This window comes from Manis pentadactyla, chromosome 5 (genome assembly GCF_030020395.1).
Source record: "Manis pentadactyla isolate mManPen7 chromosome 5, mManPen7.hap1, whole genome shotgun sequence".
Lineage (NCBI taxonomy): Eukaryota > Metazoa > Chordata > Mammalia > Pholidota > Manidae > Manis > Manis pentadactyla.
The window spans coordinates 147,085,242-147,151,434 of NC_080023.1; the positions used below are offsets into that span (position 1 = coordinate 147,085,242).

The following is a 66,193-nucleotide window of genomic DNA, read 5'->3' on the forward strand; positions in this document are numbered from 1 at the left end:
TGCAGACCTTGTCATGGGATCATGCCATGGCATTAGGCCCTACCTGTCAAAGAGGTAGGTGTGGAGAGTGACAGCAGGGCACATGTGAAAGGCAGGGACTCCAGGCAAGGCTACAGGGTCTCTGATCTTTCCCCCTGCAGTGTCCCCCAACTGGTGCCTTCAAGCAAACAGGGACCCCTTTCATGTATTTTCAAAGCTCAACCCAAGGTTCTGGGCCACCTTTAGGGCATTTTCCTGACCTCCCATAACATGCAGGCACCACTTTCAGCCTCAGAGTTCCCCAAACTGCCAACTTTTATGCCACACATCCTCACCCAGTCCTGTTCGTTGAGAACCAGCCCTGACCTTAAGCAGGTCTTCCCTCCTCCTCACCATTAAAATACAGTGGCCCAGGTGACAATGAGCTGCAAATTCTGTTCCAGTGAGGTGTCTGGGAGTGATAATGTCTTGATATGTTTCTCCTTCCACCCTTGCCTGGAAATACAAGACCTAAGCCAAGGAAATGCTGTGTTAATGGCAAGACTTCAAACATATGACAGGCCAATGTGAGAGATGTTTTGGGGTAAGGAAGCCCCTCTGGAGTCTTCAGTCACCAGGAGCAGGGCTCTAGAACTCAAAGAGCATAGGAAGTTCAGGTCCCTTTGGAACCTTCCACGAGCCCTCCAGACATGGCATAGACGCTCCCCCGGGACCCAGGCCCACTGGACTGTGGATGCTGAAGCACAGGGCTCTGCGACATGGAGAGGCACGACGGGTTCCGATGTCCCACATCTGTGCCAGCTGATCAACTCGTAATTAGTGTGAAAATTCCCTTTCTTCAGTTCTTCATGACTTTGTATTCAGATTAAAATCAAGTCAAGACCAGACGCAAAAACATCTCTTTATGATCCCAGGCAAGTCCCTCTAAGTGAAGAGCCAGAAAAAATTATCTCCATGTTCTGCTTGCAAGCCACGTGAATGTCTGGGTTCTGAAGGCTTCTTCCTTCAAGAAGAAAAAGGCACAGGTGAGCTAGACCTTAAATCATAAGCCATGACAGTGGGAGGACACCTGCAATCAGGCAATGAGACTCTCTGGTCTGGGTTGGGGTGGCCTACGTCACTGCCTTATCTAATACCAAGGCGGGGCACCTCCCTCAGCCCAGCACCTCCATCCTTCCTGACGGAGCCCCCTGAACATCACTGTCACCTGAGTGAGTCTCACTACCCTCTTCCCCTTCCTAATGCTAACACCCTCACTGATGACGTCCCTTATCTCCTTCATTCCACTTAACACTGAAGTCCAGCAAAATGTCACTTCTTCTGGGCAACTTTCCCACAGCTGGTTGTTCCCTCCTCAGTGTGCCCAAACGGCATGCTCCTATGGGTTTACACATGGGTCTGTCTCTCCCACCAGGCTGGGGGCTTCTCAAACCCTGCACTGACTTGTAGTTTGTCTCCCTAGCATCCAGCAAGTACCTAGAATATAGTAGGTTTTCAATAATCACTCACAGAATAAAAGATTGAGAAGACATTTTAACAACATGGAGCTTATCTCTGCTGCCAATTTCCACTTGTCCTGTCTACACATCTCTAAGTAGACCCATCCCTTCCTCCCTATGGCCCCCACTACTGTTGGTCCCCAGACAAACATCTGTGCTTATGTTGTCTTTTCTGTACCCCAACCCCCAGCAAGTAGCCAGGTCAAGGTATGGCCCTTCTGGGTTATTGGAGAAGAAAGGGCAGCTGTAGGAGGTATTAGAGAATAATAAACACCAACAGGGTTTAATAGCAGAATGAATATAGAAAATGGAGATGAGGGAGGAGTCAGGGGACTGAGAAGGCTGCTGACAGACAAGACAGTCAAAAGGAGACCTGAGGACAGGGTTGGGGAGGGGGGTTCAGCTGCGGACAAGGTGACTTTAGGAGGTCAGCAGTGTTCAGTGGGAGAGTTCCACAGCTCACTGAAAATACAAGATGTGAACATAAGAGAAGTGGTATGCCCAGAGCTGGGCATGTAGAATTTGGAGTCACCCACATTGAGATGAAAATTGAGGGCATATGCTATTATCCACTGAGAGCTCTAAGGACAAGAGAGTGGGCAAGAGGGCAACAGGCCCAAGGCTGGGCTTTGGAAGTACCATTGCTTACTGGGGTGGGGTGTGGGAAGACCCAGGAATAAGTCGACATGACAGTGCCATAGTAGAGCCTGCAGCAAAAGGAAAAATCAGTAGTATTGATGCTGTCTTTACTGTAAATGTTATATTTTATTCATCATGGATTTTTGTATTGATTTTCATTTTTTTAAAATATTCCATTAAAATGTTACTTATCTTGAGAATCAGGATAGAAGATAAGAATAGCAATGTCCTTCTCAAAAAAAGGAGACCTGAGGCAGCTGAGACCCATGGCCAGACCCCAAGCACTGAGTGCCCCCTGCCTAGGTTCAAGTCCTGACTCTGACACCTCTCAGGCACATGATCTCAAGCCAGTCGTTTCCCTTCCTCAGACTTGGTGCCCTCACCTGAAAAATAACACCTTCCTAGCAAATGTGTCACCATGCCTTCCCTATAAAACTGATTTCTAAAGGTGTATTCCCATCCACAAGGACTTGGGCTGCAGAAAGGAAAACAAATTGGCTGGACAAGAAAGAGACAGAGAGAGGCAGGAGTGATGAGTCCAGAAAGGGGAGGGAAGGTACGGCCCACATCTGACAGATGGACAGAGCCACAAAACAGGGACACTCGAGGCACAGTCCACATTTCATACATTGCATTACACTCCATCTGTTAATATCTGTGACTTCCTTCCATTTGTGGTGGGAATGGAGAATCAAAACCTTCACTCCCAGGAGGCAGGCAAGGCCCAGTGCTTAGAGCCGGCTGGAGTCTGGCCACTATCTGACCCAGCCCACTCTACCACCCTTGTCCCCCGGAAGCATCGCCACCGTCCCTTTGATCGGCACCCTCACAGTGATGATGTGCAGCTGCTCCAGCGTGGCTCTGTGGCTCCTGAGGGCTGGCGAGAAGCTGAGCGGGGGCTCTGCCATTATTTCCTTCCCAACCCTCCTTTTTCAGAAGTCTGTAACTCCCCAGCATGTTTTCCTCTGGTGGAAAATGTCCATGTTTGGTGTCTGCCCAAAGGAGAATCTCTATGGAAAGTTTGAGAAAGATTCTCTCTGGCTGGGAATGTGAAAAAAGCCTGTGCCTTTCCCATTTGAAAAAAAAGGAAAGAACATATTTGAGACGTAGTTATTTTTGTCTCAGATTCAGAAGGAGCTGACTTGGACAATGCTCACTTGGCCTGTGTTCCCATCGCTTTGTTGGTGAAGGCAGATGGAACGAGCCACACAGAGGTGACACTGATGCCAGTGCTCGTGTCTCTTCTCGAGGACCTTCTTTTTTACTCCTTTATTAGATATAGCCTACAAATAATTAAGTGCACAAATCTTTAGAATCTTATGTATACAGCCTGGTGAATTTTTACATAGGTATATAACCATGTAACTACCACCCAGATCAAGAAAGAAAACCTTTCCAGTACCCTAGAAGGCTCCCTCCTGCCTCTTTCCAGTCAGTACTCACCCCTCAAAGGTAACCTATTAGTTTCGCCTGTTCTTAAATTCCATATAAATGGAATCATACAATATGTAAGCTTGACACAATGTCTGTGAGATTCATTCAAATGGTTTTGAATTCATTGAATTCAAATTTAAATTCATTGCATATTTTATTTGTTTGCTAGGGCAGCCATTATAAAGTACTACAGACAGGATGGCTTAAACAACAGAAATGTATTTTCTTACATTTCTGGAAGCTGGAAGCCTGAGGTCAAGGTGTGAGCAGGGTTGGTTCCTTCTGAGGCGTCTCTCCTTGGTTTGTAATGACCATCTTCTCCCTGTGTCTACACCTGGTTTTCCCTCTGTGCGTGTCTGTGCCCTGATCTCTTCTTATAAGGGCACCATTTGCAGAGGGCCTGTCCTAATGACCTCATTTTAACATAATTGCCTCTTTAAAGACTCTATCTCCAAATACAGTCCCATGAAGTATTGGGGTTAGGACTTTAACTTATAAATTTTGGGAAGGGACACAATTCAGCCTCTAACATATATAATACTGGTTTGTTCTTTTTTTCTTCTTGTTGAATTGAATTTTTCTGTGTGATTCTACCACAGTTCATTCATTCTTTTATTGATAGACATGTGAATATTTCCAGTTTGGGACTATTACAACCATCGCAGCCTTCAATATCTCTAGAACATGTCTTTTCGTGAACATATGTGCTCATTTCTGGTACATATAGACCCAGGAGTTCAATTGCTGCATCATAAGGTCTGAGTATGTGTAGCTTCAGTAATACTGCCAGTTTTCCAGTATAGTAATTGCACGCTCCCATGAGCCACAGATAAGTGGTCTAGTTGCTCCACACCTTTGTCAACTCTAGTATTAACAGCCCCTTTTACTGCAGTCTCTCCAGATGGTTTCAGTGCAAGTTCATCTGCAAAATCTATGCTCCTGGGAACTGCAGAGGGCATTTGCCACATAAGTGCAGGGAGAACCCCAATTTCTTTTGTGCCAAGAGCTCTGGTCTTCTGCCTACACCCCTCTTGCTCAGGAAAAACCCTGTCTTGGGGTTTTTGGTGGGAAATCTCCCCAGTTGCTACTGGCATGGTCTGAGGAACTGGGGGGCCAGTAAGTAATGTGACTGAGGAAGGAGGAGGAGAGAAGGCAAAATCCTTCGTGCAGTTGAGAGTTGTTTCAGGCCACCTGAAGAACAAAGGCACCATCTATACCTGTCAGAGAGAGCTTAGCGGAGCCCCTGCAAGGTGGTCTGGTTCCTCGCTGACCGTTTGGCCAGCCTTTGGTGAGGAGGAAATCCTCAGAATCCCACACACCCAGGTCCCTCTAGTTGGCTGCTCAGACCAGATCCTTCAAAACAGAGTCCTCAGCCTGAAGGTCATGGATTCCTGATAGACCCTCCACTCCCCAGTTTCCTAGAATTGGCCTAGAAATTCCCACAGATCGTCATTCCCGGGGGTTACACCATTCTCTTTCCTGGTGTCGTCAAACCTCCATAGACTGTCTACACCTGAAGGGAAGAAGAAGATAACCATGACTTAGCCAGGTCCCCAAATGCAAGTTGGACTCCTCAGGACCAGCTGTGAAGGGGTTTGGAAAAACATAAAGCAAATCCTTTATCTTACTCCTTAGGCCAAAGTAAAATTCAGCTGAAGCAAAAACTGAAGTGTGAAAAAGAAACCATAAACATGTGAGGAGAAAAACAATTAGTAAATGTACTTATAATCCTGGAGTGTAAAATCCTTTCTAAGTAAGATAAAAACCCAGAAGCCATAAAGGAAAGGATTGATACATACAACAGCATAAAAAATCATTAGAAGGATGAAAAATACCATTAAGAAAGTCTAAAGGTAAACCACACTGGAGGTAAAATAATTGCAGCACATTTGCTAAAGGGCTAACATTCTGAAGTCACAAAAAGAAAAAAGGGGTGCAAATTCAAAAGGGCTTAACAGTCCCATAGGAAAAATGGAGGAAAGGGTAAAAACAGAAGGTTGCAAGGGAAGAAATACAGACGTCCAACATACATAAGAAAAATGTTCTCCTTTCACCACAAATAAAGTAAATGCAAGTTAAAACAATAAGATAACTTTGTAAAACTGATGGTACTGCCAGAAATACAAACCTTTCACAGGAGACATTTGATGAGAGTTTGGGGAAACTGGCATGCCTGTGCACTGTTAGGGGTGTGTAGGAATGGAGCCCTTCTGGAGGACCATTTGGCAACGTCACTACATTTTACAACTCATACAGCATTTAATCCAGCAATTCCACTACTAGCAATTTAACCTTCAGATATACTGATAAAAATGGTCAGTACTGATAAAAATGTGTTCAAGATATTCACTGCAGCTCTGCTCTGAAGAAGCAAAAAACTGGAAGCAATCTAAATTTCAACCAGTGAGGAATAAAGCGTAGTGTATCTATTGTAATGGAATACCTATGCTTGTACAAAGGCAACAATTAGGCAGACCTATGTGTAATGGTATAAGTAAATCTCCAAGATATATTAAATGAAGAATGCACTTCACTGAATATGAAGTGTACTTTTGTATAAATTTTTAAAAAACCTAAGTGTATAACAGGAATGTTTTTAGCTACAAATACTCAGAAGCCTGAGTAACAGTGGCTTAAACAATAAAGGCATTTAATTACCTCACATAGCAAGAAACTAGAAGGCTGGAAGTGCAGGGTTGGTAACAGTCAGAAAGGACCTATCTGTCTGTACCCCTATCTTCAAGCCATTTGCTCTCTTATTGTCACTTCCTTTTACAAGATGGCTCCCTGTGCTCTAGGCACCATATATACATTTATTTTTCCTTTTTGTGACATCTGACAATGTCCCTTCCACCCTTCTCTCCTCCTTGAAGCTTCTCCCTCCTTTTCTCTGACCCCAACCTCTCCTGGTTTTCTCCTCCTTCCCCAGTCCATGCTTCTCATTCTCTCCTATGGGATTTTCTTCTCCTATTACCCGTTAAGTGCCAATGTTTTTAAGCACATAAAACAATACTCAAACTCACTCACAATAAAAGGAATGCAAATTAAAACAATGAGAGATCACTTTTCACCCATCAGATTAACAAAACACAATGAGTTTGGCAACAGTCTGTGGACAATGATGTAGGGAAACAGGCACTCTTGTGCCCTGTAGAAGAATAGCTGGTAAAACCCCATTGGAGGGCAATTTGGAGCAATCAGATTTTTACACGCACAAGAGGATTCAATCCAGCAATTCCATTTATACAAATTTATACTAGAAATAAAATCTACCAGATATCTACCCAATGCCCATCCTCTTCTTCTTTACAATGGAAACTGATTTTGTTGGTAAAGCAATGAGACAAATTAAAAGATATTTCCCAACCTCCCTTGAGATAACTATGGTTGCTTGATACAGGTCTGGCCAATGAGATGTAAGAAAAAATATTTTGGAAAGATTCTATGAAATCCTCTTCAAAGGCTAATGGACACAGCTGAAGATGTACCTTTCTCCTCTTTCCCGTCATCCCTCCTGTCTTCTGCCTGGAATGTGGATGTGGTGGCTAGCTCTGGAGTAGCCATCTTGTAACCATAGAAAAAGGAGATGTTAGAGAGATATTATTGAGCCACTAAACCAAAGCCAGCATTTGCCTACTGCAGATTTCTCATGACATGAGAAAAAAAATAATAAAACTGTGTTGTTTAAATTCTCTGTTGTTTGCATTATCTCTTGCCTGCAGCCAAAATTAATACCTATATGATGTTTGTACATACAAGGATTTTTTTGCAGTATTGTTTATATAGCAAAAGCCTAGAAGCACACTGAATTCCCACATGTAAGGAACTATTTAATTAAATTATGAGATGTGCATGTAATGGCATATTATGCAGCTGTACAAAAGAATGAGGTAGATTTTTAGTAGCAATAAGGAATAATCACCAAGCTATTTAGTTAATTTTTAAAAGAAAGATGTAGAAAGGTAAACACAGTGTGCTAATATGCATATAAAATTGTCTCATAGGCTTAAAATATTTCCAGAATACATAAGAAACTGGTATGTCTTGGAAGAAAACATAGGCAAAAACCTCTTAGACATAAACATGAGTGACCTCTTCTTGAACATATCTCCCCGGGCAAGTAAAACAACAGCAAAAATGAGTAAGTGGGACTATATTAAGCTGAAAAGCTTCTGTACAGCAAAAGACACCATCAATAGAACAAGAAGGATCCCTACAGTATGGGAGAATATATTTGAAAATGACACATTTGAAAAGGGCAAATCCAATCATTTGCAGCAACATGGATGGAGCTGGAGGGTATTATGCTCAGTGAAACAAGCCAAGCGGAGAAAGAGAAATACCAAATGATTTCACTTATCTGTGGAATATAAGAACAAAGGAAAAACTGAAGGAACAAAACAGCAGCAGAATCACAGAACTCAAGAATGGACTAACAGGTACCAAAGGGAAAGGGACTGGGGAGGATGGGTGGGTAGGGAGGGATAAGAGGGGGAGAAGTAGGGGGGTATTAAGATTAACATGCATGGGGGGGTAGGAAAAAAGGGAGGGCTGTACAACACAGAGAAGGCAAGTAGTGATTCTATAACATTTTGCTATGCTGATGGACAGTGACTGTAAAGGGGTTTATAGGGGAGACCTGGTATAGGGGAGAGCCTAGTAAACATTATATTCGTCATGTAAGTGTAGATTAGTGATACCAAAAACAAAGCAAAAAAAAAAAAAAGGGCAGTTCCTGTGTGGTAACCTCCAACGAGTTCTACACAAGGGTATAAAGGGCATATAAAAGTGTAGGCAAAGGGTCTGTCTGTGTTTATACAGAGGATCAAAGCCTAATTGGGCTACCCCGAAAATGAACTAAGATACGATATGAAAAAGAACTTCCAACATCTGCACTCTCTGGAAGACTCATGCCAGAAGATGATCATCAAAAAACCCCAACAAAGATCCACGCACTGCTACAGCTGTAGATGCACTCATCCCACCAGTTCCTGGACTTGCCATGGGAATGAGGAAGGAGATATCTAAGCTGGCCTGTGCATACAGTAAAACAACAAATTTGACTGGATCTATACTGTTGGAACTCAACCAAGAATTTGGAGAAGTGCAAATTGTAGCGCTCCAAAGTCTTACAACTACAGACTATTTACTGTTAAAAGAACATATGGCATGTGAACAGTCCCCAGGAATGGGTTGTTTTAATTTGTCTGATTTCTCTCAGACTGTTCAAGTTCAGTTGGACAATATCCACCATATCATAGATAAGTTTTCACAAATGCCTAAGGTGCCTAACTGGTTTTCTTGGTTTCACTGGAGATGGCTGGTAATTACAGATATGCTTTGGTTATGTAACTATACTCCTATTATGTTAATGTGTGTGCACAATTTAATTAGTAGTTTAAAACCTATACATGCTGAAGTTACTCTACAAGAAGATATGTCAAAGAAATAATCAATCTTCCCATGTTTTCTTCCGCCTGCTACTTCTATAGCTTTTCTTCTTCCTTCCTAATTACAACCCTTAAATAGAATTCGTGCCTCATATCAAATTTACCGAGTATCATAATTCTTCCAAGTGGTAAAGATACCTCAAGATAAATGCTGGGCATAGAAGCCACAAGGCATAAATATGCAAAGAAGTAAAAAGCTAACCTTTTCAAACAATAAGGCTTCCCTCTCACTTACCAACTTCACATTTCCCTGTATGGCCCCGGAAGATGACTGGTTAGCCAGAGACGGGTAAGATTCCTCAAGGGAGGAACAACCTAAGACAGGCACAGTCACAGGGGGGCCATCAGGTGAGAAATTGGGGATCAACAGAGGCGAGGCTTAGAACCTCACCCCCCCTGTTCTGAGAGAAATCTTCTGCATCCGTGGATGTTTTATTGCCCTTGTCTAGCTTGGATTAACACATAGTCTACAGGCACACACCTGATCATCTACATTTGCTCTCTTACAACACTAAACTATGTTTTCTACCTTTATCTTGTATCTACCTACCACTTCAGCATTTTATTAAAAATAATAATAATAAAGAGAGAAATGTGGTATCCACATATAAATCAAGTATAAAAACCAAATGAGTATTCATATTTGAACTGACTGTTTATAGTTCATAATGCATGAGCAAAACCGAAAGTTTCTGTGATGACTGCCCTTGTACTGTTCACTATGTAACTTATTCATTATGTAAGAATTTGTTCTCCATGTAAGAACTTGTTTGTTATGCCTCAGAAGATTGGAGACTGACGAAAATTAGGCTTGGGGTGGATTAATGATTGTGCATTGAGCATTGACTCCCCTATACAGAATTTTATTGTCGTTAACAACCATTTGATCAATAAATATGAGAGATGCCCTCACAAAAATAAATAAATAAATAAATAAATAAAGGACAGACTTCCAATGGTAAAATAAATAAGTAACCGGGATGTAATGTATAGCATAAGGAATATAGTCAAGATAATGTAACAGCTTGGTAGGGTGATAGCCGGAACCTCGAATTATGTATATAAATGTTCTACCACTGTGTTGTACACTTGAAACTAATGTAATGTAATACTGTGCGTCAACTACCCTTCAATAAAAAATAATTATTTAAAAATAAATAAATAAATAAATAAATAAATAAATAAAAAAGAAACTGGTATGTCTCTGGGGATGGGACCTGGATTGCTAAGGATCAGAAGTGAGAGAGGGACTAACCATTCACCATATATCCCTTTGAACTATTTGAATGTTCACCATGTGTATATTTTATCTTCCCAAAGTTAATTAGAATTGTACAACTTTATCAGAGGAAAAGAGGTAAGAAAGTTAATGACTTCTCCTTAACCCATTCTTTTCCCCTTGAGCTTTTCACCTCATGACCCTGTCTGGTGGCCTCAACCGCCACATATGTGTTAATGGACCGAAACTTGAATATTCAGTCATGAGCCCCTTTATGAGTACCACTCTTCTCTATCTGACCACCCGTCCCCTGGGCACCCAAATTCAGTGTGTCCAATACTGCAATCCTGCTTCTCCACCTGTGTTCTCATAAAGGGCGATGAGCAGTCGGTGGCCCTGCCATCTGTGAAAGGAGCAATCCTCCAAGTCCTGCTTTCCACCCTCGGTCTCAGGAGACCCTTCCAAAAGCAAAGCCGGAGGCACAAATCCCCACTAGGGGCCCCCTCCCTGCCCCTCTGCGCATGCACCACTCTCATCGCTTCCAGATTCTGGTCCTCTCTCCTAAACTGGAAAGAGGGACCACCTCTATGCCTTCCTCTGCTGAGTTCCTCAACCTGTCATCAGGGTCTGAGAGCAGGGCTCACACATCAATTGCACAAGCCAGAAGATGTGGCCCTCTTCCCACCCTCCGTATCCAATCCCATCCCTTCCATTCAACTTGCCCACGAGGCCACCAAACCATTTGCTTTTCTCAACCTCTGAGGCCACTGTCCTAATCCAGGCCTTATCTCTTCTCCCCCAAATCATAGCCACAATCCTCAACAGTTCTCCCAAACCCAGCATGGCCCCTCTGACAGTGATATTAGAATAGAATATGTAAAATAGTGATCTTGTCAGTCACCCACCAAAGCACTAATAATAATAAATAAGTAAGTATTGTAAAGGCTCACTGATGTGTTCAGACCCCATTACAGCCCCTGGCCTCCCCAGTTCTCTCCTTCCTCACCCAGACCTCTCTGAGTACATTCCTGCCCCTCAGGCCTGACTGCTCAGCTGGGAACTGGACCCTACAGCCGCCAAGAGGCCAGAACTGACATGGTTTAGTGCCACTGCCACTTGCCTCTAAATCTGAACCGTGACCAGGAAGGGGGAGAAAACCACAGGAGAGAGAGATGAAAAACCATAGGAACAGGACGTCCTCTTCAGTTGCCTCTCCAATTCTGTCAGGGGCTTAGTCCAAAAGAGGCTTTAATTGGTCAAACTTTTCACTGAGAGAAAATGCCGTATATGAAATATGATTCACATTTGGCACAGCAGGGCCGGGGGAGAGGGACTTTGCCTTTGTCAGGCCCTTCAAAAGGAAATTGGGGTGGACCCAGAGCCCCATGATTCCCAGGGGGACCCGGACACATCCCCAGAGGTACCCTGGAGCCTGTGTCTTGTATCAGACTGCAGCGGCCAGTACTGCCTGTTCCCCCTTCCTGGCCTGGCACCCAGTCCTGACCTCACACTGGCCACCTGCACCCTGAGTGTGGGGCAGCAGGGAGGGCCTGCAGCCTAGGAGCACAGGGGCTATGAGCAGGGGAGGCCAGGAAGCAACTTCTACCCCCGAAGCAGAGGAAGCACCCAGAGGCCTGCACAGCCTGGAGCAGCAGCCTCTCTTCTGCCCACTCCTGCTCCCCTCTCCCAGCTCGCTGCACACTGACAGCATCCTCTTGGGTAGTCATGTGAAGCCCCTCCAAGATGGGAAGGGGGTTCCCTGTCTACCAGAGAACAAGAGTGACAGACGAGACATGTCAAAATGACAAAAACAAATAGTGAATTCAGCGCATGTCACAAACTTGGGACCCACTCCCTCTGGTAAATTCCAAGAGCTCCCAGATAAAACCACCTCACCCAAACCTGCCCCAACTGAGGCCTGGAGTTCCACCATTAGAGCTTCATTTCACTGACCTGAGATCTGGAAAACCTGGGAGAAGGGACATATCTGTTCCTTAGAAGGTTTTGGTAAGAAAAGTAGGGAGTGATCACGAGGACGTTGGAAATACTGTGTGTGGATGATGACAGGGATGGGGGAGGGGCAGAAGGAGGGTAAGAAGGTGGGTGGAGAACCGATAGAGGAAAGAAAGCTCCAAAGAAGCAAAAAGGAGATCCTGGGAGCCACAGCCCAGTTAACCCAGCTTCCAGGAGGTCACAGATGCCCAGGACCAAGGCGGACCAGAGCAGTCAAGAAAGCCTTCCTGGAGAAGGCAGGATTTGACCCCCAAGGGAAGCAAACATTTCAGGTTGACAGAAGCTCCAGTAAAAACAAATGCATTTCAGCTGAGAAGGGAGAGGCCAGGGAGGTAGTTCTCTGACAAGCCCTTACATCCATAAGCAGAGAGCCAGATCCCAGAAGGGGGCTGGGAGTGGGCAGGGAGCTCCCTGAGCTCCCCTGGGGACAAGGAGGAAGGAAATAATGGGTGAGGAGAAGGGAGAAGCCAGCAAGATAAGGCCAGAGCAAGGGAGCTGAGGGTCCAGGGGGAGCAGAAACATGCCCCGAGGCCAATGGAAGCTGTTAGAAATGTCCTCAAAGGGACCCTAAAGACCAAACATGCCCACCTTGCAGCTGGGCCTGGCACCAGCCCTGCAGGCTTGTTGACGTGCCCCTGTCTTCAGGTGCCCTGCAAGTCCTAGGACTAGCTCAGCCCCAGCAGGGTCTCAGTCTCAGGCTGACAACCAGTGCACCAGTGTCTGCTTTCCTCTTGGGACCCGGATTCCCTGAATCCTAACTGGCCCTACCCAAGCCAGTGACCTGAGAGCCTCTGCCCAAGCATCCTGCCATGGAGGCCGCCTGGACGGCTTCTCTCTCTCTGCCCCCCAACACAGAAAGAGCCCCAGACAAAGAGCCGAGGTCTGATTGGGGACCAGCTGGCACCCACCTCTGGAGTTCTATGTCTTCCATGAGGAAAATGGGAGCCGTTACACCAGCCCCACCTATATCATGAGGTGCTTTAGAATGGAACAAGGTAAAGGTTATAGGAACAAGGGGAAAGCTCTTTGGAAACTCAAATGTTGGGAAGGTTTATTATGACTATTATTCATGTCTGATTTTGCCGCCTCTGTGGAGCCCCAGTTCAAGTTTGTGCCTATGCGATGCCAAAACAACCAGTCAAATCCATCAAAAAGTCACTCAATTGAGTGGGAAAAAATGCAGGCGGCTCTGTTGCATGCTATCAAAAAATAAAGCCACCCGCATATTGCTGGTGTTTCTGAGAACGTGCAGCGGGTTGTTCTAGGCAGTGTTTTGGACTTCTTCTAGGACTTTCACCTCCTGTGAACCAAAAAATGACAATGGAAAAAATCAAGTCCCTCAATTGTTTCCCAGGAGTGAGTATGGCTTCAAGATGCCAGGCTTAGCGGAGGGAGGGAAACAGAAATTCTTGCAGGGGAGGATCTGGGTTACTCTTGACTCCCTCACAGCAGGTAGGCCAGGGGGTTGTCTTCTGTTCATAAGGTTACTTTCATCTGAGAAGCAACTTTGGAAGATCCCCACTTAGGTTAGGGAGAAAGAAGGAGATACCTGGATGGTCAGTCAAACCAGCAAAGGCAGAGGGAGCCCTGGCTCTGACCCACAGGGCTGGCACCCAGGAGAAGGGGACCAGGGGTGAGAGGGGTTGACGTCTGGGGGAAGAGGAGATTCTGAGATAAGATGTTTTCAAAACATAAATGTCCCAAGAGGGTTGCTTCAGCGTGTCAAGTAATTCAGGCCAGTTAGCTCTACTCCGTGTGAGCAGTTCCACTTAGCATTTTGCTGGGGAAAAGATAGAATCTAATAGCTAAGAAGAGGCTGGGCTATCATCCATGAGTTTTAGTTGTGCAGGCCTCCCCAGCACACCGTTCTCATCAGCAGGTATCTGCCTCTAAAAGGAAGTTTCTGGATGGAAATGAGAACATAAATGAGTAAAAACCAAGCAGCATCCTGCATTTAATTCTATCAGTTAATGAGCCCTTCCAGAACATGCATGAACCCCCAGTCCCCTGCTAGAGGCTGGTGGGGTGGAAGAAGGGAAAAAGAGGAGGAGCATCAAGGGACAAGACCAGCAAGTGTAAGAAGCTCTAGATGAGGGCCTTGCCATGGGGTAGTGGGAGTTAGGAGGCAAGTGCGGACTGCAACTGTCCCCATGGACCAAGTTCCTAAGGACACACTCTGAACTCTGGCATTATGCAAATAAACTCTCATACCTACCTATTTTTCAAACTCTCATTGATAATACCCAGGAAAATTCACAGATGTGTTTACTTTTTGATGCTGTAATCTCACTCCTAGGAATCTACCCCAATGCTAAACTAGCAAAAATATAGAAAGACAGATGGGTAAAGCAAGTCATGGCAGCATTATTTTTAACAGCGAAAGAATGGAAGCAACCCAGATATTCAACAATAGGTGCATGTTTAGATTAGTTAGGGCTCATCTATACAATGAAGTATGATGCCACTGCAAAAAGCAACAAGGAAGAGCCACATATGTAATTAAAAAGTTATCTCCAAAATATTTTAAGTTAAAGAAAGAAGCAAAGTATAAGACGATGTGTATAGTTTACTGTCTGTGTATAAGAAAAGGAAGAAAACTGATGTGGTAAAGGTATCTTAGTTCAGGCTGCTAAAACAAAAATACCATACACGATGTGACTTAAACAACAAACACTTATTTCCCACAGCTCTGGAGGCAAGAGTCCAAGGTCAAGGCGGTGGTGGAGCCAGTGCCAGGGGAGAGCCCACTTTCTGGGTTGCAGACAGCTGACTCCTTGCCGTGTCCTCACGTGGCAGAGAGCGGCAGGAGCAAGCCTTCTGATGTCTCTTCCCATAGGGTCACTGACCCCACTGTCAGCAGAAAAATAGATATGAGTGGGTGGAAGAAGAATAAAGCCAATAAAGCCCACTAAAAAGGGACTCAAGGAGTTAATCAGATAAAATCAGAGAGACAGAAAAGACTCACAGAATTAAAGAGTTAATTAGTTGAAGTTTCAAAGACCAAGAGCAAGTTGGAAAGTCTGGATATTCCCCAGATAAAGAAAAGTCAACCAAGGACTTCTCTGCCCTACCTCATGAAGGAGGGCAGGGAAATAAGGCAAGGGTCATGCCATTGTAATATCTACTTAGCCTGCCAAAAGGTCCAGGATATTCTTTAACTTAATCTATATGCCATTCTTCCTCTTCTTCCTTCCCCTGTAACCAGGACAGGAGATAGACCTCCGAAGTGTAAACAAATCTATGTGGACAAAGAATGCCAGGATCTGGACCAACACAGTCACCTTAATAACCCTGTTATTAGGACAAAACTTCAAAGGAATTATGAATCACCTATCTATATCATGTGTTATGCTGACCCTTGCCCAAAGCCCTATAAAATCCCAGACTCTAAGCCCTTAAACACACCTCCTCTCTGAGGTGGCCCACACTCACCTTTTCCAAGTGTGTCACTCTCTTTGTTTTACTCCAGATAGGTAGGGAGGGGCTGCTGAGAGCTCTGATTTGAGCTTGCAGGTTTCCATAGGCTGGGTGACCTGGATGGAACTGCAGCTGTACAATCTTGCTCTTTAGTAGCCTGCCTGAAAGTCTCCTTTCTTTGCCTTTTGGAAGTTCTCAGAATATAATCTCACTCATCCAGTACTCTTCGGCTCCCCTAAATCCTGGGGTAGTAGGGGCTTAGTTCCCACACTGTGCAGATTCAAGCAGATGCTGGATGCCAGATGACCCTGGCTTTAGCAGTTTGCAGGGGATATGCGCAATGCTGAGCAGGAGTTCAATGAGCTTCCCAACTTTCCTCCCTCTGTTTTTCCTTCCTCTCTGCTTTCTTTAGTCAGGTAAACCTGCCTTTGTCTACCTTTACTCTGGCCTGCTTCTCCCTTGGGGAGTATTCAAATAAAACTTTTCATTCTGCTTTCATTCTACTGTGTCTCTGCCCTTCAATTCTTTGTTGCAGCAGGAACAAGAACTAAGGAGAACAAACTCAACCTTCAACACAATCGTGAAATCTCTATCTCATGACCTAATTACTTCCCAAAGGCCCATCTCCAAATACTACCACATTGGGGATTAAGATTTCAACATACAAATGTGTTCATATATAATGAAACATTTACTCCATAGCACAAGGTAAGACAGAACCTAACTTTTAACACAGTTAAGAGGAAAGAGAAAACTTGGGATATGGAATGGAATTTGGGGTCACATAAATATCTCAGATAATTTTTTTAAAATAAGTAAGATCATTCAAAAAGGGAGGGAAAGCACCTCTAAAAGTAAAAAATATGCTTAAACAAAGAACTGACTGTATATAAAGTTGGTGGAATAACCATTGAGAGAATATTTCAAATGACTTAAAACATAGTATTTTGACTCATAGCCCTAGTTAGTTATATTCTAAAGACAAAACAAACCACAAACAAATCTTAAACTGGATGCAGTAGTCTCATGTATTTGTTTCTTATTGCTGCAGTAACAAATGACTACAAGTTTAGTGGTTTAAAACAACACAAACTTATGATCTTACACTTCTGGAGGTCAGAAGCCTGAAATGGGTCTCACTGGGTTAAAAATAAAGGTGTTGGCAAGGTTCTGTTCACCTCTGAAGGCTCTGGAAAAGAATCCACCTTCATGTCTTTACCAACGTTTAGATGCTGCCCATATAGTGGGCCCCTTCCTTCTTCAAAGCCAGCAATGACCAGTCTGGTTTTTCCCCCATCTCCCACTGTGTATCTCCCTGGTTCTGATTCTTCTGTCTTCCTCATCCCCATTTAAGACATTTGTGATTACATTGGGTCCGCTTGGATAACTGAGGGTTCTCTCCTTATTTCAGGGTCATCTGATTAGTAAATTTAGTTCTCCTCTGCAGACTTCATTTTCCCTTGCTCACCGGTTCTAGGGATCAGAATATGGACAGCTTTGGAGGGCCATTATCCTGCCTGCAAAAGTCTGCCCACTGGCCCCCAAATATTCATATCTGTCCTGTTTGCAAAGTGCATTCACTCCATCCCAGGTCCCCAAAGTCCCAACACATTACAGCATCAAATCCAAAGTCTCATCTAAGTCTTATCAGCTCAAAACTCCAAATCTCATCATCTAAATCATCCAAATCAGGCCTGGGTAAGGCTTTGGCGGGTATTGGTATACTGGTTTCCTATTGCTGCTATAACAAATAACCACAAATTTAGTGGTTTAAAACAAAATGAATTTATCATCTTGCACTTCTGGACACAATTTCTGAGAATTGTGAGACACAACTCATCTCCATCTGTGAACCTGTGAAACTCAAGAAGCATGTTAGCTGCTCCCAAAGTACAATGATGGGACAGGCATAGGATACCAATTATAGACATTTGGTTCAAAGGAGGAGAAAGGAAGGAAAAATGAGTCACAGGTGCCAAGGAATTACCAAATCCAGCCAGTAAAACTCCACTGGGTTCCACGGTCTGGGAATAACCCTCTCTGGCTCAAGGCCTCACCCTTGGAGTCATCCTTTCTCTCTTCTGTGAAAGGTAGCACATGTTTGCACCTAAGTAGTTTTATAAGCTTGTTTCTGGCCTGTAGAACTTTAGGAGTCTTGCAGCCTTCTTTCATTTTGTCCTTTCTCTGTACCCTTTGGTCCAAGCTGACAGTGTTTCTGCTAGCATAATGTTTTCAAGAGCCTTGTGGATCTGCTGTGTATATCTCAGGGATTTACCAATTAGACAAGAGGCTCCCCTACAGGTATTTCCTGGATAATCCCATTTCTATCGCTGTCTTCTGCTGAGGCAGCTGAGGGATCCATGACTCACATACCTTTGAAGAGCCCTATGTATGACCAGATACTCTGAACTCTGATCTTTCTAAGACCCTAAAAAAAAGGTTATATCCATCTACATCCTTAGAATTATCTCCAGAGCATGCTTTCCTAACAGTGAATCTCCTAATTTTAACTTCTTTTGCAATCTGAGAAGTTCCCAAATCATCAAGTTCTGTTCCATTTTGCTTAACAATTCTTCCCTCAATCTCTTTCCTCTTAAATAAGAAGCATAAGAAATAGGCCACACATTTAACACCCTGCTTAGAAATCTCAGTTAAATATCTAAGGAAGGGAGGGAAGAAGGAAGGAAGTGAGGGAGGGAGGGAAGGAAGAAGAAAGGGACACAGGGAGGGAGGGAGGGAGGGAGGGAGGGAGGGAAGGAAGGAAATAACAAGTGTTTGTAAGGATGTGGAAAACTGGAACCCGTGTGCATTTTTGGTGGGATTATATTGTAAAATGATGCAACCACTGTGGAAAACGGCATGGAAGTTACTCAAAAAAATTGAAAGGTCTACCATCTGATCCAGCAATTCCACTTCTGAGCATGTATCCAAAAGAATTGAAAGCAGGATCTTGAAGAGATATTTGCACACTCTTGTTCATAGCAGCACTATTCACAGTAGCTTAGAGACAGAAGCAACCCAAATATCTATCAACAGATGAGTGGTTAAACAAAAGATGGGATATATATACAATGGAATATTATGCAGCCTTTAAAAAGGGTTGTATACCATGCAGTATGGGGAAACCTTGAGGACAGTATGTTAAGTGAAATAAGACAGTCATTAAAAGACAAACACCAAATGATTCTAGTTATATGAGGTATCTAAAGTAGTCAATTCATAGAAACAGAAAGTAGAATGGGGGTTACCAGGGCCTGAGGGAAAGGGGAATGGGTAGCTGTTGAGAATAGGTATTGAATTTCAGATTTGAAAGATAAGACGGTTCTGGATCTCTGCTTCACACTTACTTAACACTACTGAATTGTACACTTAAAAAGGGTTAAGATGGTAAATTTTGTGTTATGTTCAAAAAATTTTTGTTATATGTAAAAAATTTTTATCACAATGAATGAAAATAAAATAATCAAGTCTCTGTCCTTTTTTTCTTGGATAATTATATTTCAGAAAAAACAAATAACTGATGAAAGTTCTTCATTGAGGAATCACAGCTAATCAATGCAGAAGAAATGACAGATTGAGAAAAATCACAATTTCACAACCCCTGAAGAAATAATGAATCTAAGTAACAAATAGCTACACAAACCATTTAGTGTATTTTGTGAGGAAATTTTTCAACAGTTTTTTATTTACGTATCAGGCTAATAACTCCTGAACCAACAGTTTATTCTTAGCTCCCTGAAAATGTGATGAAAGATATTATAGAATGTCTAATGTGATACAACAGGAAATACATGACACAGCCTATGAAGAAGACTTGCTACATAATAAAAGAAAACAGAAACACAGAAAAATTAAATTGTGAAATGCCAAGATGAACGTGTTGGACAACATCGTAAGAAAACAACATCAACAAAAATGGCAGAGTAAAGATCTCTGCAAATTCCCTCCTCCATAACAGCAAAAATCATCAGAATCAACTTTTTAAAACTCTGGAAATTAACCAGTTATTATTGACAGAGCACTTATTCAAAGAGAAAAGTCTTGTTGAGAACAGTGAACTTTGTGGCATTTTTAACTTGCCCTCGTCCCAGCCGCCACTGTCCAGCTCTGCAGTGGTCTTAAAAAAAAAAAAACAGCCCATTTGCATTGAAAAGTAGCTGCCTGGGAGCCACCAGAAGGAGCAGAACAGGGCTGGAGTTCTTTCAAAGCCACAGTCTTAAAGAATTATCATTACCTGACCTGTCAGGTGATTCCTTGGAAGGTCCCACTTGAAAGGCTGTCTGTATTTGACCTGACTCAGTGCTTTCCCAGTGAAAAGGAGTGAAAAGCTTTTTTCCCCTAGGGGACATTGGAAACAATTAAAGGCAAACGTTTAACTTCATACTACCTAGGGTGGTGGATAACAGCTGGAGCAGCCTTTAGACTAACCAAAGAGCTTAAAAGGAAGAGCTGGGGAGTGAGATATCCACAGGGACTTTGAAAATCTCGGACCTATCCCTGGGAATCTTGAAGACGGCATGTACGCACGGCTGTGAGCATGCTCAGGAAAGGCCTGAGAGGGCTCTGCACTCCAGCCTCTGGCTGACTTTGAGGATCTACACAAGCAAGTGAAGGTAAGGAAGGGGGGCCAGTTGCCCGGCTCACTGTGGAAGATGTGCCTCAACATGCACATAGAGCCCCTGGCAAAGGCAGGGAGACTTACTTGTTCTCATACTGGAGGCTTAATTAAGGAATTCCCTAGCCAGTCATTAGCTGACCGTTAAGATAACCACACACAAACCTCAGTGGCTACGCATGACAAAGATTACAGACTTCACAGAATTTATTCAGAAAAGCCATTAAGCCAACAAACAAGATCTAGAACCAACAACAATGAGCCCCAGGGAGAGTGGGGAGAATCTGATTTCCGGGCTTGCCACATTGTGTTATTTCAAATGTACAGCTTTCAAAAAAGCTATGAGACAGGCAGAGAAAACAGGACAATCTGACCCATGCACAGGAAGAAAGGCAACCAACAGAAGTTGTCCCTGAGGAAACTCAGATGATGAATTTACCAGTCAAAAACTTTAAATCAGCTACTTTAAGTGGAATGGAATAATATTCAGCCACAAAAAGGAACAAAGTACGGCAGCATACTGATACACTGAGACATGGAGGAATCTTAAACTTATGGTGCTGAGGAAAAGAAGCCAGTCACAAAAGGCCACACATACTATGATTCCATTTAAATGAAATGTTCAGAATAGGCAAAAATCTATAGAGATAAAAACTAGGTTAATGCTTGCCTAGGCCTGGAAAGGGCCAGTATGGCAGAATGGGGAGTAACTGCTTATAGGTAGGGTTGTTTTTGGAGGGGAAGTAATGAAACTTTTCTAAAAATGAGTTTGGTGATGGTTGCAATATCTATGAGTCTACTACAATGCACTGCATCATATTCTTTAAATGGGTGAATTGTACGAGATTTGAACTATATTAATAAAGCTGTAATCTTAAAAAATAATAAAATTAGACTTAAACAAAGAAGAGCAGACAAGGTCTGAGCACATAAGGGAGTTGTTCCTTTGCCAAATGCTGCTCACCCAGCTTCTTCCTCAAAGAGATTCTCAGAGAAATTGCAACTACAGGCCCAGGTCAACTTTAACTTGGCTTTTCACAAAATCGATCACAGGCAAGTGCAATAATCCCTCACTCATGTTCAGTGTTGGTTTTAATCCTCCAGATGCAGGTACATGAGAGGTGGGGTCCCTTGCTGGCTAGTTTAAGTTGCTTCATGGAGTTAAAATGAAAACCAGTGAGCATTTGCTCATTACCTCGTTATTTGCTAGACACTTGAAAACTCGCAGCCAGGAAGCATGCAGAGCAGTCAGAGCGGCATCTGCCTTGGATGGTCCGTGCGCTGGTCTCGACAAGTGACGCAAGCCCTGAGTGGGGACACGGGGTGAGCAGAGCACACATGTTCCTGCCCTCAGGGAGCCCTAAGTCTGGTGGGAGAGGTAATGATGAACCAAGGCATTGGCCCAGGGGGAGGACAATGAGGAAAGTGACAATCCTGCAGGAGCCCCTGATCAAGGGGCCGCACCAGCACCAGGCAGCTCGGAAGGTCCAGATGCCCACTGGGAGGATCACATGGGACAAGAGTGGGGTGATACACATTTCCTGACCTGGGTGATGGTTACACAGACATGTTTACTTTATGAAAGCTACTTACCTATGATTTGTGCCTTTTTCTGTGTGTTTTACTTTCATTAAAAGTTCACTTGAAAATACTGTTGTATTTTGCATTGTGTGGAATATTTGGAATAAACACAGACTCCTGTCTGCATCTCTGGGTGGCCCCCAGCTTCCTCTCTAGCTGCAACTCACATGCTCACTCTCCATTCTCTAGGCTCTAAGCTCACCAACCTTCATTTGGTGCCAGGAATGCCAAGATTTTCCTGGCATAAGACCTTTCTCTGTGCTTCTTTTCTGCTGGCAGTGTGTTTGTCTGCTCTTCCCAAACCTGGTATTTCTGAAACTCCAATCTCAACTGAAACAATGTCCTCTCAGAGAGGCCTGCTCTCAACACCCCATGTGTTACCCAGTGCCCCACACGGTCCTGTCACAGCGTCCTGTGGGTGTTCTTCATTGAACCAGACTCAGTGCACTTCTGTTTTTATAATCTGTCTCCCATGATAGACCAAGATCGGTGAAAGTCAAGGCTGTGTCTTACTCAACGTTTTACCCCCAGTGACCAGCAAAATGCTTGATACCTAGTGTATACCTGTAATAAATATTTGTGGAATGAATGAATGAAGAAATGGAAGGCAATGCTCAACCCAAGAGTGGACCAATAATGTGGCCTTTCAGGCACCATGGCTTAGATAGAAAGTGAGGTTTTGTTAGCAGAATCTTGTGGCTCCTATTCAATCACCCTAGAAGAGCACTAACTGGAGATTAGGATTATAGTTACTATTAGGGCCAGCCTTTTAAGGAGAAGGAAATGCATTACAGAGTAAATGAAAGAAGCAAAGCCCCTATCATTCCCATTACCTCTTTGGATCTGTGTCATCATAGCATCCTGATTTTTAACACAGAGGCACAGGGGCCATTCTGGCCTGTCAGAGGGTGGGCCTGTCAAAGCATCTTTGTGTCGGGGTCATGACACTTCCTTCGCGCAGGAGAATCTCAGGGCAGAACACAAGCATAGGTGCCCTGGAGGCCTGCTGATCAAGCCAGCCTCATCCAATGACTTTGTGGTTCTTACTAGACCAGAACTAGGGAGAGACAGCAGGCTGTAATTTCTCCCTGGCCCCCATTACCAAAGCCATACCATTTCCTTCCCAACCTTAGAATTTACCTTAAAGTACTCCCCGAGGTACCAGGTGCAGTTGGAGAAGGTCTCTTAATGCCAAAGGGGGTGCTAGGGAAGTAGGAAGAGTTTAAATCAGAGCTGATCAGAAATGGGAACAGCATCACACTAAATCAGCCCTACTTTGGGAACCTACCCTCAGAAAAAGCCTCTGACCAATGCCCTTGCCCTGCTCTGACCAGCCACCTGCTCGCAGCCCAACCCCTCTCCTGAATACAGCCCAACCCCCACTCCACCCACAGCCTGACTGCCCTGCCCACAGTTTGGCCTCAGGTGGCCCTACTAACCCCAGGTACAAACTTGTGGTACATCTTATTTCCTTATGCAGACTGTGAACTTTCTGGGCAAGACACCAATATCTCCTCTGAGACTGAATATATAAATGGACAGTGGCCAGCATGTATGACAATAGAACTCTTACCCACAATCTGTAACAACCAGCCCAGGAAGCCAGAACCCTGCATCAATCATCCCAGAATGACCAGGAATTGGTCAATGACCTCCAGCTTCTTAATTTTTTCACAGGCTTCAACTCAGGACCAATCAGAGAAAGGCAAATATACTCCCAAACCAATTACATAGGATGCCCCTCCACTAGTCAGGCTCTCTTCCAGTGTCCCCAGGCCAATGACCTCCAATCTCAGAACACCTGAAACCTAGTCCCCACACCCCGCCCTTCTTTTTTTTTGTTTTTGTTTTTGTTTTTTTGCTCTAAGGGTCTCCACTGTCTGTCTGCCTGCCTCCTTTGCTATAGCAGGCTCTGAATAAATAACTTCGGTTTCTTCTCATACGGACAGTCTTCATTTATTTCCAGAGTTTTCCTGGAGGTCCTACTGAGGTACAGTCTGCACTGTCCATCGCAGCAGACCCCAGCCTTTGGCCAGGCGCATTATCTGTAGATAATATATGAGCCCTTCCTGCCTTTCTGCTTGTGGCTTGTTGAATACATGCCAATGTGGTAAGTCAGCCCTCGTTCTGAGCTCCCTTTGCACTGAGCTCTCAGCTCCTCCTCATCAGTTTGGGGCTCTGGTTTCGGGACTGCATGCCACTTGTTTGCATACCAGGTGGAATCAGGTCATTCCTTTTCATCTCTTTGGCTCTCTTTGGTGCTTCCCATTTTCTGTTATGTTGTCAAAATCATTGCTGGTTGCAGGAAGGAGAATCTCAGGGCAGAACACAGGCATAGGCGCCCTGGAGGCCTGCTGATCAAGCCAGCCTCATCCAATGACTTTGTGGTTCTTACTAGACCAGAATCCATTCAGACAAACTTTGCTGTAGTCATCAGTGACATGGGGCAAGGGTCTTCCTCCATCTCAATACCTTGTCCAGAGGAGTCTTCATTTTGGTTTTCCACAGGAAGTGAAAAGTGTCTGCTCTGGAAGACAGCTGACTGGCAGGCTAAGACAAGTTTCCCAAGCATGACATGTTTACCCACCTTTGCAGCCTTCTGGGGTCCTCCAAGTCCTCCCCACCTCCAGGAAAAACTCCCGCTTCTAACATACATTTGCATTAGAATCCTAATTCTTGTGCCTATCTCTCCAAATGGCCTAACTTTACCAGGGATCATTTGGGCCTTAGAATGCTTTTAGGTGCATACGGCCCAGGGTTACCTGACCTATATCAATTTCACACATGGTCAGAACCACAAATGCTGAATCCTGGATAACAAAAGCTTATTAGACTGACACAATCTCTTTCCGCAATAAACTGTAAGGTCAAAAACAGGCCCCCAAGAAGGGCAACAACTCCCAAAAGCCATATCTGCAACTTTTCTAATAAAAATCTATTGGGTAGCAGGGGCGGGGACACGGGAATGGCAGTATATACAGAGAAGACAAGTAATGATTCTATAGCATCTTACTATGCTGATGGACAGTGACTGTAATGGGATATGTAGGGGGGACTTGATAATAGGGGGAGTCTAGTAACCATAATGTTCAAGTAATTGTACATTAACAATACCAAAAAAAAAAAAAATCTATTGGGCCACAGTTCAATCAGGTAAAAGAGAAAAACTGGGCTTGGTGCTCTACTGCTTGTTCAAACACTAATCTAGATGTTTCATTGAAGATATTTAATAGATGTGAATAATATTAATGATTAGTTGACCTTAAATAAAAGAGATCATCCTTGATAATGTGGGTGGGCCTCATCCAATCAGTTGAAGGCCTTAGGAGCACAAACTGAGGCTTCCCAGAGAAGGAGTTCTGCCTCAATATGGTAACAGAAATCCCACCTGAAATTACAGTCCACACTACAGATTTTGGATTTACCAGCCCCCACAACGAGTGAGCCAGTTCCTTAAAATAAAAATTAAAAATTAAATCAGAAGATTGGAGATTGACGAAAATTAGGCTTGGGGTGGATTAATGATTGTGCATTGAGCATTGACTCCCCTATACAGAATTTTATTGTTGTTAACAACCATTTGATCAATAAATATGAGAGATGCCCTCACAAAAAAAAAAATATATATATATATATATATATATACATATATATTCAAAATATTGTAACAACTTGGTATGGTGATAGCTGGTACCTAGAATTATCATGTATATAAATGTTGAATCACTGTGTTGTACACCTGAAACTAATGTAATACTGTGTCAACTACCCTTCAATAAAAAATAATTATCCAGAAAAAAAAAAGATTAAAAATTAAAAAAATATATGTATGTGTGTGGATAATAGGAGATACACACACACACACACACACACACACACATATATATATGTATGTATATATATTTTTTCTTTTGGTTCTGCTTCTCTGAACAGCCTGTTACAGCCCTACAGATAAAACAGCTAAATAGCCTACTTCCCAGTTCTAATACTGCCTTTATTAAAAAGGATTCATGTAGATATTGTGAACAGAAGGCACACTGGTAAAAGCTCATCCCATTTTCCAAAAGAAAAACCAAGACAAAGAAAAGCCCCTCAGTTTAGATCAATGAGGGTGCTCCAAGGAAGGAAACAGAACTCAGTATCCTGCCTTACCCATGGACATCCAATGTAAACTAACTATAAATACAGACAATCACCTGCATCAATTCTCGGCAGATATGGGTGCTGCTATTCCTACAATAACCCCTGCCTTGTTCAACCTCTTCCTCAGATTAAACACACCACGCAGGTGCTCCAGAGAGCTCACAGAATTTCCCTCTCTCTCTGCCCTTAATCTTAATGCTTGGGCCCTTGGCTGAGAAACTCTCCTTTCTGCTCTGTGATATCAGCACTGGAAATAAATAGGAAAAGACTTACTCCATAAATAGGATAACAGTATTAAATATACTATTTAATATACATGAGAGGGACTATATTTTGAGGTTCCAAAGGACTTTTCTGCTCAAAATCAAGTTGCAACAGCTCTGGATATACCTTTACTTTCTCTGTTATATTTGATGCATACATCGGAAAAAGTTCTTGACACCATCTGTGACACTCTAAAGGGAATGGCAGAGCATGGTGCCGAGCAATGTCAACCAAGGTGTACTAGTTTCCTGTGGCTACTGTAACAAATTAACACAAACTGATGGCTTAAAATAACAGACATTTATTCTCTCACACTTCTGAGGCCAGAAGTTCAAAACTCAAGGTGTTGGCAGGGCTATACTCCCTCCAAAGGCTGTAGGGGAGAATCCTTTCCTTGCCTCTTCCAGTTTCTGATGGCTGTGGGCAATCCTTGGCATTCCTTGGCTTGTAGTTACATCATTCCAGTCTCTTTCTGTCCTCACATCACTTTCTCCTCTGTGTCTCTGTGTCTCATCTCCCTCTGGCTCACTCTTATGAAGAAACTTGTCATTGAATTTAAGGTCCACCAGGATAAGCTAGGATGATCTCCTCATCTCAAGATCTTTAACTTAGTTACACTTGCAGAGACTCTTTTTCTAAATAATGCAACATTCACAGGCTCCAGGGCTTAGGAGGTGGACATATCTTTTGGGGGTCGGGGGCACCATTTAAACCTACTACACAAGCTTATGGTCCTAACTAAACCACCAAAGAATAGATCTCTGGAGGGATTCAAAGAGACCATTATAAAATACCAACATTTAGCCTCTGATTTTAAAAAGGAAGAATGGAAAAAATCTGGTTGTAACCTTTATTCACATAATCTCTGGCATTCTCAAGGTGGCCAGTTGGTGGAACCAGATTTCAAGTGGATGTTAGCTGAGTGAGTCATCAATGCTCCTCTGCTATGTATGTACAGACCCAGAGCAGCCTTCTGCCCAGATCCTGCAGTGTCCAATGACCACCTTCTTTCCTTTAAAGGTCTGAGGCCCTAAACAACAGTCCAAGCCAAGAACTACATGTACATGTTGGGCACATTCTGACCCGGGGGCCTCCTATTCCCTCTCTGGGAGCAAGGGCATGTGCCACTCCAATCCATCTCCCAGTTGGTGCCTCTCAAAAGCACTCCTCCTAGGAAGGTGCCCACTCCTGCTCTGGACAGACTAGGCTCCCTGTATGTGGGAAAGCCCTCCCCAGTCATCTCTTGCAAAAGGCTGCCATTCTAGTACAGAGACATATACATTCATTCATTCATTCATTTCTTCCTTTTTTTTTTTTTTTATAATTATTTTTTTATTGAAGGGTAGTTGACGCACAGTATTACATTACATTAGTTTCAAGTGTACAACACAGTGGTAGAACATTTATATACATAATTCGAAGTTCCGGCTATCACCCTACCAAGCTGTTACATTATCTTGACTATATTCCTTATGCTATACATTACATCCCGGTTACTTATTTATTTTACCATTGGAAGTCTGTCCTTTTTTTTTTTTTTTTTTTTTTTTTGTGAGGGCATCTCTCACATTTATTGATCAAATGGTTGTTAACGACAATAAAATTCTGTATAGGGGAGTCAATGCTCAATGCACAATCATTAATCCACCCCAAGCCTAATTTTCGTCAGTCTCCAATCTTCTGAGGCATAACAAACAAGTTCTTACATGGAGAACAAATTCTTACATAATGAATAAGTTACATAGTGAACAGTACAAGGGCAGTCATCACAGAAACTTTCAGTTTTGCTCATGCATTATGAACTCTAAACAGTCAGTTCAAATATGAATACTCATTTGGTTTTTATACTTGATTTATGTGTGGATACTACATTTCTCTCTTTATTATTATTATTTTTAATAAAATGCTGAAGTGGTAGGTAGATACAAGATAAAGGTAGAAAACATAGTTTAGTGTTCATTTCTTCCTTTTTTGATTCATACTTTCATCCACTGACTGAGCAAACTCACTGAGCAACTTGAAGAGGCCAGCACTGCCCTAGCTCCTGGGCACAAGAAGACAAATATATCCTAGCCACTGAGAATCCCAAGAAGGTCACTATGTCTAGATACCATTATCTACAGATGCCACCAACATACTACTCTTCAGAGGAATAAATCAAAGACAATGGGGACCCAAAGGAGGAGTAAACGGGTTATTGGCAGGCATTTAATCCCCATGTGGGACAGAGTTATTATCACCATTTTACATTTATGGGGAAATGGAGGAACAGAGAGATTAAGTGACTAACCTACAGAAGAGAGGAAGGAGCCCAAGGGATAAGGCATGGACAACATGAAATGGGGAAGGCCATTGCCTAATTTTGTTCACTTCTTAATTTTTTTCCTGGGACACTTGGGAATTTTTGCTTTCTCCATCCTTCCATTCCTTCAGGGAATCAGTATCAGGAGAAATCTTCCTTTCTTCACTGTCTTCTCCAGAGAGTGAATCTTGGCCCAGGAGAAAGGAAATGGAAAATGGCTTTGGGCCATCTTATTTGTGAGCTGGAAGGTTTATATCCCAGCAGGAGTTGTCTTAGCCTCTCTAATTGGGAGTGGAGTCATGCAACCCTGCCTGACCTCTCAAATTGATTATAGGCCTCTTCCTCTGAGTTGACTGTCCTATTTTAATTCTGTGTTAGGAAATCTCCTTCATTAGTATTTGTGGCTCCATTGGGGGGTCAGAGGGAAGGGTCTGAGAATTTGTCAGGTCAGCAAAGATTATCCCTGGCATGTTCTCACTTTTCATTACCACAAAATATCCCTATGGAACATCTTCCCCACACCTCCTATTACCCACAGTGGGTAACCAGATCTCAGGAGCTGAAAGAAATAGTAATCTTGTGTGTCACCTCTACTAGGAGGCACGAAGAATTTGTGATATAATGAGAAACACTGGTTCTTGGACTTAGAAGACCCAGAGTGTAAGGGTGGAATTTCATGCTCTGATAAAGGAAGGTGAGATATTCCCATTGGCAGTGGGTGGCTTCAAGTAGAGGGGGTTATCTCTCCATGAAGGTTAAGGCAATGCAAGCTGAGTCCCCACTGCCTACCTGAATTCTGCTTTTGCATTCCAGAACAGAGTGTGTTGGAATTCACTGTCACTGACTCATTCCCAAAAGGCATTCCCAACTCAAACCCTTTTTTAGTAAGCGGGGCTGGAAGTGTGCATGTTGAGCCTGGTCTGGAAGGAATAGCCACATGAAAAGCATCCATTGAGCCAGGGTAGAGTTTATCTGGGGGTTCACAGAAGCCAGTCTATCTGCTCTTTCCACAATTCATCCATCAGGCTTTGCCTAATTAATGCCCAAATCAAGCCTTCCTGGGACTCCGGCTGTCCTGAAGCAGACAGGCTGGATAGTCGTCGCACCCATTCGCTTTCCCCAGACACTTAGCTGAACCGCATCCTCCTTGCATCTAAGTGGGGGCATGGGCTTGGACACAGGTGTTGTGCTTGGCTCCTAAAATGTCTACATAATCCTCCACAATCCCTCGTTGTTCTTTGGGCAACTGGATGTAGGCAATTTAGAAGAGGTCTCCAGGGTTCTGAACTCCTAGGCTCCAGGAGACAATGGAACATTGGAAGGAGCCTGGGCCCCCCTGAGTTGCCTCATAGAGGTCTGTCCATGAGAGCTGCCCACTCAGGTGCATTCACATTAGATGTTGAGTAAATGAGAAATAGTTTCACGGTGCTAACCCACTGAAATTTAGGGGTTGTTTATTGTAGCTTTTAACCTACCACATCTCTAATGAATCTCTGCCCCACGCTAAGAGTTTTCCACCCTAGTGGGTCTTCCAACTTTGTCCAATATCCTGCTTCCCAGCTTATTGCCTCTTCTGAAGAAAATTAAAAGAAACAAAAGAATATCTCATAGGAGCAGAAGCAAAAAGAGCCACCCCAAGGGTCCGCAGAGCCGTGGGCCCTTTGCCAGGCTCTGAGTAGGATATCATTCCATTGGCACCCATCCCTGGCCTCTGCCATTTCTACTGTGATATTGACAAATAGTCATTAACTTCCATTAATTTTAGGCAAAAATTAGCATAAATAATCAAATTATAACCATCCATAAGTCCCCCAAAGCATCTGTTGACATACGGATGGGCTAGGAGGATGGATTATATCTCCATGCAGAAAAAGCATCCTTTGCCCACATACTCCCCAACCATGACCACTGAGAGGGGGCCAGTGCTGAGCACCAAACCCACCTGTCCTGAGGGTGGGGGGTAGCCTTGAGCCTTCAACCCTTCATGCAGTGCCCCTGCTGACTACAGCATGTTACAGGTGAATGACACAGGAGTTGGGGGACCAAGAAAGCTTAAGCTTTGGGTCAGTCAGTGTTATAGGTCAGGTTGTTGCCAGGGATAGGAAAGCCATGGTAAGCTTAAAGGTCAGGGTAGGACTAGAGATCCATTTGCAGCTGAAGAATAGAATGGTTGTCCATGTTCTTCATTGGGGCAGCTCTATGTACTCCAATGACACGCACAATTTTGCATCCTGTCAGCTTCCACTATTCTGAGGTGGGGAGGTACTGGAAAAAGATTCCTTTGAATTTGGGTTTTTTTTTTTTGAAGATTTAATTAAACAGAGTCTCCAGACCCAGATTTCAAACCCAGAGAAAACTTCTGCCCACAGCCATGAGAAAGATCTCCTCCCAACTTTCCTTGGTAGCACTTCCTGCCATTCAAATGGAAGCCCAGGATGGCGGGACTCTGCTTTATTCAATAACATACTGAACAGTGCCAGGAACAGTTCCTGGCATAAACCTGGTGCTCAGGTAACTTGTGTTGAATGAATGAATAAAGGTTGCCCAGGCTTGGTGGGGTGGGAAGGAAGTGGGATTGGCTGGCTGTCCCAGCAAACAGGCTATCTCAGGATTGCCTTCTACATCAGCATTCTCTACCATTCCACAGTCTGACTGAAATTGACAAGCACCTGCACCATCTTCACCAGAAAGGAATAGGTCCAGAGCTCCTCAAACACCTCATGACCTCTTGCAGGGTTTCTTCAGGCCTCCTTAGGGACTGCAGTGCAAGTTTATCAATCCAGGAGTTAACTTCTCAGTTGTACACTGAACCTTCCCTTTTTTCTTTACTTTCACTCTAAAGGAGTCTCATAAAGGAAAGGAGATAAATATGGATGCTTGGTTTTTCATCTTAAATAGAAGCCATGCCACTGGATCACAAAGCGCCCAAGACCAGCAGGGTCTCCAGGGCTCACCCTGACTTCATTTCTACTCTCTCCAGTGAGTTCCCAAAGATCCAAGTAAAGGATGGAAGATGTGACGTGGAAGCTGAGGGGTCTGGAAGAGCTGTTTCTAAGCTATGACTACAACAGGTTTGGCTTCTGGGGTGGGGTACCCATCTTTCAACATTTCTCCCATTTTCTGCTTTTTCTCCAAAGCACCTTCTCATCTAGGGCCCTTGGATATCCTGCCCCTGTGTCATCTGCAACCAGTGGACACCAAGGCCATGAGTTCTCTACCCCATCGCAGACACGACTCCAAACAGTCCCTCATCTCCCTCCATGGCTCAAGCCCTCCAACATTTTCCCTGCAACACCCCCTCCCCTGCCACCCAGTGCCCAGCATGGTGCCTGCCCATGATGACAGCCTAACCAGGCTAACCAGTATTTTTATGTTAATCGAAAGAATGACCTCCTCTTTTTGACTCTCCATACCCAGTCCTTCTAGTCAGCAAGAGGCTGCTAGTCTAAAAAAAACCCTCCCTTCCACCTGTGTCCCAGTTCACACCAGCTCCACACCCCCTCTGCCCTCTGTCCTCCCTGTTCAACTCCTGCCCTGCCAAGACCCTCCCAGCCAACAAATGCAGGCACTGGAGGCTTAGCACATATTAAACTCATTTGATCTACAATGTAGACACCACTCTTATCCTCAGTTTACAGATGAGGAACAGGCACAAAGAAGTCCAACAGCAGATATGGAGTGATGCCTAGATTTGGAGCCAGACTGTTTGCACACACCCCACCCTTTTTACCCATCCCATCACACCAAGTGCTGTTTCCCATGATCCAGTACTTAAATCCTTCCTCCCCAGAACGAAGCCGCTAATTTAGTGGAGCAAGGATGTTTTATTCCGACATTTGATGTGGAACAAAGTTAGCAGTGCAGAAGTTCGTATATGCTAACAGATGTGTCGTGGGCAGGGTCCGAGGGCTGTAACCACGTAGTCTCATTCCTTCGCCCCGCACAAGCCTGCACAGACATCCGATCCCTTCCGGGGCTCTCTCACGCCGCCGCACTGGACAGAGGTGTTTGAGACCCTCCCCCGACCAGTGGCTTGAGAGAAGGAAGGAGGCGCGGTAGATCCAACCTGGCAGTCCCAGGAGGGGACCCGCCGCGGCGCCGCTCGGTCCAGTCCGCAGTCCGCAGACCCCGGGCGCTTGCTGCTCTCTGGCGGCCGGAGCCGGGAGCCCGGGGACCTAGGAGTCGCGCCTTCTACGCTCCGCGCGCCCAAGGGCACCAGCGAGTGACCGAAAGGCGGGGAAAGGGCGGGAGGCAGAGGGACACAGCAGAGAAGAAAGGAGGAAGGGGCTCGGGAGGGGTACGGGAGAGAGCGCCGAGCTGACCGCGAGGGTAGACGGCGAGCGTGGGCACCCGCGGCGAGGCGGGGGTGGCTGCCGCGGGGCCGGAGCCGGCGCCAGCGCCGCGGCCTCTCCGGACCCCAGATCGTCCGCTCGTCCGGCGAGCACAAGCACAGCCGCTTCTGCCGGCGTGCGCGGCGCCCCCTCCCTCGGCGCGGGCCGCCCCCTCCTCCTTCGAACGCTGCCCCTCCTCCGTCCCGCCCCCGCGCCCAGTAGAGAGCGCCGCAGAGGCTGTGCCTGCACAGCCCGGCCCGAGCCGCCGCTTTGCCCGCTCGCCTGGGCACGCTCAGAGAGCGCGCATCGCCGGCGCCGGCTCTCCGGTCCCACTCCGCGGCGGGCCGGCTCGGCTCCGCTCGCCAGCAGCCGCGCTCCGCGTCACAGGAACTTGGGCAGGACCCCGACGGGACCGGCACGCGGGGCTGCATCCGGAGCCCCGCGGCTATGCCTGGTGCCCCCCTCCCTGCCAGTCGCTCGTCCTGCGCCCGAGCCCGGGCCCCGACGGCCACGCGTTGAGATGACTTTCCGAGATCTCCTGAGCGTCAGTTTCGAGAGACCCCGCCCGGAGAGCAGCGCCGGGGGCTCCAGCGCGGGCGGCGGCGGGGGCGGCGCGGGCGGCTCGGCCGCCTCGGAGGGCCCGGCGGTGGGCAGCGTGCCGGGGTCCGCGGGCGGCGGCGGCGGCGGCGTGGTGGGCGCGGGCGGCGGCGAGGACAACCGGACCTCCTCCGGGGAGCCTGGGGGCGCGGGCGCGGGTGGCGAGGTGAACGGCACGGCGGCCGTCGGGGGGCTGGTGGTGAGCGTGCAGGGCGTGGGCGTTGGCGTCTTCCTGGCCGCCTTCATCCTCACCGCGGTGGCGGGCAACCTGCTCGTCATCCTCTCTGTGGCCTGCAATCGCCACCTGCAGACGGTCACCAACTATTTCATTGTGAACCTCGCCGTGGCTGACCTGCTGCTGAGCGCCACCGTGCTGCCCTTCTCGGCCACCATGGAAGTTCTGGGCTTCTGGGCCTTCGGCAGGGCCTTCTGCGACGTGTGGGCCGCCGTGGACGTGCTGTGCTGCACGGCCTCCATCCTCAGCCTCTGCACCATCTCGGTGGACCGGTACGTGGGCGTGCGCCACTCGCTCAAGTACCCCGCCATCATGACCGAGCGCAAGGCAGCTGCCATCCTGGCTCTGCTCTGGGCCGTAGCCCTCGTGGTGTCCGTGGGGCCGCTGCTGGGCTGGAAGGAGCCAGTGCCCCCTGACGAGCGCTTCTGCGGCATCACGGAGGAGGTGGGCTACGCCGTCTTTTCCTCCGTTTGCTCCTTCTACCTGCCCATGGCTGTCATCATTGTCATGTATTGCCGCGTGTACGTGGTGGCACGAAGCACCACACGCAGCCTCGAGGCAGGAGTTAAGCGAGAGCGAGGCAAGGCCTCCGAGGTGGTGCTGCGCATTCACTGTCGCGGCGCCAGCACCGGCCCAGACGGGGCGCACGGCACGCGCAGTGCCAAGGGCCACACCTTACGCAGTTCCCTGTCCGTGCGGCTACTCAAGTTCTCCCGTGAGAAGAAGGCGGCCAAGACGCTGGCCATCGTCGTGGGTGTCTTTGTGCTCTGCTGGTTCCCGTTTTTCTTCGTCCTGCCTCTCGGTGAGTAACCCCTCTGCCACCAGCCCCTCCCTTCCCCCGTGAGTTTGTGGCGGTGCCTTCCTAGCACACAGACTTGGATGGCTCTCCCAGGTGAAGGGTGACTCTCCACCTGAACATGGGAGATTGGCTAAGTAACTCCCAGGTCTCAGGCGGGTGCATGCTGCTTTGTGGAGGACCAACGAAGATCATTTTAGGCCTGCAGGGTTTGACAGGCTTCTAACTTTTATGTTCTTTCCCCTCTTCTTGCCTTTACAAGCCTGGCTTGTAAACCCCTCTAAATATAAAAGGTCTGTGGAAGTCTGTGCAAGCATCTGCTCATAGTAGATGGTCAGCAGTGTAGGGTGGTCATCTATATGTCTCATGCCCTACCCCAGCCCAGATATAAATGCCACCCCTCGAGAGGTGGGTGCACAAAGTGGGCCTATGGATTCATTCATGGGCGGCAAGCGCTGGCCAGTCAACATATACGTAGCAGGCACCAGAAACCACCTACCTTCTCCCTCAGTCATTCAGTTTGGAAGCTGGCCCCACTGAGAGACCCTCCCCAGCTGGTATCTGACTGCCCTGGGCTCTCACTTCTGAAATCTCCTCTTGGAGGTGGAGGGCTGTGTGAGGGTGAGAAGGAAAGGGACAGAGGCAAATGATCAAGTGGAAAGTTAATATTGTTCATCGTCATTTCTTAAATTTACTGAACCCTTTAGCTCTTCAGGAGAATTTGCCTATTTCTTTCACAAGCATCCCTGCAGAACCGAGAGGTGGGCAGCTGTTCTCAGGGGCTACCTCCCACCCCTTCAGCCCCTTCTGGGAGCTGGGTCAACACAGGGAGGGGAAGGGGAGCATCACCTCTGGGGCCGCATTTTCCCTGAGTCACTTTGCTCACGGCTGCGAGCTCAGCTGGCCCAAGCCCGGCCTCCGCTGCCTTTCCCAGGCCTCACTCCTTCCACACTCTGCGGCTGAGTCAGGAAAGGGACAATGGCCTCCCTCCTGCTCCCCTGCAGGTCCTCTCCACACAGCAGCCAGAGTGAACTTTATACATAATAAATTAGTGTCGCTTTCTCCTAAAGCCCTCAATGCTTTCACACTGCCCTGAGAACAAAATCCAAACTCTCCACCGTGGCCTGTAAGAGGTGACCTTCAGATTTATTATTGTCCAAATCAAAACAAGACATTATGAATATTTTCTCTGGGGCCATAGGCACAGACCAGGGCAGTGTGGGCAGACCTGGATGTGTGGGTCCCCTCCTGTGACAGGGCCTGAGTGATGGGCCACCTCCCCTCTGGCCCCTGGGCTTTGTGGCCCTGCCTCTTGCTCATTGCATGCTTGGTTCCTACAATCCTCCTCCGGTTCCTCCCCCATGCCCAGTTCATACTCTTGCACTTGCTCTCCCCTCTGTCTGGCCTGCCCATCCCAACCCCCTCCTAGCTAACTCCCATTCTTTAGGTCTGGGTTTACATGTCTCTTCTTCAGAGAGGCCTTCCTGGATGCATCAGTCTCAGGGTGTTCTCTATATTTTCTCCCTTGGGGCTCAAGGCTTTCTTCCTTTACTAGCTTCTCAGCTGTGATCCCATCTGTGTGTTCCTTCCCCCACTAGCCAGAAGCTCTGCAAGGGCAAGACTGTGTTGTCACCAAATCCATAGCACCCAGCATGGTACCTTGCATGTGAGGAGCAATACAGCCCAGCAGCAGGGACCGCAGGCACTGGGTGAACCCTTCAGCCTGGGTTCAAATCCCAGCTCTGCCCCCTTTCTAGCTGTGTAACCTCCAGCCAGTCCCTGAGCCTCTCTGTGCCTGTTTCCTTATCTATAAAATAGGGATGGTGGTGATGGTAATAATGCCCACTGTGGGGGTGTTGGGAGACTTCAGTGAGTTTGTGTGTGTGAATATTACTATGGCACATAGTGAGTGCAATGTAAGCTATTGCTTTTGTAGCAGGTGCTGAATACAAGGTAAGGAATAACTAAATTACTGACTTGAAAGTCATCCAATCAGAGGCTGCTGTTGGGGGAGGAGGTGGAACAGACACCAAGCCTCATAGCTGGGGAGGGTAGTAAACAGGTAGGCAGGAGAAAGTCAGCATGCCCCTGCTTTAGAAACCCACCCACCCAGGATATGGAACCTCTTCTCCCAGCTGCTATGCCCCACCAACCAACCCCTGCTCTGGCCTTGCCCAGCTGTGCCCTGTCCCAGGTGCCCTCTTCCCCCTCACTGTCCCCCACCCTTGGTATCAAGGTATGTAGAGAATGCCACCTCCCTTTATGGTCTTTTAGCTTCTTTTAAAGTTTTTAGTTACAACAGAGAACAGTGGTTGCCATAGGGGTGGAGGGCCAGGGGACTGGTGAAATAGGTGAAGGGGATAAAGAGGTACAAAATCCCAATTATAAAATAAATTAGTCATGGGGATGAAAGCACAGCATAGTCAACAATATTGTAATATCTTTGTACAGAGACAGATGGTAACTACCTTATCACAGTGAGCATTTAATAATGTATATAACTGTCAAATCCCTACATTGTACACCTGAAATCAATATAATATTGTATATCAACTATATTTCAATTAACATTTTAATTACAGCATAATGCATAGACAAGGAGAAGATAATACAAGTGCTCATGTACCCATAATCACCCATACTGAACAGATGTTAACATTTTGCCATATGTGCTCCAGATCCCTTCCTCTCTCTGTTCAGAGAACTAGAGCGCAGCCACAAGTAAGCATCCACTCCTGTCCCTTTCCTTCACCCTTCTTTTGCTCTCTCCCTGTCCAGAGGTAAATCTGGAGGTTATCTCTCTCGTTCACATGTTCATACTCTTATTACAAACATCTATATCCATATAACACATAGTATTGTCTTGGATGTGTTTAAGGTTTATAGAAAGACACCATGGGCTATCATTCTTCAGTTTGCTTTTTGCACCCAAGGTATGTCACTGAGATTTCTCCAGGCTGGTTCATGTTAATAGCAGAACGGTGTTCCACTTGAGAACATCCTGTGGTGTGTTGATGCAGTCCTCTGCTGAGTGTTAGGTTTCTCTAATTTGTCACTGTTAACAATCAACGCTGCAAAAAGCTACTGTTTTTTGAGGTCCTAATAAAATGCCCTCCTCTTCCAAGAAGTCATCCCTAAATTTCCATGACCTTTGCCCCTTGCTGGCACACTGCTCTTTCTCAATCCCTCCATCTCTGCTTCTCCTCACACCTGGTGGGGGCCCCACAGTGTCCTTTCTCCTCCTGCCTACTGCTCTGTGCTGTGCCCAGCCTTCCGAGCCCTGGAACAGAGCCCAGGACTGCTAGTGGAGCTGAATTGAGTGGAACCTGACAATAATGAGCAAAAAGGACAGAGCCAAGCAGGGAAACAGACTATTCCGATCTGCCATGATCTGGCTCCCCACACACACAAAGCTGATGGAAGTGGTAGCCCCAGCTATGGCAGTGACACAGCCAGTGCGTATCCCCAACAGCCCAGGGGGCATTGGGAGGCTTAGGAAAGGGACCCAGGGCCTCAGAGGGACATTGGCACAGCAGACCATGGACTGCCACCTGAAATGCTGTGGGTTAGGCCAGAGCAGTGGCAGAGAGAGACACAGATGGGGGTGTCCTGAAATTTAGGGCTCTGGGGAGCCCAAGTGTCAGACACTTAAAATCCTGAAGAGCCTGGAGAGGGATCTCCCACTGACCTGTCCCTCTGAAGGGCAATTGCAGGGTGTGTGGCAGGTAGGCAGAGGCTGAGCTCAGTGAACGTTGAGATCACACATCCAACCCTGTGATTTGGGGCAGCAAGGCCAGAGACGACAGCACCCACTCCACCAGGGCACCCAGGGAGCTGCATGTGCACATGAGAAGCATCACCTGCCACATGAGAGGTTGCCCACCTGCCTGGCGTTCTGCACTGATGCCCAGCTGAGTGAGCTGTCTGCTCCATGCAAATAACCACACAAGCTGGTTGGCCCAGGATAGTCCTGCCTCTGCCTGTTGACAGGCATGATTACTATAGTATTGCTCCCCTTTCATTCTCAAAGGTGTTCCAGTCTGGATGACAGAGCACGTGGTCACCAATCCTCGGGGCCTTTGGAGGAGGGGCTCTTGGCAGCTGGTACCTTGGCAGGAGGGCCCTGTGACAGATAGTACCCCCTGCCCTCACACCAGCGAGCTGGTGCAGAACTGGTTGCCTTGGGAAATCACAGGGCATTGTGTACAGGTCCCTCCTTACAGGAATCTTTTAGCCCGATGTCCAGAGGAGCCCAAACTTATAGAGTGCATATGGGGAATGGCAGCAGGTAGAACCTGCTGCCTGCAGACTTCCAAGGAGGACCCCCAGGAAAGGGGGCATGGCGCAGTTGGAAATGCACCTGATTAAAGCCTCTGCCCTGGGGCACTTAGAGCAAGACTACCCTCTCCTGCAGAGGTCTGAGCCAGCCTTTTGGAATAGAAATTCAAGCCCCTCTCTGTGGGAGCAGAGGGACTGGGGAAACTCTGTCCTGGGCAGGCATCCACCTGCAGAGGTGTTCTGCCCTCTCCCACACACTCCTTGATCTCTCATGGTCCAGCTCCTCGCTGCCTCTAGCACTGGCCTGCCAGCAAGTGCTCCAAGCCATGCCCAGAGGTGGACCTGTCCACTGGGACCTACACCATACACACTCACCCCTGTGATAGCCCCACTCCCTGTCATTCTTAGTGACCCCAGCTCCCTCTCTTAGGCAGATCACCAAGCCTCACTGGCCTCTGAGTCAGTCTCCATCACGCAAAGCAATCTCAGAGGCTGAGTCCACGGGCCTCTCCCCAAATGCACCTCAAGGTGTACCAGCCATCCAGAGGCGCTGATATTGGAAGTCCAGGACAATGCAGCCCCTGGGAATCACACCTGGACCTCGCTCCCATACTGTCAGTCTAGACCTGTGCTATTGCTGCCTCCTGGACCACCCCCAGGTTTAGTTAAGTACTTCTTCATGCTCCCCAAACACTGCATGTGCTTCTATCACAGTGCACTGTAACTGTCAGTATTTTTACACATACCATAAAGCGTGAGGGCAGAGGAAACTGTCTGTATGTAGGCATGGAGGAGTGGAGGTGTTTGTGGGGCGCCCTGTGGTGTGGATGAGCTGGAATGTAGAGCCTATGAGGAGAGGGGTCACAAGACGAGGTGAGATGCCATGAGCAGGAGAATAGATAAATAAATAATGGTGTTTTCATTGCCTGGACTACATCCTGCCATGAAAAATAATAAACTTGATGCCTGTGGCAGCCTGAATGAATTTCACAGACACAATGCTGGACAAAATAAGCCAGATCTAAAAGCAGCTATATGATTGTGTATATATGAAATTCAAAAACAGGCAAAACTAATCAGGGATGATACAAACCAAGATAGTGGTTACCTTTGTGTGACAGTGCTTGCCTGTGTGAAATTGACTGGAAAAGTGCACCAAGAAACCTTCTGAAGGGCTGACAATGTTTCATATCTTCATTTGGGTAACGGTCACACTGGTGTATGCATATATAATGTCATCAAGCCATGCTCTTAAGATGTAGGCACTTTATAAACCAGACTTTCAGTATCTTATGCCTTAATTACAAAGAGAGAGAGAGAGTGAGAGGAGGCAGGAGAGAGAGGGGCTTGAGTCATGCTGAGGAATTGGTGTCCAGACTGGGAAGCAGCCAGCTGTGGACGCTAGATTCCACATACGCATCTGAGAGCACTGGCCAAGAGAACCATCACCATGGCCCTCTGAGGTCTGCCCAGGTCTCCCTGGGGTCACTAGGAATGACAGGGGGTGGGGCTGTCTGTGGGTATTTGCCATCAGGCCAAGGCCAGAAGCAGTGGGGAGCTGGTGCCATGAGAATGAAACCAGATTGTTGTCCCATGGAGTAGCCCACAGTCTGGAGTTCGCATCCCATAGTGCCATTTAATGTGTCCCTCTGTTTCATGTATGTCCTATAAACTGGCTCAATCTGATTCAGGTTCAGTGTTTTGGGCAAGAATTCTTCTCTCTTGGGATGTTATGATTGATCAGGGATTCAGGTGTGGTCAGCCTGATCCACCCATTATAAAGTGTCCCTTCAGCCTTTCATCGGCTGGTTTTAGCAGCCATTGATCATGCCCTGGATCCATATATCATGGGGCTGGAAGTGGTGATAACCAAATCTTCTCATTACTTCTACATTTATTTGCTGGAGTCGAAAAAATTCACTACTAGCTATTTGGTTACTTGAAGTGGAGTCTAAGGAGGAAAAACAGCACAGCTGTGCAATGCGCCCCTTTAGCGGGAGAGTCAGTGCCCTAGCATTCTTTTCCAAAGGTGACCAATGAGGTTTTTTTAGTATGACACTGATTTTTAAATTTGCCATGTTAACAGACATCACTGTTTTGGGGTTGGCCAATGGGCACCCTTGCAAGTTGATTCCTGAGATCTTTGGCATAACCTAGAGATTCTTGAGCACTTCCTTACTTACTTTCTGATCGGATAAGATATTTCAGACTTGTACTTTCTTTTGCCCTGGACCTGGAAGCCACCATTTCTCTAAAGAGCCCTGGTCTCTTTTAGTAGAAAATGATATTTTAAAGACCACAGTCTGACCTTTTAGCTATTCACTGATACTGAGTTGGTCAATGATTCAGTGGACAGAGGTAGAAAATAGATTGTTTTGGTAAAAGAAAAATATACATCACTGATGGGAGTGGACTTCTGTCTTTGGCCACAGAACCCTCCTCCTCTCAGGGTCTTGTCCTCTGCCCAAGTCTTGCTAATATGTTTGGACCTAATATCTGATGAACTCTTGATCACTCTGCCTGACTCATTAAAGACCTGGGTATTGGGGTCACATGCTTCCTCCCCCACTCTCATCCCTAACTCTGGTCATCAGTCTGACTCCACTGAACTGAGGCAGACCCATAATGACACCTAGGCCTAGAGACTACCATGACTGCCCGCTCCTCCCTTCCTCCCAGGGCCACACCCCAGCCTGAGTGCCCACCTTGGTCTACCTCCCCACAAATCTGCAGTTAATCTCTGCCACCTGAGCCCATCTGCACTTTGGGTCCCGTTGCACCTGCTCACTGAGCCAGCCTTAAGCAGACCTTCACCTCCCTGCCCCTCACCTAGTCCTCTGGTCAACTGGGCCTCCCTTCCCTGGCCTGCTAGTCCCATATGACACTTCACCCTCTCTTGCCATCTTTAACTCCCTCACGTCTCCTACCTCTGTGAGCCCCAAACCCTGAATCAGGCCATTCCTCCCTGTGGTTTGCAGTGGTGTGCTAGTGAATGTTAAACAATGGGCTCTGGAGTCAGGGCTAATTTGTAGCGTCTGCCCACCTCCATGGTGTAAATATCCCCACTGTGGTCAATTTCAAGCTACCAAAGAGATATCAACTGGCTTGCAAAATTCCTGAAAATGTAACGACCAGCTCTCGTGAGCCAGTGCAAACCAGTGTCCAGCTGTGCACTTTTCACAGTCAAGCCTCCTCAGGCGAGGAGGACTGAGGGTGTCCTCAGAGGTTTCTCAGGTTCTGGTCATCTCTGAGTCACCCTCACGCCTTTCCTTCCTGAGGATCATACTCTGTCAGTTGCTGCCTGGCCTTGCCTGTCTTCCCCCTCTCTGCTGCCCACCACAGCACGCAGATGTGTCCACAGCTACTCTTGAAAATGACTCTCTTGGCCGTGGGACCACTTCGTCCTCAACCCCTCCCCCGCTTCTTACTGTAATCTTGCCTCCTTCTCACCTAATTACAAGAATATCCCTAGCTCCTTCCTTCTTTTAAAACTATCCTGATATTAATCTTAATCTTAAATGTCACAGGTGGGATTGGAATGTACATGCCCTGGTTCCAGAGTCCTTGTTACCTCCTGCCTGGGTCAGAGCTCAGGCTGGGGCCAGAGAGAAGGGCCAGTCGGCAGCTGTGTTTAAAGCTTTAAATCTCACCAAACCCATCAGCCCCTGCACACATCCTCCAGGCTCATTCCATGCTCCCTTACACCCGCATCCTGGCCGTGGTGGGGTCCTGAGCATTGACAGGAGACACAACTACTTCCTCCCACGGAGTCCAGAGCCCTTGAGCCCACCCCTCAAGGGAAAGTCTCAGAGGTCCTGGGCTACCCCAGCCGCGTGTGAGCCGTGCTCCACTATGCTTCATGAGCAATATGCCCACCAAAAGGGTCTCCTGCAAATGTGAGAGGGTTTACCAGCCTGCACACTGGGGATGGTGACCCAGGAGAACAGGGTCCTGGGCCCCTGAGAGCTGGCATTGGGGCCTGGTAGGTATTGCCAGGCAGCTCCATGCTGGGACAGGGTGAACATTGCCTGGGACCTTCTCTCGTGGGCATGAGTGCTGATCTGCTCAGACCATGAGCCATCTGCCAGTGTGGCCCCGGAGCGGAGAGGCCCATGCTCAGACCAGGGCCACTTGGCAGGGACTTCAGCCTCTGGTGCTAGAGCTTGTGGCCACTGTAGAGCCACAGATCAGCAACTAAGTGAGCTAAGAAGTGACAAAGAAGAGCAGAGAGAAGGCAAAAAGAGAGAGGGGGGGAAGGGGAGGAAGGAGTTGAAGGGAAATGGGGTAGGAGTCGGACAGGTCTATGACACACCTCCCTGCCTTGGGCCCCACCAGGCAGCCTCTGTGACTCTAGGAGCTGCCCCCGCTCCCATCCCCACAGCTGCAGTAGAGTGCACAGGGCCAGACCAGTAGTTCTCTGCCAGCCCCACGGGGCTCAAGGATCCTGAGGCAAACGTGGGGCACAGAAGAATTTCTGACTTGTTCCTGGTCCATCTTGAGCCAGAGGACCTGCCAGCTAACCATGGAAACTGGCAAAGTGATTTGGCGTGGCACAGCAGGCCCCACAGCACCCTCAGATTGCCCCTCCATGTCCTAACAATCCATCTGAGACCTGGACCCCATCCAGACCACCTCTTCCTGACAGCCTTCCGTGATTGTTTCCACTTTAAAATAGCCTTATCTCTTGCCACTCTCCCTTCCCCTTCTCTGCCCCAGGGATGCTAACTTCTTGCTTGTCCTCCAATCTTTCAGGTACCCTGCTGCCTCGGGGCCTCTGCACATGTCCTTTCCTTTGTCTGGAATTCTCTCTCCTTAGATGCTTGGCTCACTCCCCCACAGGGTCTTCAGGTGCCAGTTCAAGTGCGCCTTATTAGAGAGGCTTGTCTGTCCCTTTAGAATATAGCAAAAAGATGCTGGCTGGTGGCAGAAGTCCCGGCCTCTCTTGAAGAAGGAGCTGTGGAGCTCCAGAGTCAGAGCCACTGAGTGAGCAGCTGAGAGAACTGGGGGAGAGAAGGGAGTCTAGGGCTGGGAAGCCCTTATCTCCTAGCTGTACTGGTGAGAAGAGACCTGAACAGGTAGGAGAACGTGGTGTTTTTGACCCGCTTCTATCCCACTGGCCAGAGAGAAGGGCTGCCTGTGGGTGGAACGTCACTATGGCAGAGGGGTGGGGGTGGGGAGGCCAGGGTGCAGCCTGATATTTCGTGGTTGGCTGCAAGTTATGAACACGGCTGGCTGTGAATTCTGACGTGCTGCCAAGAACAAGTTCCCTTCTGGTGATGCCAAAAGGGTGCTGTTAATCACACAGTCCGCCCCTTGGCTTCAGAGCTTTTACTCCTCGGCGAGCCTTGGCCAGATTGGTCCCCTTCAGCCTTAAGCAGTGTCTCCTGGGCCTGGGCACTGCTGCTCCTAAGGAGGGGGCTGGCCTGTGATAACCTCATGGGCTGCCAGCTTCCCCAAGAGTGTGGGCGCCATGCTGGCCCAGCCAACATGCCAGAGAGTGCGCTCACCTGCTGACACAGGAGAGGCCCTGCCTTTTCTAACACTGGACGTCTGGCCCCCCCTCTGGACATTAGCTTGGACTCCTGACATGCTCACTCCAGCAGAGGGACTGGGGAAGGCAGGTGGGGCAAGCTCAGGGGAGACTCACACGAGAGAACAAGCAGAGAAGAGTGGCAAGAGCCATGCTTGCAGTCACCTCCTCCCTGTGTCCTTCCCTCCTCGCCTCACAGGCGGCTAAATGCATATGCTCCAGCCCCTGCTCTGGGTCAGGCACTTGCATTAGAGGCCGGAATGAAAAGAACAATTAATGCCATCCCTGCCTTCAAGAGACCTAGAGCTCAGGAAACAGAGCAGTAACAAATGTTATGAAAATGCAGGCTTGCATAAAGGGCACCTAACCCAGGCTTGGTCAGGGAGGACACCTGACCCGAGGCTGGAGGGGTGGGTGGAGGCAAACAGAAGGCACCTTCCAGCATGAGGAGCCCTTGTGGGAAGACCTGCTTGTGGCTTCATGTGGCCGAATTTGCCGGGTCCGAAAAAGACGTGAATAAAACATAAGAAAGTTCAGGCTTATTTCTTGGAGCCACTGAAAGCCATTAACAGTTTTCAGAGGAGAAGGGGAGAAAACAGTTTTTTAGAAAAAGCCTCCAGCAGCTGTGTGCATAGCGAGACCAGGAGACCATTTGGGACTATCACAGCTAAGTAAACGAAAAGAGATGCCAGGCCAAGCAATGACTTCCAGAACAAGGTGAAGGGAGGGACCCCACTAGAGAGAAAATGGGATGCACTGGACATGTAGGGTAGAGCAGAGGGACTCATCCAGCAAACTGGGCAAGCGTTGAGCACCTGCTGTGAGTTTGCTATGTGCATGCTGTCCGGCGATGGCAGTGCAGCACCCTGCAGACAGGTGCCAGCTCTGTCCCAGGGACTTCTGCAGGGACGGAGATGCAACTCAAACAGTACGGGAGGAGGTGATGAGTGCAGGGAGAGGAATAGAGCCAGGTCTGGGGGATGGGGAGCATGGGGGCTGCAGGGCATGGCAATCTTAAATGGGAAGTCATGGAAAACTGGCAGATGGGAGGGCATGAGCCATGTGGCTCTCTGAGGGAAGAAGATTCTGGGGAGATGCAAGTGCAAAGGCCCGAGGCAGAAGTGTGTCTGGCATGTCCAAGAAGCAACAGGAGGGCTACCTCCACCAGAACTGGGGGTAGTAGGAGGATAGGAGGCCAGAGGGGATGGTGGGGCAGGGAAAGGGCATGTTGAGCTGTGTGGGTCACGGGCTTTTACCATGAGGGGAAAAGGCAGCTCCTGGAGGGTTTTGAGCCTGAGGGACATGATCTGTTTATATTTCTAAAGACTCATTCTAGCTGCCAGGTTGAGGACAGATTGAAGGGTGCAAGGGTGCTAGCAAGAGACAGTGGGGGGGCTGCCGAACCCCTCCAGGGGAGAACTGATGATGTCTTGCACAGGGTGGGAGGGTGGGGGGAGGAGGGCAGTAGTTGAGTTCTAACCTCATCTCCTTCATCTCTTACCTTCAATCCTTCCATTCTTCCTGCTGCAAACATGCCAGGGCCACCTCAGAGCCTTTGCACTTGCTATTCCCTCTGCCTGGAATGCTTTTCACCCAAATGCCCATATGCCTCAATCCTCTTTACTCAAATGTCACATTCTCAGCAGGCTTTCCCTGGCCACCTTATCCAGAATTTACACCACCACCCTAGACACACACACACTCACACTCTCTCTCTCACACACACTCATCCCTCTCATCTTCCTTCCTTGCTTTATTATTTTTCCTTAGCATCTTTTATTATTTGATACACTTGCATTTTCCTTGTTTATCCTATATACTGCCAATCTTGCTCAGTGAAATGTAAGCTTCATGGTGGCAGAATATTTTTGAGATGCTAGTAGACATCCAAGTGGACATGCCTGGGAGGCAGATGGATCTGCGTCTAGAATTTGGGAGAGCAGTCTGAGCCAGAGGTAGAATTGTGGGTGTCATCAACCTACAGTCAGTATTTTAAACCATAAGCCTGGATATAATTGTCAGGAGAATGCAAGAAAAGAGAGGACAAGACTCTTCTTAGAAAGGCAACCTTACATTTAGCAATGGGGACAGGAGGAAGAAGCTGCAAAGGAAATTGACACAGTAGAAAATTCAAGAGAGTGGTGTCCTGGAAGCCACAGATGAGGTGAGAGCTGTGTCCACAGGTTGAGGGCCTGGGTGGGGGGCGGCTGCAGGCCAAGCAGTGGAGTGCAAAGCAGGTGTGGAAGAGAAGGCAGCAGATATGGAGAGGGTGGAGAGAAAGAAGTCGTAGCCAGAGAACCAGCAGAGAGGGCACAGCTGTGACAGAGGCACGCTCATAGGGGACTACTGAGATGTGGAGAGCTCCACAACACAGGAAGGGACCCTAACTTTGGGTGGGAGAAGAGACTCCTTGGTTAACCAGGGAGGTAGAGCGGTGAGCAAGGTTTGAGCAAGTGCCTAACTTCTTTGCCTTCCATTTTCTCTGTGAAACAGGAACTGAGATCAGCTGCCCTGGATAAGGTGAAGGGGTGGGCAGGCTCAAGGCTTGTAGAGAGGAGTAAAGGCTCCAAGGGACTGGTACAGGTGCTGGGGAGAGCAGGCTGAGGGGCACCGCAAGACTGCTGGAAACCCAGGGCCCAGAGTTGAGGTCAGAGACCCCTAGTGTGCTCAGGGAGTGGGTGACTCCCTCCAGAGTTGGGATCCAGCTGGATAAGTGCCATCCAATCCCAGAAGAATGTGGACATGCAAGAATGGAGAAGAATGAGGCAAGAATGAGTGGGAGCCTCAGCTCAGCAGACATGGTAGAAGTCCAAGGGGCTGGCAGAAAGTCAAAGTACAGAGAAGAAAGCAAGAGGACAGGAAGTAGCAGTCAGCAGTGGAAGCGGGTTTTAGGTGAAGAAATGAAATGCTTAGGCTTATGTTTCAAAAGGATCCCCTCCGCTTCAGTGTGGACCAGGGGCAGGGGGCAGAGCAGGGACCCCCTGAGAAGGGCACTTACTGCAGGCAGGTGATGATGGGAGCTGGGAGCCAGGGATAATGGGAGAGGGGTGCAAAGTAAGGGGATTATGGAACCAATAGGCATAGGTGATGGATGGGATGCAGGGTATGATAGAAAGAGAGGGGTCAGAATGTGTTATGCACCCACAATGTGCTAAACATGGTCTTAAGGAGATAGACTGGAAACCCATAGTTACCTGCACTGTCTTAGTACCTAGAAGTGAGCCAGTTCAAAGCAGGCTTCTGCACAGGTTGGCTGAGCATAAACTAGAACATTGTTTACAACAGTAAGGCCCCAGCCATACTGTAATATGCCATGCCTCCCACCAATCTGAATAAAAGCCATGCCGATAACAATGCCCTTTGCTGGCTTGGGGCTCACAGCTGAAAGCATAGTCCACTGATTTGTCATCCCGGGCTAAATATAAGAGAATGGTGGCCTGAGTCAGAAAGTTATTTTCAGCACCCTGTCTTACTTTGCAGTCAGTCCTTGAGGGATGCTGGTCAGAGGGCCACCTTCCTGGAAGCTGAGGTCAACCCTGGTGGCCCTCACATTCCAGGGGCGACCACCCAACTCTTCTCCTAGGAGAAATCACCTCCTTAACACCCCCTGACTGATACCCAGCCTCCCCCAGACCACCAGGTCTCAGCTTCTGTTTCTGGCTACTCTCTAGAGCTGAGAATTGGGTCCGCTCCCAGGGCTGAGGTCTCCTCTTTCAAAAGCCAGAGAAAGAGGGAGAGGGGGAGTGAATAGACACCAGACTTTATTAAGTGATTGCTATGTCCTGTGTCCAGAAATTTATGAGTCTTCACAAAATCCCTTCCAGAGAAATATTGTTGTATTTCTCAGAAAAGGAATATAAGACTGGGATGGCCAAATAACTTGCTCAGGGATGCATGACCACAGTTTGAAAGACCGGTGACCCTCCTCTTCCACCACAGTGTCTCTGAGCACCAGGAATTCTCTATGTGGCAGGAGGGAGGTGCTATGAAAGAGCCCCCAGGTCAGAGAGGATTAGATGGTGCCTCTGCCCCATCAGTGGGGACACTGCTCTTCTTTCTTTTGGGGGAAGCGGGAGAGAGAGCAGGCCCCATGATTTGTCAGATACCTACCCCTGGCCTGCTCAGCCTCTGGGGCACCTGCAGATTCTGCCCAGGATAGGACCCTCCTGCCCTCTACCCTCTGTCCCTGTTGCTGGGGAGGATGAGTGAGGAGGAGAGAGTGGTTTCTGCTTCCTGGATCACACCTTTGCATTTTGTCAAGTGCCTTTTGGAGATAAGATTCTTTGAGGTCAGTAGTGGGGATACCAGGGGAGAGGATCTTCTAGGCACAGCTCAGACCCCAGTACCCCCATCCCCTCCTACCTGGCACTCTGCTCCCTCAAAGCCATTGCAGAGGCCTTCCCTGATCACTTCCAATGGACAGCCCCATTGACCTGTGTTCTGGCAGCCATGGGCATTGCGTTTAATGAGACCTCATTCTAGGCCCTCTCTCTCTCCTGCTTAAAATACCCATGGCTCCCAACTACCCACAAAATAAAAGCTGGAATTCCCAGCATTTAAGGCCCTTCACCAGCTGTCCCACATGCAGTTTTCTGAACATATCCCACAGAATATTCCCAGGTCCCAAATTTATCATTCTCCTGTCCCCCAGCCCCTTCCACTTCTAACACCCACTGCCTCTCCTCATCCTACCTGGCTCCTGTCCATCCTCTGAGACCCCTGGAAGCTCCCCGCCCCACATGCTGAGCACTACCATCACTCCACCTGCATTCTCATGATATTTTATGCACATTGCTACCGAGAGAGCAGGGCCATGTTTGATGTGAACCCAACACAGGGCCTGGCATGGGGCAAGTCTTGGCCAACATTTAATTTAAGGGTTCTTACCTTTTTTGTGCTAGACTACTCAGGCATCTGGTGAAGCCTTTGAGCTCTTCTGAGAGTCATGCTTTCAAATGCATAAAATACAAAGGATTGCAAGTGAAACCAATTTCATTGAAAACCTTGTAAAAATTTTCTTAAGTGAAATACGTGATTTAGTAACAAATGATTCTAGGTTAGGACATTGAATAACAAGATCTAGCTGTGCGTTCTAATGACTGTCATTTCCAAGTAGTGAGGAGCTTAGACAATATTTTTAAACATCTGCAACAGCTGAATGTGATAGCAAAGTATCTTGGGGAATTGCTAACATTAGGTTAAACCACTTGAAACTGCCAATATTGCACCAGTTTTGAGCTATAAAAACGGCTATTTCATGTGGTTGTGTCTCATCTACCTCGGTTTATTGCCTACACTCATCGAGGGAAATGCTCAATTTCAGAGAGACATGAGTGAAACTGAAGATTATTTTTCCTCATCCACAAGCTCAAGCTCATTCTTCAAGTTCTTTTAGGGATCTCTTGGGGAGAGAGACCTTGAGAGCCCTGGTTGGTGGCTCATCCAGGTCCGGGGAGGGTGGGGAAGGCAGCCCCTTTTCGCCAGGGGCTACCTGCGCGTCCCTCTCCCCGAGCATCTGACCAGCGTGGCTCTCTGCTCCCTGCAGGCTCCCTGTTCCCGCAGCTGAAGCCCTCCGAGAGCGTTTTCAAGGTTATCTTCTGGCTGGGCTACTTCAACAGCTGCGTGAACCCGCTCATCTACCCGTGCTCCAGCCGCGAGTTCAAGCGCGCCTTCCTCCGCCTCCTACGCTGCCAGTGCCGCCGGCGCCGGCGTCGGCGCCCCCTCTGGCGCGTCTACGGCCACCACTGGCGGGCCTCGCCCGGCGGCCTGCGCCCCGACTGCGCCTCCGGCCGGGACGCTGCGCCCCCCGGGGCCCCGCTGGCCCTCACCGCGCCCTCGGCCCCAGGCTTCCCCGGCACGCCCGAGGGGCAGGGTCCAGTCGCCGGCCGTCGAAAGCCTCCCTGCGCCTTCCGCGAGTGGAGGCTGCTCTGGCCGTTGCGGAGACCCACCACCCAGCTGCGTGCCAAGGTCTCCAGCCTGTCGCATAAGATCCGCGCCGGGAGCGCGCAGCGCGCAGAGGCCTCGTACAGCCTACGCGCCGAGGTGGAAGCGGTGTCCCTAGGCGTCCCGCACGAAGTGGCGGAGGGCGCCACCTGCCAGGCCTACGAATTGGCCGACTATGGCAACCTCCGGGAGACTGATATTTAAGGACCCCTGCGCAGGGCTGTGGAGTGTGCTGGGAAGGGGCGTGGGAGGGAGGCCGGCTTTGTCCAGGAGGCCAGGTGGATCTGGAGCCCAGACACTGATGGAGCGGCTGCTCTGTGGTGTCCCTGAGAAACTATGACGGGAGTAGAGCCCTTGAAGGGTGAAAAGTTGTGGGCTCCCTCCTGGACAAAGGCCCGGAGCGCCTTTCAAAGGGAGGGGCTGCGGGCTCCATGGGGCCATTTGCTCCCAGTCCCTGCGTAAGAAACACTGCCCCATCCATGTCCTGATTCCTGGGCAGACAGCCCCAAGTATGGCCAGGCAGGCCTGCCCTCCTCTTGGGGAGAAAAGGGCACAGAGGCCCTACCCGGCTGCCCCCAGTGCCTCCCCTAGGGAAAAAGTCAGTGGGTCCGGGGCTTCTCAATGGACACCATTTCTCCTTACTGCCGCCTGAAGGAATGGGTGGACCTGCCACTGCCACCCACAGCTTTGGCAGCAGATTGGATAACCATCCTAGAAGCCTGTTGTATTTGCGGTGGGCCCACTCTCCCTACCCAGGTTCCTCCATGCACACCCCCTCGCCTGGCCCAGTCCCCTGTTCTGTGCCCCCAGGGGCCTTACTGTTTACACTCTGTACATAGCTCCTCATGCCTGTGCCCATGACTTCTGGCTGGGATCCGGAGCCTTCAAATGGGGAGAGCTTTGTTTGTCATTTTGAGACATATTTATTGGTAAGAGTACTTCTATTTTGTCCAACTGTGTAAACTGTCCCTCTTTAGCTTATAACCCATAAAGAACCTTTTTTTTTTTTCTAAAATCCTTCAAGTACTAAAGGCCCACAACAGGACAGATTGGTTCTGCGCTCACCTTCCTGGTTTCAACTCAACTGTCTCTCTAACTGATGGCTGCTGTCCTTTAGGACTTTAAGCATGACTAAAGGACGCAAGGGTTTTATGGGCTTTTAAGTTCCACATTATTAGTCTTAGGAATCAAACAGTAATCAGAAGCACACATTTTTGCTTTTTCAGTCCCTGTAATGTATCTGTGATGCTCTGAGGGCCTCAGTGAGGGAGGTGACCATCAGTTAAATGGGTGAAACATGACATGAAGAAATACCGAGCCCAAGAAGACAGGTGTACATGGTGAAGGAAGGGACACCTACCTGGGAACCATGCTCGTTAGCTTTGAGTAAAATATTCAGCACATGTCACATTCCCAAGACATGGCGCATGGTTCAGTCTTCAGCTGGATGTCAATCACTTACATCCAGCCAGCACAGGAGTGATGACTGTGGCCCAGCAGACCCTTGGAAGGAGAGCTGGTTAGACAATATCCTGGGGTGTCTGGAGTAGGATATTCTGAAACTGGAAGAGCCAGCTACTGGGGTCAATGTGGACCAGTATTTGGAGTCAAAAGTTTCCATCCTGTCCTGGGGAGGTAGTCTGCATGAAAGGTCACAATTTCAGACCTGTTCACCCCAATTTTAAAAGGTAAAAAGGCAGTCAAAATTGGGGTTCAGGAGAAGACTTTTCACACTGAGGGTCCACAGCAGGTCCTGGACTTTTGGGCCTGGCATCCCATCTGTGGCATAGGAAGGGCAGTTGAAGACAGGTGCTTGGAGCATGTTGCACATCCCAAAGAGGGTCCTACTTTGCCACACATCAGCCATCCTAAAAACTGGGGACACTGGAGGACAGCCCTTGCCATCTTCTCACAGAGCTAGAGACCATCTCTGTCAAATGTGGCCAGCATGGGACAGCCCCCAGCATCAGAGGGTCACACACTGGGCTCCTGGACAGGGATTCAACAGCAGTGGAGGGTCTCTGAGCAGGATGGATGTGGCCTGCCATGTTTCAGGGCAATTGGTCCCGCAGGAGGTCAACAGTGGGGGCAAGGGAGCAGGGTGTGGAGGGAGCCTTCATCAGGAGGACTTTAGGAGTCCTTCCCTGCTCTGGATAACCCAGCAGGCATGGAAGCAAGCCTCAGCTCCTGTCTTCTGGGCACAGGGTTCCTCTGCACACGGCTGTCTCCTCTTGTACTGCCACACCAAGTACGAAGCCTTCAGGAGATGGGAAAGGGCAGCCGAGCCCTCAAAGAGGCTGTGCTACAGCCGGGACATCCAGGAGTATGGTTCTAGTCATCCATAAAGCACTGAGCTACTGACCTTGGCCTCAGGATGTGCCAAAGGGTCACAGAGTGGCCAAGAGGAAGGGAGGGAATAGCAACAGCCCTCTGGAGGAGGGAGCCTCTTGCAAATGGTTTGGGGCCATCTGCAAGAAGTGCAGTCACTGCACTATTTCCTGAGTCCTCAGCTGCCTCAGCCCCAAGCCTGGCCCACACATCTGATTAAAGAGACCTTTATATGCACCTGAAGCGCATATTTAAAAATGGAGCTGTTGTCTGCAGAGGCCCCTGTGCAATGTCAAGGTAACAGGGAGAGAGAAAGACTCAGCACCCATCAAAATGAGAGTAGGACTTTGTCTGCACAGTCCTCAAGGGATGGGGTGTGGCCTGTGGGAGTTTGTGAATAGGAAAAGAGATGGTCCTATAAGATGTGCCAGAGACAGAGCAAGCCTCCAAGGACACTGGCATTTGCCCAAGCCTCCCTGCCCCCCACCTTAGAAAGCCTCTTTCCTGCTTCCCACCCAAGGCCCCAGCCCAGTCTGTCTGCCCTCCCTCTTGAGCTGGGCTCTGGCCACCCATCTTGCCTTGCTTCCCACACTCTTTCAGGGACCTCTGTCCCCACTATCCCCCAGGGCTGCTTTTGCAAGTCACCTGGGACCTTTCATTTCCCCCATCTCCTCCCCTGTCTCTGCTGCACTCCCTCCTGGTGGCCACCCCTGCGTGCTGGAAATGTTCCTCTCCCTGCCCAAGCCACGCCCCTGGGATCTCTGCTGCTCCCCTGACCACACTTTCTCTGCCTCCTGCGCAGGCGCCTCTCTCTGCCCTTAAACGTCCCCCAGTGTTCTCATTTTCTTTTTCTCAACTGTCCACACCATCTCATCCTTTCCAAATCATTGCACTGACCACTTGTACAAAACTGGCTTGCAGGGGTCTGTCTCTCATTCCAGCCACGTGCCTTCACCCTCCCTGTGGATGACCCCCAGCCCACCTGCCTCCTGCAAAGCTGTCACCTCCACGCCATGTGGGCGTGACAAGGCCACGGGTGCTGAGGCTGCAGGCTCCCAGAGGCCCTGCCCCTGCCCACCCTCTTCCCTCTCCATCATCTTCCCAAGGTCTCTTTCCCAGATGCCCTGCTCAGAACTAAGCCCTGAGCATCCCCCAGCCCCCTAGGAAGCTTGCTTGCTCCAAGGCCATCCTGGCTTAGAGTCCACTGTTGAGCCCATACCTGCATCCATCACAGTGAAGTGGACTCTCTGTCCCCAGAGCTGCTCAAAGCCAGTGTGAGTGTTTATTAAATCCTGGATTGATGGAGTTGGCCCACCAACCCTTCCTGGGACACTGTCCCGTTGCTCACCTGGTGACTGGCTCGACATCACATCTTTGCGAAGCCCCCACCCCCACTGGTCCCACCAGTCCTCACGGGACTAGAACCTGTATTGTCCCCCACCCATAGAGGCAGCGGTGCCCTGAACACGTGCTCCATGGACCCTCCAGCCCACCCACCCCTCCCACTTGGAGCCCCACTCCCTAAAGACTTTTCCCCTGACCCCCTACCACAAACCATAGTCCCTCTTGCTCCAGGCGCTGACAGGTCCTGGGGAAAGGTTTGGGACCTCAGTCACCCTCTCCTCAGTGACCTGTCATAGCTCTGACTCCCCAGTGCCCCCCTGACCCTGTTTCTATTCCCATCCTGTTACACCCCCAGGGGGTTTCATGTTCACCGTCTACTTGGAAAGAATCTCCTTTTTTTCTCCATCTTGTGGCTCCAGTGAAGCACAAAACCAGATGCTTGTAAAGGCTAAACCGGTCCTGCAGCCTCTGCTCGGAATAGCTCTCTGGAGAGTCCGGGGGACCCAGGTGGTGGGGCCTTTGGGAAGGGGGCCGGGCTGGGCTGGCATTTCTTCCCTCCCACCCAGCCCTTGGCAGGAGTAGGGCAACAAAGAGAATGCTGAACAGGTCCCTGGCCCACATTCTCAAAACTGCTCTGGGGGAAAATGAAGCAAGAATTACAGGGTGCATTTGGAATCAAGAAAAAATCCCAGGAACTGTGGCCATGACGGTCGAGCTTTCAGAGCCAGGAGCCAGAGGGAGGGATGCACTGCAGGCAGCTGCTCGGACCTCACCGGTGACATCTGTGGGTGTACCTTCCAGGGACTTGCCATCCATGTGGCCCCCCCCAATGCTGCTTGCATCTGCCTCTTTTTGTCCTGCCAGAAACCAAAGAAGGAATCCTGGTTCCCATTGCTGGGAGAGACCCAGATTGGTCCCATTCATCTTTTGAGCCATGTCACAGAGGTCATTGGTCACTGGTGAGCCTATGGATTGGTTAGTTTGGGGACAAGTCTGAACAGGTGGACAAGCAGATGGGCATGGCATGGATCATGTGATATAAAACACAGCTGTCTGGGTACCTATGCCTGTGGGTGGAGTAATTCTCCTAGAAGGGGAAGGGGCAATTCAGATAATGACAGACATCTCGAGCACGCTGGATGGGTTAAGAACGCAGCTGCAAGTAATAAGGAAGCTGATCAATAGCTGCCTAACCAGGGCACAGTAATTTTTCACATCATAAGTTGCAAGGTAGATGGTTGCTGGCATTGTCTGTCACAGGCCCAATCTATCTTCCCTTCCTATATTTTTGTTTGTTGACTTTTGCCCTCTTGGTTGCCTCATCATGATCAATGGCTCCATAATTCACATTCTTATTCAAGGCAGAGACAAAAGACGAAAGGTCTGGGCTGTAGCATGTGCCTCCTTTTACTGAGCTAATGAAAGCTTGTGCAGAACCACCTCTCCTCCGCACGCCTTCCCTTAGGGACCAGGACCACCTTGCAAGGGAGACTGGTAAAATACAAAACAGGATGGAGTGATTGACTGGGAGCAGAGGACTGCAGAGTGGGCTGCATCCAGCCCTCCACCTTTTTGTACAGCCCACGAACTCAGATTGGGGTAGGGGGGAGTCAAAAGAAAAATTTTAACAGAATTCATGATGGAAAAATTTTAAGAAAGCTCCTTCTTGGTTTGCACTGCCTAAGTTTACTAGCTTGCCCTTTACAGAAAGTTTGCTGACCCTTGCTTTAGGGCAATGTGGTTCATTGGGCACATTGGGCACATTGCTGACCTGAACAAAATCAGGATGCTGGCAGCCTGAAGGAGCAGAGAATGGATATGGGGCAGGTAGCTCGCAGTGTCTGCTACCTATGCCAAGCAACACATTTCAAGCCTGCATCCAGTTATCTAACCTGCAACCGCATAAGGTAAGGGTTTCTTTCCCCTCTCCAGGAACCTGACACAAAAAGGTTTTCTAGAAGCCCTAGACATCTTTGTAGACTGACCAAATGTGCAGCATTTTGAAAGAGACCTATGAAAAGGAAAAGGAGACGCCAGAAAATATCTGGGTGGCTGTGTCCCGAAAGGCTCCATGGGGTATTTTGCTCAACGAACTTGCCCCCAGCCAAGGTGCTAGTCCTCAGTATTAACAGGTCAAGAAAATGAGACTAGTCAGTGCTCCAGTTCCTGTCTCAGATATGCTGACACAGCTTAACACACTAGGATGTAAATTTCATAAGCCCAAAGCCAATGTGCTAATTTTTAGTGGGAAATACAGCTTAACTATTATGCAAACCAATGTCCTCAGGATGACAAATGATAGGAAGCCAAACTGTGGTCTGAAAGCCCATTAGTGAGTTCAGAGGCAGAGCCAGGAAGTAAATAGGAGTTTATTTAGTGCACAAGGCATGGGGCCTGGTTCCTAGTTCAGAGCTTTACCTCACTGTACGTCCTGCCTCTGTTTCCATGGCACATCCTTCTCCACCCTCCCATCTACATGACTCAGCCTTCGTCCTACCCTGTGCCTTTAAGTTCACTTTACTTGTCTCTAATCCCATCCATCCTGGGTCCATTTCAGAGTGGAACCCTCAGAAGAACCATAGTGTCCAAGCCATTTAGGACACTTCTTATGGTCTCCCTAGTGGGCAAGCCTACCAGTGTCAGATGCCTGGTCTCCTGCAGATTAGGCAAGCAGTTGGCGTTCCTCCAACTCAGGTGTGAACTGCACCTGCCCAAGTGGATTGTCTTCTGACACCTTTCAACCACCCAGAACCCTCCAGCCAATAACAAATGGCCAGGTGATGGTCACTGAACAATGCAGGCTTTGATAATATTCACTGAGCACCTACTATCTGCCCAGTAGGTGGGGATACTTCCATGTACAAGAGAAAAAAAGCTCCACCTCCATGGTTCTCATTTTGGGACAGGAATGATAGGTAATCAACAACATAAACAAAATATAAGTAGACGGTGATAAGCAAAAAAAAAAAAGTAGAGAAAGAGAATAGGAAGTATTGGGGATGGGGAGATTGTACTTTTAGACAGAGTATCCAGGGAAGTTCTTCGGTAGAAGGTAATGTGTGAAGATTGTAAGGGAGTAAATTGTATAGATCTCTGGGGAAAAGCATTCCAGGCAGAGGGAACAGCAGGTGCAAAACACCTGCCTTAGGAAAGGACCTGGTGTGTTCAAAGATTAGCTAATGCATACTCCAGGGAACTGAATCCTTTGGCCCATTCCTGCCAGGCTTCTTTGCTGGGCCTGAGTCACCTGTGTGCCCTGGGTGGCTTCCAGTCAATGGGTCCATTGCTCACTGTATAACTTGTGCCTAGAAATACCCTTCTTGGGCTGGGTGACTCCCCCAAAGAGAGGTGTATCAGTCAGCTGTTGCCATGATAATGCTGCAAAACAAGCCACCCTTAAGTTCCCAGCTTATAAGAGCAAGCATCTGTTTATTTTGCTTATGTGTCTGTCTGCAGGTCCTAGATTTGCTGACAGTTTCCATGGGCTCAGATCTTTTCCCCTCTTCTCCATATTCTCCTTGAAAAATCAGCTATCAGTGGAATGTTCCTCTCATAACAAATGGGAAGTACAAAACTGTGAAAATATGTTTAAAGCTTCTGCTCATATCATATCATGCCTGTTTGCATTCCAGTTGGCCAAAATAATTTCAGCTGGCGAGGCTCAAGGTCAATGGGGCAAGAAAATATACTCTGCTTCCAGAAGGAAAGTGACTGAATATTTGCTGAATAATCTTCTAATCTGTCACAGGGAGCTGGGTTGGGACTTCAACTTATGAATTTGGGGAGAACACAACTCAGTTCATAATAACCTCTTTAGTGGGAGGAGATGCAAGGCCACGTGGCAAAGCACGTGGTCACAGGAAGGAGCAAAGAGCTGAGGTCACTTTTGCCATCACCTACCACAAATGGCAGCACCAATCTGGCTCCTGCCCTGAGCTAGAACAAGCACGGGTCCCGACTGGACCACCCACTCCTACGGCCTGGAACAAGGACCCCACCTCACCAAGCCCTAGGTTTCCTCCTCTGTCACTGGGGCCCAGCTCACACTCTTTTGTGAGAATCAAGTAAGATCCTGTTGTATATGTGCTATGAAGTTTAGAAAGAGCTACAGGGAGAGACTGGTTTTCTAACCTAAATAGGGACATCACTCAGGCATAAAGGCAAGAGGCAAATATTTCCAAACCTGGTCAATGTAACTACAATGAAAAAGAACACATTGGAAAGAAAAAGGGGATATAAATAAAGTCACAAGAGAGAATACCATGAACAATTTTAGACCAGTAAGTATTTAAACCAACATCAGAAGGTCAATTTTCTAAGAAAGTACAAACTGCCAAATTTGCATCTTCCCCGCAAAACTGGAAAATCTTAACAGAACGCTAATCATAAAAGAAATTAAAACAATAGTCAGAGATCCCCTTCCAAGAAAAAGAGCAGTAAGTCCAGCCAGCTTTACAAGTAAATTCTTCAAATCTTGGGGAAACAGATACTTAACCGTTTATACATACTTTCTCTATATATAGTAAAAAGATGTAAATCTACCCAAATTATTTTAAAAGCCCAAGGGCAGGGAGTGGGAAAAGCCCTAGAAATCCAATAGAAAAAAAAATCTTGGGTAACTTGTAGATTCAAAAGCCTAAATAAATATTTGAACATCCAGCAATATATTAAAATAATAATATATCATGACCAGTATGGTGGATGGTATTATCATCAAAACATTTGCTTTGTCAAAGTGCCCCAACCTGCTGGGCACTTTTCTGCAGGAGAATTAAATGTCTATTCACTGATATCAAGCACAGCAATGACTTGCTTCGACCAGTGGAATGTGATTAGAAGAAACATATGCCATTTCTGCGCAGAAACATTAAGATGTTCCAGTGTATCTCTCTTTTGCAACTACCATGAGATGCTCCACCAGCGAGGGTCCTAGAATTAAGAAGACATGAAATCAATCTTCAGTGTTCATGTGACATGAGCAAGAAATCAACTTCTCTTGTCACTTGCCAAGATTGGGGGATTGACTGTTACCAGAACAGAATGTAGCCTAAGCTGACTGTCCTAATACAAGGAAAACATTAGAAATGTTATCAATGTAATTAACACATTAACAGATAAAAGAAGAAATACCCAGTGATAATCTCAATAGATGCAGAAAAGCATTTTGATAAAATTCCATATTCATTTGTAATAAAATGTTTACAAATTAGATACAGAAGGGAATTTCTTTATCCTGTTAAAAGGTATCCACCAGAAACCTAGGGCAAATAGTATGCTTATTAGGAACTTTAGAAGCATTCCAATTAAAGTCAGGAACAAGGCTATGGTCTCCATGTCACTCATTTAGTCAACAGTGTATTTTATGCAGTAACTATATTTAATGCAGTAAGAAAGAGGGAAAAAAATGACTGGTATATTGACAGTAAAGAAATATGACTATCAGACTTTGCAGGATCATCTAACGAGTAATATTGTGATAACCTGCCAAAATGAAAAATAAGCATAGATCTGAACTCCTGCCTCATACCACAAGTCCACTAAAGATCTAAATATATAAAATAAAACTTTAAGAATTACTAAAAAACATGGAATACTATATTACTTGGGATAAGAATGCATATTTTTGGGAGGGGCGGAAGATGGCGCCGTGAGTAGAGCAGTGGAAATCTCCTCCCAAAACAACATATATCTATGAAAATATAACAAAGACAACCCTTCCTAGAATAAAGACCAGAGGACACAGGACAATATCCAGAGCACATCCGCACCTGAGAGAACCCAGCACCTCGCGAAGGGGGTAAGATACAAGCCCCGGCCCCGCGGGAGCCGAGCGCCCCTCCCCCCAGCTCCCGGCGGGAGAAGAGCAGGCAGAGCGGGAGGGAGACGGAGCCCAGGACTGCCGAACACCCAGCCCCAGCCATCCGGGCCAGAGTGCAGGGCGCTCGATACTAGGAAAACAGGGCAGCAAGAACAGTGAGCAGGCACTGGAGGCTGGGCGACAGAGGACATAAGAAAAGCGCGCAACCATTTTTTTTTTGCTTTTTTGCTGTTTTGTTTTGGCGAGCGCTTTTTGGAAGTCTTAAAGGGATAGGGACCCCAATACTAGGGAAACAGGGCAGAAAGACCGGTGAGCAGAGGCCTGAGGCTGGCACCAGAGAATAAAGAAAAACGAACGACCACCTTTTTTTTTTTTTTTAATTGAAAACTTTTTTTTTTTTTTAATTTAAACATTTTTTTCTTTTTTTTTTTTTGGTGGTCGTTGTTTTGTTTTGGCGGGTGCTTTTTGGAAGTCTTAAAGGGGCAGGGCGGGTCACTTAATCCAGAGGTAGGGAATCCGGGGTTCTCTGGGCACCCTAACCCCTGGGCTGCAGGGAGCAGGGAGGCCCCTTACGGAGATAAATAGCCTCACAGCAGCTCCTGCTCCAACACGACTCCACCATTTTGGAGTAGCTGCCCGAGCCAGGCCACGCCCACAGCAACAGCGGAGATTAACTCCATAGCAGCCGAGCAGGAAGCAGAAGCCCTGTCTGTGCGCAGCTGCGCAGCACAAGCCACTAGAGGTCGCTGTTCTCCCAGGAGAGGAGGGCCACAAACCAACAAGAAAGGAAGTCCTTCCAGCCGTCACTCGTCCCAGTTCTGCAGACTATTCCTATCACCATGAAAAGGCAAAGCTACAGGCAGACAAAGATCACAGAGACAACACCAGAGAAGGAGACAGACCTAACCAGTCTTCCTGAAAAAGAATTCAAAATAAGAATCATAAACATGCTGACAGAGATGCAGAGAGATACGCAAGAGAAATGGGATGAAGTCCGGAGGGAGATCACAGATGCCAGAAAGGAGATCGCAGAAATGAAACAAACTCTGGAAGGGTTTATAAGCAGAATGGATAGAATGCAAGAGGCCATTGATGGAATTGAAATCAGAGAACAGGAACGCATAGAAGCTGACATAGAGAGAGACAAAAGGATCTCCAGGAATCAAACAATATTAAGAGAACTGTGTGACCAATCCAAAAGGAACAATATCCGTATTATAGGGGTCCCAGAAGAAGAAGAGAGAGGAAAAGAGATGGAAAGTATCTTAGAAGAAATAATTGCTGAAAACTTCCCCACACTGGGGGAGGAAGTAATCAAACAGACCACGGAAATACACAGAACCCCCAACAGAAAGGATCCAAGAAGGACAACACCAAGACACATAATAATTAAAATGGCAAAGATCAAGGACAAGGAAAGAGTGTTAAAGGCAGCTAGAGAGAAAAAGGTCACCTATAAAGGGAAACCCATCAGGCTAACGTCAGATTTTTCAACAGAAACCCTACAGGCCAGAAGAGAATGGCATGATATATTTAATACAATGAAACAGAAGGGCCTTGAACCAAGGATACTGTATCCAGCACGACTATCATTCAAATATGACGGTGGGATTAAACAATTCCCAGACAAACAAAAGCTGAGGGAATTTGCTTTCCACAAACCACCTCTACAGAACATCTTACAGGGACTGCTCTAGATGGGAGCACTCCTAGAAAGAGCACAGCACAAAACACCCAACATATGAAGAATCGAGGAGGAGGAACAAGAAGGGAGAGAAGAAAAGAATCTCCAGACAGTGTATATAACAGCTCAGTAAGCGAGCTAAGTTAGGCAGTAAGGTACTAAAGAGGCTAACCTTGAACCTTTGGTAACCACGAATTTAAAGCCTGCAATGGCAATAAGTACATATCTTTCAATAGTCACCCTAAATGTTAATGGGTTGAATGCACCAATCAAAAGACAAAGAGTAACAGAATGGATAAAAAAGCAAGACCCATCTATATGCTGCTTACAAGAAACTCACCTCAAACCCAAAGACATGTACAGACTAAAAGTCAAGGGATGGAAAAACATATTTCAAGCAAACAACAGTGAGAAGAAAGCAGGGGTTGCAGTACTAATATCAGACAAAATAGACTTCAAAACAAAGAAAGTAACAAGAGATAAAGAAGGACACTACATAATGATAAAGGGCTCAGTCAAACAAGAGGATATAACCATTCTAAATATATATGCACCCAACACAGGAGCCCCAGCATATGTGAAACAAATACTAACAGAACTAAAGGGGGATATAGACTGCAATGCATTCATTCTAGGAGACTTCAACACACCACTCACCCCAAAGGATAGATCCACCGGGCAGAAAATAAGTAAGGACACGGAAGCACTGAACAACACAGTAGAGCAGATGGACCTAATAGACATCTATAGAACTCTACATCCAAAAGCAACAGGATATACATTCTTCTCAAGTGCACATGGAACATTCTCCAGAATAGACCACATACTAGGCCACAAAAAGAGCCTCAGAAAATTCCAAAAGATTGAAATCCTACCAACCAACTTTTCAGACCACAAAGGCATAAAACTAGAAATAAACTGTACAAAGAAAGCAAAGAGGCTCACGAACACATGGAGGCTTAACAACACGCTCCTAAATAATCAATGGATCAATGACCAAATCAAAATGGAGATCCAGCAATATATGGAAACAAATGACAACAACAACACTAAGCCCCAACTTCTGTGGGACACAGCAAAAGCAGTCTTAAGAGGAAAGTATATAGCAATCCAAGCATATTTAAAAAAGGAAGAGCAATCCCAAAAGAATGGTCTAATGTCACAATTATCGAAATTGGAAAAAGAAGAACAGATGAGGCCTAAGGTCAGCAGAAGGAGGGACAATAAAGATCAGAGAAGAAATAAATAAAATTGAGAAGAATAAAACAATAGCAAAAATCAATGAAACCAAGAGCTGGTTCTTCGAGAAAATAAACAAAATAGATAAGCCTCTAGCCAGACTTATTAAGAAGAAAAGAGAGTCAACACAAATCAACAGTATCAGAAACGAGAAAGGAAAAATCACGATGGACCCCACAGAAATGCAAAGAATTATTGGAGAATACTATGAAAACCTATATGCTAACAAGCTGGGAAACCTAGGAGAAATGGACAACTTCCTAGAAAAATACAACCTTCCAAGATTGACAAAGGAAGAAACAGAAAATCTAAACAGACCAATTACCAGCAATGAAATTGAAGCGGTAATCAAAAAACTACCAAAGAACAAAACCCCCGGGCCAGATGGATTTACCTTGGAATTTTATCAGACATACAGGGAAGACATAATACCCATTCTCCTTAAAGTTTTCCAAAAAATAGAGGAGGAGGGGATACTCCCAAACTCATTCTATGAAGCTAACATCACCCTAATACCAAAACCAGGCAAAGATCCCACCAAAAAAGAAAACTACAGACCAATATCCCTGATGAACGTAGATGCAAAAATACTCAACAAAATATTAGCAAACCGAATTCAAAAATACATCAAAAGGATCATACACTATGACCAAGTGGGATTCATCCCAGGGATGCAAGGATGGTACAACATTCGAAAGTCCATCAACATCATCCACAACATCAACAAAAAGAAAGACAAAAACCACATGATCATCTCCATAGATGCTGAAAAAGCATTTGACAAAGTTCAACATCCATTCATGTTAAAAACTCTCAGCAAAATGGGAATAGAGGGCAAGTACCTCAACATAATAAAGGCCATATATGATAAACCCACAGCCAACATTATATTGAACAGCGAGAAGCTGAATGCATTTCCTCTGAGATCGGGAACTAGACAGGGATGCCCACTCTCTCCACTGTTATTTAACATAGTACTGGAGGTCCTAGCCACGGCAATCAGACAAAATAAAGAAATACAAGGAATCCAGATTGGTAAAGAAGAAGTTAAACTGTCACTATTTGCAGATGACATGATACTGTACATAAAAAACCCTAAAGACTCCACCCCAAACTACTAGAACTGATATCAGAATACAGCAAAGTTGCAGGATACAAAATCAACACACAGAAATCTGTGGCTTTCCTATATACTAACAATGAACCAACAGAAAGAGAAATCAGGAAAACAACTCCATTCACAATTGCATCAAAAAAAATAAAATACCTAGGAATAAACCTAACCAAAGAAGTGAAAGACTTATACTCTGAAAACTACAAGTCACTCTTAAGAGAAATTAAAGGGGACACTAACAGATGGAAACTCATCCCATGCTCGTGGCTAGGAAGAATTAATATCGTCAAAATGGCCATCCTGCCCAAAGCAATATACAGATTTGATGCAATCCCTATGAAACTACCAGCAACATTCTTCAATGAACTGGAACAAATAATTCAAAAATTCATATGGAAACACCAAAGACCCCGAATAGCCAAAGCAATCCTGAGAAAGAAGAATAAAGTAGGGGGGATCTCACTCCCCAACTTCAAGCTCTACTATAAAGCCATAGTAATCAAGACAATTTGGTACTGGCACAAGAGCAGAGCCACAGACCAATGGAACAGACTAGAGAATCCAGACATTAACCCAGACATATATGGTCAATTAATATTTGATAAAGGAGCCATGGACATACAATGGCGAAATGACAGTCTCTTCAACAGGTGGTGCTGGCAAAACTGGACAGCTACATGTAGGAGAATGAAACTGGACCATTGTCTAACCCCATATACAAAAGTAAACTCAAAATGGATCAAAGACCTGAATGTAAGCCATGAAACCATTAAACTCTTGAACGAAAACATAGGCGAAAACCTCTTAGACATAAACATGAGTGACCTCTTCTTGAACATATCTCCCCGGGCAAGGAAAACAACAGCAAAAATGAGTAAGTGGGACTATATTAAGCTGAAAAGCTTCTGTACAGCAAAAGACACCATCAATAGAACAAAAAGGATCCCTACAGTATGGGAGAATATATTTGAAAATGACGCATCCGATAAGGCTTGACGTCCAGAATATATAAAGAGCTCACACGCCTCAACAAACAAAAAACAAATAACCCAATTAAAAAATGGGCAGAGGAACTGAACAGACAGTTCTCCAAAAAAGAAATACAGATGGCCAACAGACACATGAAAAGATGCTCCACATCGCTAATTATCAGAGAAATGCAAATTAAAACTACAATGAGGTATCACCTCACACCAGTAAGGATGGCTGCCATCCAAAAGACAAACAACAACAAATGTTGGCGAGGCTGTGGAGAAAGGGGAACCCTCCTACACTGCTGGTGGGAATGTAAGTTAGTTCAACCATTGTGGAAAGCAGTATGGAGGTACATCAAAATGCTCAAAACAGACTTACCATTTGACCCAGGAATTGCACTCCTAGGAATTTACCCTAAGAACGCAGCAATCAAGTTTGAGAAAGACAGATGCACCCCAATGTTTATTGCAGCACTATTTACAATAGCCAAGAATTGGAAGCAACCTAAATGTCCATCGATAGATGAATGGATAAAGAAGATGTGGTACATATACACAATGGAATACTACTCAGCCATAAGAAAAGGGCAAATCCAATCATTTGCAGCAACATGGATGGAGCTGGAGGGTATTATGCTCAGTGAAACAAGCCAAGCGGAGAAAGAGAAATACCAAATGATTTCACTTATCTGTGGAATATAAGAACAAAGGAAAAACTGAAGGAACAAAACAGCAGCAGAATCACAGAACTCAAGAATGGACTAACAGGTACCAAAGGGAAAGGGACTGGGGAGGATGGGTGGGTAGGGAGGGATAAGGGGGGGCAGAAGTAGGGGGGTATTAAGATTAACATGCATGGGGGGATAGGAGAAAAGGGAGGGCTGTACAACACAGAGAAGGCAAGTAGTGATTCTACAACATTTTGCTATGCTGATGGACAGTGACTGTAAAGGGGTTTATAGGGGAGACCTGTTATAGGGGAGAGCCTAGTAAACATAATATTCGTCATGTAAGTGTAGATTAGTGATACCAAAAACAAAGCAAAAAAAAAAAAAAGGGCAGTTCCTGTGTGGTAATCTCCAATGAGTTCTACACAAGGGTATAAAGGGCACATAAAAGTGTAGGCAAGGGTCTGTTTGCGTCTATACAGAAGATCAAAGCCTAATTGGGCTACCCCGAAAATGAACTAAGATACGATATGAAAGAGAACTTCCAACATCAGCACTCTCTGGAAGACTCATGCCAGAAGATGATCATCAAAAAACCGCAACAAAGATCCACGCACTGCTACAGCTGTAGATGCACTCATCCCACCAGCTCCTGGACTTGCCATGGGAATGAGGAAGGAGATATCTAAGCTGGCCTGTGCATACAGTAAAACAACAAATTTGACTGGATCTATACTGTTGGAACTCAACCAAGAATTT

At 47.0% G+C, this 66,193-nt stretch overlaps 1 protein-coding gene across 1 annotated transcript; it reads left to right on the plus strand.

The window, feature by feature from the left end:
• Positions 1-33,406: 33,406 nt before the first annotated feature.
• Positions 33,407-59,477, plus strand: ADRA1D (adrenoceptor alpha 1D). Its single transcript, XM_036885121.2, has 2 exons — positions 33,407-34,520; positions 49,868-59,477. Exons 1-2 carry the CDS (start codon positions 33,407-33,409, stop codon positions 50,467-50,469), a joined length of 1,716 nt encoding a protein of 571 aa, XP_036741016.2. The 3' UTR covers positions 50,470-59,477.
• The last annotated feature ends 6,716 nt before the right edge of the window (positions 59,478-66,193 follow it).

Bases quoted from the DNA above. Each gene is read 5' to 3' on its own strand.
- ADRA1D (XM_036885121.2), top strand. From the start codon at position 33,407: ATGACTTTCCGAGATCTCCTGAGCGTCAGTTTCGAGAGACCCCGCCCG. The intron at 34,521-49,867 runs GTGAGTAACCCC...TGCTCCCTGCAG, and splicing joins TTTCTTCGTCCTGCCTCTCG to GCTCCCTGTTCCCGCAGCTG.